We start from the raw sequence: 51,688 nt of genomic DNA on the forward strand, positions 1-51,688 counted from the left end.
GTTTTTTTGGTAGGTGAGAGGAAGGGTTCCAAATGTCTTCGCATTTACACCGACCGTCGTCTACTGCGTTGAGTGGTGTTGCCACTAAAATAATCCCGTCTCCTCTTCTGGCGAGACTCCCTTCCTGCATTACTTGGGGAGGGCCCAGAACGGCGCCCATGAAGTAGACCAGTTCTATTCATCCATGTATAGGTCCACCATATTAGTAGCCAGCTTCCTGCTATAGGCTCGTCTTTTTATGTCTCTAACTGTGCCGCGTTTATGTCTATTGACCACAATTGGTTTCTGCGTCCTCTCCTTTTGACATATGGAGGTTTCATGTCATCTATAGTCTTAATTGCTCCGCTATTTAAAACAAAAGGAGCATCGAAAGAATGCGATATCAAATTTGTTAGTACCGACTTGTTGCCGTCTGATATCGTCGTGAGTCGAACAGTTAGTACCTCCTTACTCTTCAGTCGCCCCTTACGCATGTCGGACGTACTACATTATTATTTTTTTAATATGTCTTAACTGCATTCCAGTTATTGATTGATGCACACATGGCTGGTATCAGATTGTTCACCTGCATCGGATGTCCAAGTAGCACCTCCATGGTTTGATGCTCGTCTCGAAAACCGTCACATTGGAAGATAACATGCTCTGCATCTTCGATCGTGTTCGAGCAGTGTGGGCAATAGGGGTTGTCTGCCAGCTTAAAACGGTGGAGATATGACCCCTGATAAAAGGGGGGAATCCTGATAAAATGGGTTAGATAAAAATCAACGTAGCTGTGTTTCCTGGTCACCCGATTCAGGTAAAAGCCAATATCAGGTCCAACGCCCGCTGACTGATGGATCCCATCTAAGTTGCCATTCTTCTATGGATAGAATCCGTTCTGTAGCTTTTTCTCCTTTGACGGGTTTGCTGTCTGTCATAGAGATGACTCATTTTCCGTGCATGTATAACCATAGGGAGTTTTCCGGCAATAACGCAAATCGCGTCGTTGGAGACGATCCTGAATGCGCAAGCGACTCTTAGTGCATTCCGTCGTAACACCTGTTCAACGTGTCGTACGTTAGACGGTTTCGCTCCCGCCCAAATGGGAGCAGCATAGAGAACAACAGAAACCTTTTATAATAGGGGTGTTCTTGCTCGGTAAGCAATGACAATTCTCCGAGTGTATTTCTGTCATGCCATCTGCCGTTCGAAGGCAGCAAAAACAGTAGGTCCCTCCATTTGTGGAAAAACATCAAGATGCACGCCAAAATCAGGAGGAGAAGCTCGGCCAACTACCCAGCAATTATATCCTTTGTGCTGCGCTAAATATTATTATTATTAATAATCTGTCGTAAGGGCAAGTTTTTCTCCATTTAGTATTTTAAACGCTGCCCAAGCTTCCTCTTTCCTATGCTACCACCGCTACCTTTTAACATTAAATACTTTCATTAAAATTACTGCTACTTTTTCTAATTCACCTTCGACAATTTTAAATGTCAGATCAATCAAATAACAAATCCCATAAATTCACTTTAATCCGCGTGACTTGGCCACTTGTGTCAATAAACGTTGATGGAATGACAAGTGAATTTCTTGCCTTTACGGTACATGTGTGAAACTCACAAAATCCATATGTATGTACATGTGAAGGGGTACGTACTGATATAAATTTCGCATCAACCCCTTTCCTTTTAGCTCAGTACAAATCATATATTACTAAATGAAATATAGAATAATGTTTTAGTAAGTACGCTTCCATCGCTCCCCTCTATAAACATATGTACATATGTTACATATATACCACGTAATTAACTGAAAAATATCCCTTGTGTGTACTCTCTCAAATTTGGCTAATCTGGTCATGATTACAGTAGACATGCGCTGCCATCTACATAAATAACCCATCTGTGGGTATAGAAGAGCCAGATTAGTGTAAGTGTATTGAGTGTAAATTAAATTTGTGATGGATTGATTTCGATCAGAATTTAATAAAAGTATTGTGGTTAGTGTGGGTGCCAAGTTAGCACAGAAAACCCCACATTTTTCTAAATATGCTTGATGACAGTATTGAATGGTATAATTGAGAGGACTTTTTATCAATCCCCTAAAATCGACTTATCACTTCTTATCGGTAAATTTTTGTAATATTTTAAGGGATTGAAAAATGTGTCCGCTTATGAGAAAAGTGTAAAATAAAAAGTTAATATTATCATATGTTATGGAAGGGTTAACGTGTTAGGGAGGTTGTTCGCTCAAGAAAAAAAAATTTTAGTTCTTAAGGATTTGTGGTACATGCTGAAAAAAGTGTCCGCTTATGCGAGGTGCAAGCTTAAGAAGAGAGAATTGTAAATTTTTTGTTAATCTGCAAATAAAGTCAAATAATCTGTTTTCTCCAATGCCCATAAAATTATACACCAGCCGATTTTTAACCTCAATGCATTATTGATTTACAAGGTGGCGCAAAATTAATCACCCAATCGGAAAATTTTTAATTTTTGCAATTGACATCTTATGTCAATAATATTTGACACTTGTGAACTAGACACCTGGAGTATACAGGCAAGCGGTGGAGCGCGTAAAGGTCAAAATAATAAATTAGGAAAACAATTATTTAAAAACAAAATTGGATGATTAGCCGCCGCCTACCGTGATAGTGCAGCCGGTAGCAAAAGCTTTTGACGAATTCCACTGGGCACCCGTCTTGCTTTATTCATAGCCGTCTTGGCGATGTTCACTTCCAGTCCGGCATTATGTGTCAGCGTGAATGGTCTGTCCGCCATCGATTGCATGTGAATGAATTTGTGAAAGAGGAGGCAGATGTCATCAGTCCTTAAAATGTCTGGCGAAAGTCCATACGAGGCCTCTTTTGTGCAGGGTCAATTGGCTCATGACGTCACCTATGACGATGTTGCCGTTGAAGTACTGCCAGTTCGGAGTTCTCGTAAAGGGCTGGTATGAAGCGGATTATCTTGGCAGAAACTTCATTTTTACTCACGCCAGCCATACTGAGTCTCGTTTGATTGTGTTGAATGCCTTCTTAAAGTCAATGATCAGCATGTAAATCGCGTAGCACCACTGAAAATTTGAAAGTATTTAGCACTCCTAGCTTTGAGCTTATTTTATCATTTATGTACTGGCAGTGTTGTACAAAAAGGGTATGATATTATCCCTAAAACCCTAAAAAAAACAAAAAAAAAACATTTTTCTAATAGCGGTCGCCCCCCGGGAGGCAATGACAAACCTCCGAGGGTATTTCTGGAATATTACAGTTTTTCCTTCTACATATACTTTTTTGTTTTTTTTTTTAACTCCATTTATTAAATACAATCTGTCATACCTAAAAGATGGCATGTGTAAGAACTCCCAGTAGAGTCCATTACTTAAAGTCTACATTTTAAGCCAGCATCATTTTTGACTGGAACTTCTGTATGCGAAGTTGTATTCTAAGCTGCTTCCGCTTGCAAAATATATGACATTGCCATATAAAACGTCGAGCAAAATGAATGCCTAATTATTTAGCGTCGTCCTTTTAGAGTATTTCACAGTTGTTAAGATGCACTGGGGGAGAAGTGTCCTTGTGGAGCTTGAAAGAATGCAAAAATTTTTACTTGCTAAGAGATATTAAAGCGCCGGCAGATGCGGTGGATATATGGGAAAGGGTTTTAAAGTTCTCAAAACTACTTTTTGGGGAATATTTTTTGAGTAAACTATTGCTACGCCTTCAAATATCGAAAAACTTCAAAGAGCTACGGAAGCTCCATGGCATATAAAGAACGCTAATATTCACATAGACTTCTGCATGCCTCGTATAGCCGATGAAATAGTACATTTGAGCAAAAATTACCTCCCAAAGGTAGAAGACTATCCCAATAAACTAACCCGAAATGTACTTCTAAATGAAGGTCACACGCGATTCAGAAAAAAAGACAACAAGTATGCATCTTAATTTTCTCATTTCGCACGAGGGTCCATCCACGAAGGCAACGGAATCTCGGTCATCCCAGCTTTTAGTACGGCCTCATTGTCATGAGATATAAACAGAGTTTCAAAGGGGACTGGCCCTTTCCGGCTCCCTTCATCCAATTCCATCACATAAAAAAAAAAAAAATAAATAAAATTGGCACACTACCATCGTAAGGAACAACAGAAGCTTTAAGGGAAACTAGAAACTAAACTATTCCGGCTTCCAGCTTCGAAGGATCGGACACCGGACACTCGTCCTTTCTGGGTCCTTCCGAGCAATCGCTTTACGCTACAATAAAAAGAGTGACACATAAGCCAGAGCAAGCAAATCCTCTCCCAAGGACTTTTATTTTCTGTCCGCTCAATATTCACTGCGGAGCAACCGCAATATTCAATGCTATTCACTACACCATGAAAACCAAAGGAAAATTATTAATCTGATCTGATAGCGTGTCCTGGATCACCGCAACAAAGGAATGTGGAAGAACTAATTAGATTATTGCTCAGCCTTATAAAATCAAAATTATATGGACGCCTGTTAATTCAAAATACAAGAAAACCGCGGATTGGAATAATCTTATTTTTCTTAAAAACCAAAACAATCTACATACATACGTATATAAAATTCAATAATTGACACGTACATCCTGCTAGGTGTTTGGCCGAACTCCTCCAATTTGTTGAGTGCATCTTGATGCTGTTACAGAGTTGGCGAATATATACTCGTGCTCTATACAAGTAGTAAACGTGCACACATAATTTGATATGCTTTGAAAAAAAACTACATATATCACTCAAAATACATTAGTCTACATTTCACAAGCTGGTGCCATCATGTCTGGCTTGTAAGCAATACGACTTTTCATGCCTTCACTTTAACGGAAAATCCCAAAAATCGAGTAATATCACGCTATAAAAAGAAACCTATCAATACATTCCTCCTCCTATTCAATAAAAATTTAGTGCAGAACCCCCACAATGCGTAAAATACACTGACGTGTACAATTCCTCACAAAGTACCAATCACACCAAATTTGTTACGTACTTCATTAATTTAAAAATTGTAATTATTTTTGTAAATTTTGCGCTTGACGATGTTGCTCACCTAAGCTAACAGCAGTCACGTCCAAAGTTGTTGTTGTGCGATTATAATTATTAGCATCCACCTTCAACCTTTCACAATATTCGATGGACCGTCTGTTCGTCGGCATCAGCCTCAAATAGTGTTTGTTGTTGTAGTGATTGAATGATTGATTAAGTCACACTTTAAAAGAATAAAGAAGATATGTACCTCTCTACTTTTCGAAAATCGAAACACTACGCTCTAATGATCTCAGCCATATGTGAAGAACGAGTGGGGCAATGAATTGGAGCAAATAGCAGTGAAGGTACAACACCGGCTCTAATGTGCACAATTCCTAGATGTGTAAATAGATACGAGTAGATGGTTCCCGCAATTATTCTACGCTTCATTTAACGAATACGAAAAAATTTACAATATTTCCTTCATAAAAACTTGATATGTAAAAATTGACAGAGAGATTAGTCTTAAATAAAAATGTTCTTGACATAACTTCTGTTACCAGTTAAGTCCGTTATAGATATGAAATTGTAATACTTTTTTTTAATGAAGTTAGTTTTAACTGGTCACCATTATCTTTTGCACGCCCCACCAAACCATTACGAGGGCTGGATGGTGCCCACGCTGAACCCTTGGAATAAAGTTTTTTGCGCCTTAATAAGTTTTAGCATTGATTTTGTAGTTTTGCTTATTAAAAACTTCTTCAACAGTGAACATTTTCTCATCTGTGAAAAAAATGTTTTGATGGCCGTGACCCGATTGCCACCGCAGAAGCTACTTGCATCTGTCGAGTCTAGTTTCCTTCAATCACGTTGTTAAAAGATGACCAGTTGAGCGACGAAAGACTTTCATGTGGAGATCATCTCTAATAAGTCGTGACATGGAGCTGACCGATACATTCATTTCCCTGCACATGATTTCCTGCTTTCTAAGGTATTAGGAGCACACGGAATTATGGAACTGCATGTTGCAGGAGTAAGCGGGAGCAATACTATTTTTGCACCTGAAACGTTAATATGGCCAAAATGAATTGATTGTTCCTTGGAATCTCAACCCCAAGAAATTTCCAACGCTTCTAGAAGAGACAATGCCCACAGTTGTTGTTGTTGTAGCAGTATCTTCGCCCTGTCAGTGTAGTGTAATCACCGGTCGTCTTCGTCTAGCTCATCTAAAGGTAGGCCCAGGAAACTAGCTGTTTCGACGGGTTGGGTCCAGCAGGAGAGAGGTGTTAGATGAGTGGGTTTGATGGGGCATGTGAAAAGGTGGTTAGTGTCGTGCGGGGTGCCTTCACATGCCGGACATATGTTTAGTATGTCGGGGTCGATTCTGGATAAGTAGGAGTTTAACCTGCTACAGTATTCAGAACGTAATTGTGCCAAGGTTACGCGGGACTCTCGGGAAGCTGAAGCTCTTCGTCTGCAATAGGTGGTGGTTGGACTTCGATAACGGCATTCGGGGGTCGGAAACTTATGAAGGTGGTAAGGGTCTCCCGATGAATGTCGTTTATGGCCTGTCTGTTCACTGTCTGATCCTGGAGTGGTCTGTCTGTTTTATCCTGGATCTCGTCCACATAGTTGAGGAAGTGCCTCCTGATGTGCCTGGGAGGTGGCTCATGCTCAAGCAGGTGTCTGCATGGGTGAGGCCTGCGGTGACACCCTAGCAGAAACTGCTTGCTAAGCAGTTTATTATGCTCCTTTACAGGAAGCATGTGAGCCTCGTCATGCAGGTGTTGTATTGGGAACATCAGGAAACATCCTGTCGCGGTCCTTATAGCAGTATTTTGGCAGGTCTGGAGCTTCGTCCACTGCGTATCACTGGTTCCGGGCGACCAGACAGGCGCAGCATAGTTAAGAACCGGTCGGCCTATTGCTTTGAAAGTCGACAGCAACATTTTTTTGTCTTTGCCCCAAATGCTGCCGGCAAGCGACTTGAGGACCTTGTTGCTATTCTGTACTCTCGTTGCAATAGCGGTTGTGTGCGCGGAGAAGGAGAACAAGCTGTCAAAGGTGACTCCCAATATTCTGTGGTTATTTACCGTCGGTATTGGGGTATCATCGACGTGTACCTGAAGTTGCAGCTTGACTTCCTTGTCTAGGTGGTAAAAAGGGTCGCCGTGGATTTAGTGGGAGAAAGTTTTAGGTTTCTCGCAGTGAAGAAGCGAGAAAGGCGGGCGACGTAGTCGTTTACTTTGGTGCATAGGCCATCAATGTCATTGCCCGACGCCATTATCGTGCAGTCGTCGGCGTATGAGACCAGTGAGACTCCCTCTGGTGGCTGGGGGAGTTTGGAAATGTAGAAATTAAAAAGCAAGGGTGAAAGGACACCACCCTGCGGTACTCCTTGCTTTGTTTATCTCTGTTTTGACGTTTGGTCTCGAAATATCACCGACGAGTGACGACCACTCGCGGTCCACCTCTTCAGCCCTGGCGGGACGACTGTGTCGACTATAATCCGAAATCCTTTGTAGATCCAACGCTACTAGAGCAGTCCTCTCGCAGGGGCGGTTTTGGTTTAGTCCACGGTTTACCTGGGTGTTTATGACGGTGAGTGACGTGGTGGTGCTGTGCACTCTTCCGAAACCATGCTGGTGTGAGGCTGGAGTCAGGTGATCTGTGAGGAGTGGGAGTAGAGGGTTTCAAGCGTCTTCACTACTGGGGAAAGGAGAGTTATCGGACGATAGGACTCCCCTTGGTTGGCGGGTTTCCCAGGCTTCAGTAGTGGAACCACTCTCCCTAATTTTCACTTATCAGGGATGATGAGAGTGGCCATGGACAGGTTGAAGACCTTGGTGAGGAATTCTACTCCCAGTGGGCCCAGCTTTTTCAGCATCAGCATGTTTAGTCCGTCAGGGCCAATGGCTTTAGATGGTTTCATATGTTTGATGGCCCCCTGAACCTCGTCGCTGGAGAAAGCAAGCGGTGCACTGTTGTATGGCAGTTTGTGCAACCGTCTGGTGGCACAATGTTTGGATCTGTCGACCGGAGGATGCAGTATAAATTGCCGGCTAAAGTAGCTCGCTCATCTCCTCGGATCCGACGAAGTACGACCGTTAAAGGTGATATCCACCTTGTCGTTGTGCTTCGTCGGGTTCGACAGGGACCTTACGGTGGACAAGAGCTTGCTCACACCAGAGGTGAAGTTACAGGACTTCAGATGCTCTACCCATTTGGTCCGCTTGTATTGGGTTACCAGTGGCCGGATCTCCGAATTGAGATCCTTTATTCGAGGATCCCCGGGATCGGCCTGGCGTAGGCGGTCCCGCTCGTTCGCCAGAACAGCTGCTTCAGCTGGGAAATTGGGACGTAAGTCCTGGATCCGTCCAGCGGATATGAAGCGAGCCGCGGCGGCTGTGATCGCCTTGCAGAATGCGCGTTCGCCTGCGCGCACATCGGTGGGAATGGGTAGGGCTGCGAAGATGTCCTCAGTAAATTCCGCGAATCTGGTCCAATCAGCTTTGTTAAAGTTTATGTATGACCGGTGACCCACAGAAACAAAGTCGGCAGGTTTCTCGATCGAGATGATAATGAGCAAGTGGTCTGATGCAAGCGATAGCATAGGTCGCCAGGTTATGCTATTTATCAGACCTGCGCTAGCAATTGTTATGTCAGGCGAGCTGCTGCAATTGCCCACTACCCTGGTGGGGGCGTCGTCGTTTACAGTGCTGAATGTCGAATCGTCTATCTGCTCTGCCAATAGCTGTCCCCTACAATCGTTTGGCAGGCTTGCAAAGATCGTGATGCGCGTTAAAGTCACCTACTACCAATCGGTTTTCTCCCCTAATGAGCGCACCAATATCAGGGAGGTATCCTGCCGGGCAGCAGGTGACAGGAGGTATGTAAATATTATATATTTCGAGCTCGGCATCGCCTGACCGGACAGCTATACCTTGACATTCTAAGTTGCTGTCCCTGCGGTCGATGCCTTCATCGATGAGACGATACTGCACTGAATGGTGGACTATGAACGCTAGGCCACCACCGTTGCCTCGCTCGCGGTCCTTTCTATGCACATTGTAGCCGTCCCTGGTAATCAGGGGGGAGCTAGCGTACAGTTTTGTCTCCTGGACCGCAGCTATCTTGATACCATACCGGCTCATGAAGTCGCCTATTTCGTCAATCTTGCTCGTGAGTCCGTTCCCGTGAAGCATCGCGGGAGTATGGTCGTAACTCGGGGGGTGAGGGATGCGTGATGTTGTAGATAAGGCAGCACGTAACAAACTCCTTTGCAGAAATGAGTAGATATGCAGAAGGAATTTTATAAAGAAATCTCATAGGCCCTTCGATATTCGATATTCGTTGGTTGTCGAAGATCGAAAATCGAATGTCAATTTGGTATTATGAGCGGTGCAACGCGGTGTCGAAATTTTCGTTGTATACCGAATTTAGAGTCGAATGCAATTTTGCTTTCGATTGTGTAGCGTATTGTGGGAAAACTTGTTAAAATGTAAGTTGTTTGCGATTATTTATTGTTTTATAGTAACCAAATAATAAATATATACTAATTTTGTTAATATTATGCAGGTCGAAAGTCGTGAGTGCCAAACAGCAATTAGAAAGGCTGATCGCATTAATGGAAGAGAATCCACAATTCGCAAAAGGGATTTACACAAAAGTTCAAGCAGCAAAAAAATGGGAGGAGTTTACAACGGAGCTGAATTGCTTGGGACCACCAGTTAGACGGCAGCAAAATGGATTAAGGTTAATAATGGTTTTTTTTTTTTGTGATGTTTATAGAAATACATTTTTATTTTCCCTTGGCAGGTATGGGCTGAAATACGTAGAGGAACTGAAATACATATTTTTTTCGAATGACGAATAATTGAATAAAGAAAATTTATAACAAAAATAAAACAGAAACTGTGGTGTAAAAGTTTCTATTTAATACTTTTTAGATTTTTCTATAATATTCTAAGAATTGCATTTCTTATGTTTTCTGCTCCTCCGTTATTTGGCTCCACTTCAATATCTTCAGCATCATCGTTGAGGGTCTCATCGGATAACTCTTCATCCGGAAGTTGAACATTATAAAACAAGCAAATGTTGTGCAAAGCTGCACACACATTAATAATTTGTGTTGCTTTTTTTTGGAGAATAGTGAAGAGCTCTTGGCTGGGGTGCACTGCTGCAACTGGTTTTCTGTACTGGACAGTAGGTTCGTAAACGCCTATTTAGATAATCTAAAGTTCTTTTAAAACTGTAAGGAAATTTCTGTAATATTAAGTACGTCAACACATTTTGAAAATACTAAACTTACTCAGTGGAAGCCATTTCAAGGGGGTTGGATGCGCCCCTCAGCTGTTTTCTACATCTAGCTAGTTCCACTAATCTTTCATCGACCGATGAATCGTCGAACCACAACTCCGTTGTACTCATTTTCATAAAAAATACTTTTTTTAACTTTTAAAATTGTTGTTAGCAAAGAATTTCAACACAATCGGTTTTTCTTTTATTTTGATTTGCTGTATCAGCTGAGAAAAATTACCTATTGTAAATGCGTCGAGCGATCGAAATTCACAATAGTCCTATTCTTCAACGAATGAGCACCATAATACCAAATGAAAATTCGTTCGATCAGCACTTTCAACTATAGTCGAAGATCGAATGTTGCTCATAATAAGGGCCATAGTTTGCAAGGAGAACTGCGCTTGCTAAGCTCCTTGCTTATCACGGCAAATAAAACTATTGCCAGAAGTCAAGAGGAGGTGTTGAAGAAAATGCCTCCAAGTATATTTCTGTCATGGAAAAACTCTTCATAAAAAACCATTACTCTTTCGGCATCGGCATAAAACTGTAAGTCCCTTCGTTTGTGGAACAACATCAAGAAGCGCGCCACAAATAGGAGTAGGAGCTCGGCCAAACACCCAAAAAGAGTGTAAGTGGCAAATATATAAATATTTTGAGCTGCGGTCAAAATAATAGTAGTGCACACACAGTGGGAAAGAAATTACGAAGTGGGATTTTTTTGTTAAATATTTTTGTTTTTATTTTAAAGAATTATGACTATTAAAAATAAAACCTTGGAAGAAAACTTAGAAAAATAATGTTATTAAAATTAAATTTAGATGAACTTTTGGACGGTCAAAAAAATAGTAGTATGATTTTCTTAAATAAAAAACCATTAAAATAATTTTTTATTTACATCAGTAATAATTTTTAAATAATCATAATAATAATTGGTGTTTAGTAGCGTATCCTTTATAGCGAATTAACGATCGTTCCTTAGGTATCAATTTTCATATCTGTTTTCCAAAGCTGATTATAATTTGTTGGACGAGCATCAGCAACTGCGTCCTTCACATTTCATTACAAATTCGTTATTGGATTGAAGTCTGGAGACTGTGCAGGCCATTTCATAACCTCAACCCTGATTCTCTGAAAATACTGCTAGCTAACTCCTTGTATAGTTTAGGTCATTGTTCTGTTGGAAGACCCAAAGCAGTGGCATTTCTTCGTGAGTATATGGTAGCATGACTTCCTCCATAAATCGATCATACACAAACGATCCATGGTTTTCTTTATCCAGTATATCGGTCCAGCACCATAAAATAAAAAACATGCCCAATCATAATGCTTGATCCCCTTATTATTTATTTATTATTAATAGGTTTGGTTGTGCATTTCGGGCTATAGTCCGAGTTAGCAGATTGTCTGGTTGCTAACTTTTGTATTTGTGCCACATGCCTTTTAGCTGGTAATGGCACTTTTCCATGAGCGGCCAAGTTCTGTTCCCACGAACGTCTACGAATAGCTTTCATGCTTGCCTCCAGCTCCAGTTAACTTTTGAATGTAGTAGCAGGTGGGAAATTAATATTTTTGAAAAACCTAACCACACACTTAATTAACTTAGCAGTTAGTGCGAGACGCCGTCCACGTGTTTCAGGTTAGGATTTATATTTTAATGCGTTACAAATCATTGTTGGCGAACAGCCCACAATATCTTCAACTTCTTTGTAAGTTTTCCCTTTGGAAATTAGGTTTTTGATAAACTTGCGCTGTTCAGCGGTGCAGTGCGTCCCGTAGCTGCACAATTTTCCAAACACCTGTTTTGTCCAGTTTCCTCTTCAACCAATAAGACTGCTGCAGCAATAGAATCCATTCTATTTTTCAAACATCGGTGTTTGATTTAAATAAATTTGGGCTGGAATTTAGAATAATGTATATTGGGCAATTTTTGTTAAACTATTATGTCTTTATTAATGATACTTGGTGGAGATGTTAGTGAGGTGTTAAGGAACAGTCTTTATAACTCCAAATTATTCGGGAAATAATAATTTCATAATTACTAGCCTTCAAAATGCCCTTTGGAACTTCACTATAATTTGCCACATTACACTATATATTTTTTAACACTTCACTAAAATTCACCAAATATACACTCACACGCGTGTTTTTACTTATTTTTCTCCTTATATTCGAATTATGTTTATTAAAATTAAATGCAAATTCTCCATACAGTCACTTTCCAATTTTAAACGCGAATAAGAAGAAGATTGGAATGACAACAGTGTGGTGTTACCGGATGCCTGCAAATGAAACAAAAATATGAACAAAAATTAAGTATTTAAGTTTTGTGTTAATGATGGGGATGGGGGTTATTGTGTCTCTGTACTATATACAAGGCCGCTCACGCGAAAAAGAGTTCTACGCAAAAATACTGTGGATTGCGTAGCCGGAGTTGGACTGATGAGGGTTATTTTTTTGAAGCGCGGCCGAAGGCCGCCTACGCGAAAAAAAATTCTACGCAAAAATACTGTGGATTGCGTAGCCGGAGTTGGACTGATGAGGGTTATTTTTTTGAAGCGCGGCCGAAGACCGCCCACGCGAAAAGGAGTGCTACGCAAAATTACTGTGTTAATTAATTTAATTTTAATGACTTTATTATTTTTTGTGATACGCTTAATATCATTGTTTTTAAGTTTAAATGAATTGTATGTTTTTATTTTCAAAAATATTTTTCAACTTAAAATTACAGCAAGAAATACTGCAGTTTTACAATGAACCTTTCACTGAACATCCCTTCATACGAACTTCGTTTTTATTTCAGGTGTATGGCAACACCAACTTTTCGCTAAATTAGAGAACTTAATTAGAGAATGTTAAATTATTTAAAAGCTATAAGCCTCCGGTAGGTTCGGTTTTCAGTATTAAGATGGGGATATACTTCTCTATCCCCCTCTTTTAACCTTTTTGTTTCAAAGCGATATACATTATACTAAAGTTTTCCCTAAATTTGATTTTAAATTTCTGGTTGTTGGACCTCATCTATGGTTCGCATGGTAAAACATGGCAAACAAAAAGCCACTTCACAGAGAACGTTAAATATACATTACATTACATTAACGTTCTCTGCACTTCATTTCATTTAAAGAATTGGCAGCACTGATTCGAACTTAGTTTAAAAAGTTGGTAGCACTAACTACGAAAATGTTGGAATTACTAATATGGTGTTCACATCGCACCATAAACTCGAATTCGTTGTTGAGTCAAGTGGACCCGTGTGTGTGCTGGCGTCGCTAAAAATATTGGCTGTTACATACCTTTCGCTGTAATAGTTGTACGAAGTGGAATAGGTATTTGGCGTGGGCTATGATGCATATAGCAACATGAAAGTAAAAACTTTTGTTATTTGTGTGCATTACCTTTTTTTTTAATTTAGGTATCAAAAGCAATTTGTTTCAAATATGGATGTAGTACTGTAAAACGGGACAAACAATCTGTTCACTCTCAAAGTTAAAATCATTTCAGCAATGTTCGGCATTATTATTACTTTTTTCAAACAATTGCTATTTTCATTTTAAAATTGATAGACTGAAGTGTTTCTATTTTCGCTATTTTGTTTATATTTTTCATTGGAAATTTCAAATGTCAACCGTTCCCATCGCATGAATGCAATATAAAAGTAGCGAATTGCTGTACTTTCGGCGGCATATGCATTCATCGCCTGTAGCAGCTGTCATGCCAAGAATGATAGAAAAAAGCTGCAATTAGTGGTGTCGTAACCATAACGCCATAACTGTAATCATAACCATAGCCGCAACATTATAGCATTTGTCGATTAGTTATGCCGTAACCATAAATAGCGGGTATTGGAGAAGAATTAATGACATCATTTGGATATCACCATAAAAACATGGATAATTTTCCACTAAGTCAATTAATTTTTCGTTGATAATATGTAATATCCAAATTTTTATCGCAAATATCAAAAAATATGTTAAGTATTTCATAGCTGTTTCCTCGGTTACGAGGAAAATCCTAAATTCAATATATGTATACAGCTACAGTTGTGGTTACGGCGTTATGGTGCCGCACCTATAATCATTTACAGTGATGCCCATATGTTTGATCAGAACAGCTGATTACTATGGTTCCGGTTATAGCTAAGGTACGGCACCATTAATAACAGCCTGCTACCTTAAATAAACAATTCGCACATGTGCCGCGTGTTTTAAGAACTGTCAAACGTTGCCATTTTAGTGCTTAAGAGCGCAAAAACAACAAGAGCAATGTACTTTGTTTCTGATTTTGGTGCTCCAAGATTGACAATTCTGAGTAACTTAAACCAAATTTGATATTCCAGAGACCAAATAAATAGAAAAAATCCAATTGCAGTCCTATTGCTTCTATCTGTTTAATGTACCGTGGAGGCAACACAAATTCATTCTAGATGGTGGTACTAGACCAGCTGATTCTGCAGTTGTTAAAACGGTCATCCTCTTTGTTGTTGCTTTGTTTGATTGTTTACATTTTCGTAGAAATGTTGGCAATCAGCACACAAACCTGTAAAAACCAGTTACAAGAATATGTTGTGTTGCTCTGGTTCCACTACCTTTATAAATTCGCTTTGCTCAGAGTTTAATTCGCCATATGTTGGATTGTTTACCTTGTCTGCAATCTCCTTAGAGTTATATCATAAATGTGCGTAAGTCCTTATATGTATAAATATGAGTGAACTGTCAAAACAGTCAACACATGTCCATTGGGGTCCATATAGGGGGAAATTAAATCCATTATTTTCTCGGTAGATGACTGTCGTGATCGATATTTCGTAAAGTGGACATCAAACACTAAAAAATTATTTGTTCAATTCAGTTGTGAATTACAGGGTGTTAACAATGAAAGTCAACAATGAGAAAATTCGGTACATTTTACAGTTTTCTTTGGTAAAGGTGAATGCAAACCATGATCACAAAAAGGTAACAGCTAATACGTTCAATTTTGTTTTCGTCGATTCCGTTCAGGCTTTCTTTATGTTAAGGAAAATGTTGAAAATGTCGAAAAAGTCTATGAAATCTCAGAGATAATCGAAGTTGACCGGCATATTAGTAGTCGTAGTGTCGCCCAGGAGCTAAAGATCGACCATGAAACTCTGGATCGTATAAAAAATAAAATTTCTGGTTTGTACCGGAAAAAAGTTTTGTCAGGCCAATTTTACATTTTCGGACTTAAGTTCTTTTAAATACTCGGTTGCCGGTGCATTGTTGAATAGCATTTTGAATTTATATATCTTAAATGCTTGGTAACTCTTCTCCAATCAGCTGTAAATGTCAATTTGAATATGAGTTTGCGCGGAAATTGTCGGTGTTGGGCTTTGAAATTGCAGTGCCGTTTGTGAATTGATTGTTCATTTATTTTCATTTGTTTCCGAAATTTGTAAAGTGTGAAAAACAAAATGCAGCGTGTAAGTTTGCTTAAATAAATAAATAAAAAATAGTTAATTTACAGGTTTCATATATTTGTTTAGGACATCACTTCGTTCTTCAAGCGTACGGCACCCTCAAAGAAGATTGAAACTTCGAATGATGAAGAGGAAGTGCAGAAGGTTAAAAAAAAGAAACGCACAGCTCGAGTAATTTCCAGCGATGAAGATGATGTCCAAGAAAGCCCAAACATGGCTAGAAAAACACCGGCCAGCAAAAAAAAGCGTATAGAGGAGAAGTCGCCGCACGAAAATAAAACACATGCCAATAAGAAACCAACCTTGTCAAAATTAAAGATCTCGCCTACAAAAAAAGTTAAACCAGTTGATCCCAATGCGCTTTTCGGAGGGGAAACTTTGCGTGTTGAGGCCAAAAAGCCGCCCGTTCCCAAGATAGCAGCTTTAATTGAATTGGAGGATGAAGACATTGACAAGAGTCTAATGGAAGTTGAGCTAGATGAACCTGTGCAAGTTGTAAAGTCGGAAAAAAATAGAAAGCACGAAGAGCGACGTTCAAAATCGAAGACTCCACGGAAAAGTCCTGACAAGGAGAAACTTACACCTACTAAGAAGGAAAAACAAGGAATAAAGCCGGACAAACTCACACCGAAAGCGGTTGAGAAAGAGAAACAGAAAAATGTTGCAACTCCTAAGACAGAGCTCAAAAAAGAAAAAAACACGCCGAAGCCCAAAAAGCAGTTATCGGAAGATCTGGAAAGCAGTAAGTTAACCCTATGTATTATACTATTGGATTAATTAAAAATTCCTGTTAATCAAAGGTGTGTTATCTGATGAAGACCGCCATGAACGAAAACGCATGGCAGCCATACTCTATCAGAAATATAAAAATCGCACAAGCGTTATTAATCCAGGGTCCAAGGATGTGCCAAAGGTACTTATACTGATATACATATTTACTTGTCAAGTATATTTTGAAGTTACGAAATATTTTCGAAGGGTGCACCAAATTGCTTGGCGGGACTTACATTTTTGGTTACTGGTGTGTTGGAATCTCTGGAGCGTGATGAAGCAGCGTCAATAATAAAAGAATTGGGCGGAAAAATGATGACCACTGTAGGCAAAAGGCTAAAATACTTAATTGTTGGTGAAGAAGCTGGGCCCAAAAAATTAGCGCAGGCTGAAGAATTTGGTATAAGTGTTTTAAGTGAGGATGGGCTCTTTGACTTGATTCGTGAAAAATCAGGCAATCTTCCAGAAAAGGTAGTAAAAGAAGAGGAAAATGGAAATAATAAAACAAAAGAATCAAAATTAAACAGTCCCAAAAAGCAAAAGAATAAAAGCCAAGACAAATTGCATATCGCATCTCCAGAAAAAAGAATTAAATTGGAAAAAAGTCCTAAAGAAGAGAAGAACAGCATCGAAAAGTTGGCTATAAAAACAGAAAAACAGGAAGTTGAAAAAGATCACGACGAAGTATGTGAAAATAATGTCGAATCGAAGTCAAATATAGATGATGCAGTGCTTCCATGGGTGGACAAATATAAACCAACCAATGTTAAGGAAATCGTTGGCCAATTTGGACCCACAAGCAATGTGTCAAAGTAAGTAAAATTAAATGAAGTACATTTGTTTAGCAATATCCCACTATAATTAAATATCTTTCTCCCTAAAAGGTTAACTAATTGGCTTTCTAAGTGGTACATAAACCATGATGGCAAAAAGAAACTTCAGAAACCAAATCCTTGGGCTAAAAATGATGATGGCAGCTTTTATAAAGCGGCATTATTATCGGGTCCACCGGGTATTGGCAAAACAACAACAGCTACACTGGTTTGTAAAGAACTAGGCTTTGACACAGTTGAATTTAATGCATCGGATACTCGCAGCAAGCGACTTCTGAAGGAGGAAGTAGCTGAATTATTATCAAACAAATCTCTATACGGTTATTTTCATGGCGAAGGGAAAAAGGTTACAAAAAAGCACGTACTTCTTATGGACGAAGTCGATGGCATGGCGGGTAATGAAGATCGCGGTGGTGTACAGGAGCTAATTGCGCTTATAAAAGAGGCGTCTGTGCCGATTATTTGCATGTGTAATGATCGCAACCATCAAAAAATGCGCTCCCTCGTTAACTACTGCTACGATCTGCGTTTCAATAAGCCACGCATGCAACAAATTAAGGGACGTATTTTGAGCATTTGTTGCAAAGAAGGCTTCAAAATTGATAGTGATAAAGTGGATGAAATAATTGAAGCGACTAATAACGATATACGTCAGTCAATAAATCATATTTCGCTGTTAAGTGCTGGTAAAGATTTAAAATTGCTTTCAAAAGGAGCCAACAAAACGGCAGAGAAGGACTTGAAAATGGTACTGAGTATATTTTTTTATTTGCAAGTAATCATAAATGATTCTCACAGGGCCCTTGGGAGGTGGTGCGCAAAGTATTCTCCGCAGAAGAGCATAAGAAGATGACGCTCAATGACAAGTGTGATTTATTTTTCCAAGACTACAGCTTGGGGCCGTTGTTCGTGCAACAGAATTATTTGCAAGTGTCGCCCGTTGGCGCCAAGTAAGTACTTCATTTCGCATGAACAAGTGATTTATGTATTGGGTGTTGTAATTTTTAACTATTTTAAGTGATGTTGACTAAAACTTGCATCCTTCAAGGCAGTCAAAGAAAGAGGGAGAGACCCGAGAGAGAGAGAGAGAAAAAAAATATATACATATCTTAATAAATTCACAACATTTGCACAGAATACAAATAGACAAAATTTAAAAAATTCGGAGAAGGGTCGACCGGTGTAGGTAAACGCCGGACACTAACCGTGGCAACAACGCGCACTACTCCGAGCGTTTATCACCCGCACAAACGCAGCGATTCCAGGACCGCAGCACTGGCACAAATTACCGCAAGGCAATACCAATAAATCCGACGCCGGAATGGCGTATATATATATATATATATATATAAGGTATAGCTCTCTCTCCTTTTCCTCCACGTTATATCTTTTTTCTCTCTCGCGAAAATGCCCAAAACGTTGCATGGCCTTGAAATTTTTCCCTCCATTCTAGCTCGTTCATCGACGTCTAAGAAGTTTCACTTCAAAAATGCCCAAATATTGGCTTACCTGAGACCATATAATGGATAACATTTCAGTTGAAGTCTAATTAACAATTTTAGCCCATAGTCTATACTAAACTGTAATTTTTCCTTTATAGATCAGAAATACCAGCTAAGGTTGCCCTTACCGCAGATGCCTTAAGTTTGGGGGATTTAGTGGACAAGCGCATACGCTCCAATTCAGCTTGGTCGTTGCTGCCAACGCAGGCCGTGTTTAGCTCGGTAATGCCGGGCGAGTATATGAGTGGTCACTTCACAGGGCAAATAAACTTCCCTGGTTGGTTAGGCAAATATTCGCGAACCAATAAGCGTAGTCGTTTAGCTCAAGAAATTCACGATCACACCCGCTTACGCACCTCTGCATCGCGCCAGTCAATTCGTCTTGACTACGCACCTTTTCTACTATCGAAAATTGTACTTCCGCTAAAAGAGAAGGGAATGGAAGGCGTTGAAGAATCGCTGGGTGTGCTTAAAGAATACCATCTATTACGCGAAGATATCGAATCACTAATTGAGCTTACTGCTTGGCCTGGCAAGAAGGGCTTAATGGACGCAGTGGATGGTCGCGTGAAGGCTGCGTTAACCCGCGCATATAATAAAGAAGTACTAGCCTATTCGTATTCAGTTACTGCAGGTATTAAGAAGAAAAAATCTGAGGCCAATGAAGAGAGTGAATTGTACGGTATGGAATGTGAAGGGGAAGGAGAAGGGAATGCCCCAGTTTCGGATGAGGAAGAGGATACGATAGAAAATGATGGTTTGATTAAGGTAAGACTTCCGCTGCACTGTTTGTCCACTTTACTAAATAACTAAAAAATTCTATTGTAGGCGAAGAAGAGCTCAGGAACCACATCGTCATCGAAAACTAAGGCGAGTACGGCAAAAGCCAAGCCTACGGGAAACAGTTCTACTACTAAAAAATCCACAGCCAAAACGGCGTCTACTAAGGCAAAGAAATAATCTGTAACAAAATATGTATCAGATTATAAATTCATTATTATTTATGTTTTTTTGAATTATACAATAATTAGATTTTATTGTAATCGTTGGTTGCATCCATTTGAATATATATTTACTTGCTTTCAAACATATTTCAATTATTATTTTTTCCATGTCAAGTATCCGCTTCCGTCGCTTTTTCTTCATTCGGCGGCAATTCTACATTAACGGCTTGTAAAGCTTCTCTTATCCACAGCGGCACGGGTTCACCCTCAAAGTGTGTAGCCATAAAATCACAGATAAATTGTGGAAACTGGTCGCGCTCTATAGCGTCTCTCATGTTCCGCATGAGCCTCAATTGGTAAGCCACATTGTGTATACTTAGCAAACTACATGAAACGGTTTCACCGGTAACAATATGATGTAGATATGAGCGGGTGTATCTGCGACATGTGTTGCACTCGCACTCTTCGTCGATGGGGCGCATGTCGTGTTCATACTTTTTATTTTTTAAATTTAGTTGTCCAGTATTTACCAGTGCACAGCCGAAACGTGCCGTTCGAGTGGGGAAGACACAGTCAAACATGTCAATACCAAGTGCAACGCACACCACTAAATCTGCAGCGAATCCCACACCCATTAAATATCTTGGCTTGTCCTTGGGAAGCAAATCTGTGCAGACATGCACTGTACGCCAGAACTCATGTTTACTTTCCCCACCACTAAGGCCACCTACTGCATAGCCGCGCACCTTGCGCTGTATCAATGCGCCAGCACACTGTTTGCGCAAATCTTTATCCAATCCTCCTTGTACAATGGGGAATAAACTTTGATCGTCATCACACGCATGCGCTGATATGCAACGATCCAGCCAACGAATGGTACGATGCATGGCCTCTTCAACGCGCGGCCCAACTGTTGTTGTCTTAACCACGTCATCCAACTGCATCATTATATCGGCACCAATGGTGTTCTGTATCTGAATTGAATGTTCTGGGGTCAGCATGCACTCGCTGTTATCGAAGGGTGAACAAAAGTTTACACCATTTTCGTCTATTTGCGCTAACTTCAATAAAGAAACCATCTGGAAACCACCCGAATCGGTGAGAATTCCACGCGGCCAACCCATAAACTTGTGAAGGCCTCCAGCTTTTTGCAATGTTTCGATGCCGGGCCGCAGTCCTAAGTGATAAGTGTTTCCTAGCAGTATTTGACAGTTAAGTTCAATTAGCTGATCCGGAAGGAGGCCTTTTAGTGTGCCCTAAATTTTATAAAAGTTGATATCAAAACTTTAAATTAAAAGGTCGACAATATTTATCTCACTTGTGTTCCAACAGGCATGAAAACCGGAGTATTCACTTCACCATGACGAAGTGTCATTAAGCCAGCTCGAGCTTTTGTCACAGAACACTCAGCAATAACTTTGTATGTAAGTGGAGGCACCTTACCAGACATTGTTGCAAAAATCACTCGATGCTAGACTATACACAAAATTATCCTTAATACAAAGTGCAAGCGTTGTTATTATAATTGTACGCTATGATGAAAACCCCCGCCCAGCACGCGGTTAAACCAATACTAACCCAGTCATAGTTTTGCTGTGCGAAAAGGTATTCACCTCTACGAGTTACCCCAATCATACATTACATGAACCATACAGATTACGATAAGCAATCTGTTTACCAGTAATTTCGTACAACCTTTACAGATTTAATCGATAAAACTGTGTTGCAACGAAAGTTTTCATTGCAATCTGCGATTATTTTAGGTCTGTTCGATGAATTTAATAGAGTACTCTAGTGTAGGAAAAAGTGTTCAATGAAAACTTGAGTAAGCAGTAACCTACACTTTTCTGCTAAATCTGCTTCATATCTGGTGCAAGTTAGTCCGGCTGTATTCGGGGGGAATACAAATGAAAGTGAATTTTTAAAACATGGAATTTTCTTCACTGAATGGAAATTTGTATTAATTTTTGCAGCTTGGGAAATGTAAGTCGAAATACATATTTCTTGCGATTTTATTTAAAACAGATGTTTTAAAGATTTTGATGGAAACCCAATCAATTTCTTGTTTCAATAGGAAATTAACAAAGTTTCTATCAGATTCTTAATTCCAATGTGAAAAAGATGATGGAAACCCTTGTGCACGTGTGTTTTTGTGTCTTATTCTAACTTATGAATTTGGTCGAAAAATTAAACATATATGTAATGAAGTAAATATTCATCATATATGACAAATCAAAAATCTATTCATTTTCAGTCAGAACTGATTTATCTTTTATAACTTTGTATAAATATTTACCATAAATAAATGAAAATGGAATATTTATTTTTTTATTTGTATTATAAAGAACTAAAAATGTATAATCAATTTTCGTTAGATATAGGCATAAATAATTTTAAAACTCTTTTGTATCAGTACTGTAAAAATAGTACATATATAGGGGTTGCAAATTATTATTTATGCGTTTTTAAGGTCTTAAAAGGCAGTTAATTTATGTACATTTAAATAATATTACTCGGGTAATTTCCGATAAGCTTATTTTATTTTCGAACTCTTGTAATCTTGCATTCCGTAATTAATTTGTTGTGCACCGTTATTTCCGAATTATCTGCGACTTGCGAAATTTATTTCTTAAATTTTGACGTGATAACGTCTTATAATTCGATTTAGCCGGCTGCACGCACGAAAAAATGTGTCGTTACCTTGCTCATTTGTCGTTACCTTGCTAATTTGTCGTTACCTTGCTCATTGTCGATACCTTGAATGAACTGCAAGCGAAAGCGCGGAACGAACGGCAACGTTCGACATCTTTCTCTCTCCTACTTAAGTGAGTGTATATATGTATGTATATGCGCATATGTACATATATAAATTCACGTATTTGTATTTGCATATGCCTTCTTATTGATTATTATTAATTTGATTTACTTGAAGAATTTAAAATAAAACCAAGTTTGTTAATAATACCTGTTGTTTAATGTTATTATTATTAATTTTTTTATTATATATGAAGGAAAAAATGTATGGTAATATTTACCATATACCTTATAAGATATGTTGTATACTAATATATGTATATAAACATGCATACACATATACAATTTCGCGCAATTTTCAAAAAGAACAAATCTATATGTAAAGATGCATACAAATCATATGGACATATCAAATATACGAATCTATTCCGTACGCAAGCAAATGTAAGCTAATGTCAAGGCGAATTTATTACAGGTGACTGCAAACACATAAAGTAAAACCCTACATGTATTTGTTGTTGCGTTTGGTCCAACCATCACGTCAAAATCAGCAAGCAAATGTAAACATACCAATGTAAACATACCAATACACACAAACAAAGCATATAATTTTGACGTAAGCCATACCTACGGTGAAAAATTCAGCTGGGTGAATGCTGTCACCTTAATAAGTCCACCTTGGCGAATGTGCTTGAACTGCAGGCGAAAGCGCGGAACGAACGGCAAAGAGCACAATCGGCCCCCGCGTTCGGCAACGTCCGACATCTGGCTCTGTCCTACTTAAGTGAGCGTATATATGTATGTATATGCGCATTTGTATATAAATTTACATATTTGTATATTTGCACATGCCTTCTTCCTGTGTGCATGGTAATGAACCATTTCTCTGTTGAAAATAGGACGATGATAGAAAAAGTAGGAAATGAAAGGGAGTGTTTCGAGTGTAAAGTGTCTTGAAAAAGGCAAATCGATAATGTTGCCTCTTAGTGTTGTTGACTTATTAACGTCTGATGCACAATGGAAATTGAAGATATCTTTCATGAATTTGATAAATGTTTCGTCATTTTTCACGTTTGTGTAAATGAAACTTGACCTATTCCATTGCAATTCCATTTACCTCCTCCTCTATATCCATACAAAATATCTATCAAACAAATAAAATTAAAATTTGGTTTTGAAAATTGCAACCATTCCATCAATATTTTCTTATGACGTTGTCACGTTAAACTATCGTCAGTAAACCGACTTTACAGACCTCTTTTTTTTCGAAATGAACAAGCGTATAGATATCAATACTTTCATCAATTTTCAGTACTGAATGCGCGAACGTAGCCGCTTTTATGTTTTACAAAACAATTATCAGTTTTGAGTTCTTCTCTCATGCGAAATGCAACTCTGGCGAGTGTATTATTTTCTACGCTTACATATACATTCATTGAATGGAAAAAAGTGTCGTGTGGTCTCTTTTGCACTGATTTATATCCAGAGTAAAAATACTAAAAGGATTGTCACATTGCTCACATTCTTCAACGATGTCATAATACAAAAAGAAAGAAAAAATTAGAGTTGTATGTGAAAATGTCTACCAGCTCTTATTTTATGCTGTGCAAAATATGCATGGCGGTATCTATTCGCACATAATATAATTCTTACAGGGACGTAAAAAAATCAAAAACCACCCATCTATATATCGATTATTAATCATCATCTTTATTTTTTGGCGAATATTTTACAACACTTTAATTTACCAAGGCGCAATTTTAAAGCTTTACAAGTTGTTTTACATTGTTTACCCTTGATTATAGATAACTTTTTAATTGTTCAGGATGTCGAGGCGTGTGCATCGACCAGTTTCACAACCTACAAATGAAGCTCTTGTATCCGTGAAAGGGAAAATCAAAAGTGTCTACTGCAAAAATTTTGTGTAATTTACAGTTAAATTATTAGTATACAAATAAATTTTGTAAATTTCCATATATTATACTTTCAGAACATACGGAGAATGCAATTTTTATCCAACAGAGTATTTGAATGTTATTATCGGACCCAATGGGACTGGCAAATCAACACTTGTGGCGGCAATTGTTCTTGGCTTAGGTGGCAAGCCCGATTTACTATCCCGCTCAAGTTCCCTTGGTGATTATGTAAAAAACGGACGGGATGAAGCAGTTATCAGAGTTGAGATATTCCGCGATACTTACAAAACCGTAATTTTCGAACGATGCTTTCCACGCAGCGGCAAATCTATGTATAGAATTGGGGAAGACAACGTATCAGAAAAGAACTACATAGCTGCCATAACGGCATTCAAAATTCAAATCGGCAACTTATGCCAATTTCTACCACAGGATCGTGTGCAAGATTTTGCTAAAATGGATCCGCAAAAGATATTCTTCAATACTATTAGCTCGGTTTGTAGCACTGAAACACTAAGTAAATTCGAAGAACTGAAACAATTACGTTACAACCAAACAAACCACGCCGATGATGCTAAGAAGAAAAAAGAGGCTTTAGAACAGTTGCAGGCGGAGTGCAATATGTAAAGAATTTTTTTGTAAATTTAATAACTTTGTAAGATATATTAGATTTCTGTCATAGGTTGCAGCAACGTTTGGAGCGATACAATGAGCAACAGGAATATCAAAATAAGTTAGGTGTTTGTCATGCGAAAAAATTGGAACTAGAGACACGCACTTTAGAAGAACAAAAGAAGCAACAAACAAAAGATTTGTCACTGGCTGGAAAGAAACTTGAAGAAGAAAAGAAGATATATGATAGTGTTATGCGACGCCAAAATAACATATCGAAAACATCACAGCAGCTCACCCAAGACATTGCACTAAAGGTACGTGTGTTCATAGGTCTGTTACAATTAAATCGTCATACTTTACCTAAACTAGGAACGGCATGAGCAAGCAGTTATAGAAGAAAAGCAACGCATCGAAAATGAGATAAAAATATTAAAGGACCGCATCGAGCAGGCGCGAACCACTTATTTAGTATGTTGTTGTATCAGTAAAATAATGTTGTTATAGACAGAACTAATAAAATAATTTGTACACGGTTTATAGAAAAAGAAACGAGAAAAAGCAGATCACGATAATGATTTGAAAAATGAAACCAGAGTATTGCAACTGTTTCGGGATGATTTGGCCAAAGCAAAAGAAAATATTGACGCAGATAAAGACTGGAAAGCTGAAAAGTCTGAGCTTGCACAAAAAATTCAAAGTTTGAAAGGAGAGTTAACTGGATATATGAAAACTCGGTCCGAGATTAACAGTAAATTGGATGAGCACTACGCGCCAGAAATTAGTTTGCTCAAAAGACGTTTAGAGCGTACTAATGATGTTCATGCACAAAAGTTACAGGTTGGAAAAACATTATTTCTTGTATGCATATTGAAGTGAAAACTTCTTTAGAATCGTTGGGAGTGATTTGAGAAAAAGTGAAACGAAAAAAGCGACACTCTTGGCTACGAATATTACATATACACGTAGCGACGAACTAAATAACTTTTAGGCCAGCGCCGACAGCATGGTGCGATAGCCGAGCGGCTAGCAATGTGAGCTTCCGATCCAAAATCCTTGGTTCGAATCACAAGAAAAAAATTTTTTTTATACAGTTATTTAATTTTTTTTTATTTTATGATATGTTTATGAGGAGCTTTTTTTCATGGCAGAAATACACTCGGTGTTTTGCCATTGCCTGCTGAGGGGTGAGCGCTATTAGAAAAATAGTTTTCCTTAATTTTGGTGTTTTCACCGAGATTCGAACTGACGTCCTCTCTGTGAATTCTGAATAGTCACGCACCAACCCATTCGGCTACGGCGTTTGTTTAATTTTACTGATGCAAAAATGAGGAAAAATATATGAATAAAGTTTGCTTAATGTTTACACATTTTCCAAAGGTGACGGAGAACCAAAAAAAAAAGTCGATTTTCAAACAAATACGAGTGCATATGTGTAATTGTGTTAGAGTTTCGGTCACGCCCCAGCAAAACCTGCGTGCATATGTGTTTGTAACATTCAAAAAAATGTAATTGTGTTAGAGTTTCGGTCACGCAGGTTTTGCTGGGGACGCTCATAATAGCAACCGCGTGTGTATTTTTATATTCGTAAATATTTTCATTTTTAAATATTTACCGCAATTATGCAGAAAAGTGTCGTGAATATCGACAGAAAAAAAAATCAATAAATAGCATCATGGAATTCATTCACGAAAATTTAATAAAGTATACACCAGAAGTATCGCGGATACTTAGAAAAGATTACAATAAAGTTCCAATGATTTTAAGTGGCGATTTTAACGTAAATTTTGCATTGGACACAGCGGTTCCTTTAATTGACGTTCTCAATACAACATTCAATTTAAAAATGTGTAACAATCGCACTGAATCGACAACACGATCAAAAACAACCATTGACGCGGTATTTCAAAGACATGTTGACAACATCGAAACCAAAGCATTTGTATCGTATTTTAGCTATCATAAGCCACTCGTATCATTTGTTGAAATTGAAAACATTGAGGATGAATAATAATAAAATGAAGAAAATAAAATATGAACTTTATAGCAATATTATAATGAACCTATAATTATCTTGCTCCTAATGCTGCTTTCGTCTTATTCTCTCTCAGTTTGTTTTACGGAAGGTTTCACTTCTATCGCGTCTAACCGTTAGACTGGTGTTTTTTTTTTCTAATTTGGATGTCTATTCTGTTCTAGTTATTACAAGAAAAATTTCCCGAAGTATATCGAGCAGTTCAGTGGTTGAAAAACAATAAAGAGTTATTTCAAGCACGTGTTTATAATCCAATGATTTTGGAGGTATGTGCTTGAAATTAAGCCGACAGTGTTTTTTGTTTCACATTTTAAACATAAATATATTTTGCAGCTAAGCGTACGAGATCCCGAACATGCCAAGTATTTCGAAAACACTATAAGCATTAGAGATTTACTTGCATTCACTTGTGAAAACAAAGAGGACGTCTCACTCCTCGTAAATGAGTTATGTGTAAAACAAAAATTAAAAATAAGTGTCGGGCATGCAAGTCCAGCTAACAAAATAAATTACCGTGCTGACATACCAATTGACTCCTTAAGGCAAGGCGATCACAAAGTTCATTTGTATCACTTGTATATTGCAATTTCTAATTAAATAGATCCTGCGGTTTTACTGCATACTTAATTGACTTGATTGAGGGACCACCAGCCATAATTAATTACTTATGCAATCTGAACAGCATTCATAGAATACCGATTGGCACAACTGCTGTTAATGAGAAAACAGATGACATACCAAACACAATCAGCTTTTTCTTCGGCGGTAAGACTATAATAATATCCTAAAATCACTTATGAAACTTAAATATCAATTGTGGCTTAATGCGTGTATTAGGCGATCAGCTTTACTCCGCCAAAGTCTCCAGATACTCAGGTGAAAGATCGCTTTTGCAGAATCAGATTAGAGGCAAGAATCTGTTAACTAGCAAAAATACGTATCAGATTTCAGAAGATGAGAAGCGGTAACATACTTGAAATTTTGAATAAACTGAATTGATTATTATGCGTAAGCACAAAAATATGTAGATTACGGGAATTAAAGCGTGGTAGTGATGCATTGAAGAATCAGCGCACAACTTTGGAAGCTAAGATTGAGGAAACAAATCAAAAGCGTGAGGAGTTAATGGCCAAAAATCGTGCTATTGACAGCAAACTGGCAGAGCGTAGCCAAATGGAAGAAAAATGTCGGCGACAGTGTGACAAAGTTATGCAAATGAAAAATAATGTTATCAGTACGTTGAAGCATTTCCGAAGCCAATATTTCATATTTTAACTTGGTTTACTTTTGCAGGTTTGCCCGAATTGGAAAAAAATTTTTCGGCGAAAGTGAAAAGTTGTTTGCAAGAAATAATGCAGTTGCAAAATGAGAAAATTGAGGTTTTAAATAACCTCCAACAGGCTTTAGTCGACAAAAAAATTGCAGTTATAAAAGAGCGAATCTTTAAGCAAGAAAACGAGGAGCTTATAAACACCATAAAAGAAGTGACGGATAACAAAGCGCAGGCATCGGTACATGCGTGCTCGCAATATCAAAACTAAATATCAATAATTTTACGATATCTTTGTACTCGTTTTTAGCGTATGGTAGAAACAATAACAAGGGCTTTAGAAAAGACGAACGAGCTGTTGAATGCAAAAATCGCTGAAGCCAGAAAGTCTAAGAAAGAGTGTAAATCCCTGCAGCTCTTCAATCTGCTGCCGGACACCATGGAAGAACTAAAAGAAGTCATAAACGAATGTAGAGGGCGTTTAGAATGCATAGGAGATGTGGACAATAATGTCAGCTATATGATTTGCTAATTATTATTATTTACTTTAGATCTTTCATTCACTTAGATTGCTGCAGAGTTTAAGCAAAAATGTGCAGAAATAGAAAAACTTCGGGAAGGAATGCAGAATGCCGAGCACGATCGTCAGAACGTAGCAGCGCAGCTACGGACGCTACACGAGGAATGGTATCCCGAAATAGAAGGCATTGCCACTACACTAAATACCCACTTTGGCGATTTTATGTCTTCTATGGGTTATGTGGGTGAAGTGAATTTGGTCAGGCGTGATGAGGCAAATTTAAAGTTCATTACATTATTTTACGTCAGTCATAAAATGTTTTTATCGTTATAGTTTGATTACGATACGTACGGTATACAAATTATGGTGCAGTATCGCAGCAATGCGCAATTGCAGGCACTTGACCGCCACACGCAGTCCGGTGGTGAGAGGGCGGTTGCGATTGCGACGTACACACTATCGTTGCAACACCTCACGCACGTACCGTTTCGGTAAAAACCATTTAAATATATTAATGCTTTGAGTTAAATCCCTAAACTTTTTGCAATTATTGCAGCTGTGTCGATGAAATAAATCAGGGCATGGATGCAAATAATGAGCGGAAAATATTTGAAATGCTTGTTAAGGAAACTACACAAGCCGGACGTGCGCAATATTTTTTTGTTACTCCAAAGGTATTTTTTTTTCATATTCTAAAAATACTATTGTAAATAATTGAAAATCATATTTTTCCAGCTTTTACCAAATCTCTTGCACAACGAGCGGATGTCGGTGCACATCGTATTCAATGGTAAAATGGTCGAATCGCCAAATGTTTTTGCACTCCAAATATAGTATTATTATTATTATCTAATTATTATTCTTGAAACGTATTATATTTTACTTCGTTTTACTTTTATTAAATGTTAATTCAATATTAATATGAAGGTTATTTGGTTCAAAACACAAATTAATTAGAAGTTAACAAAGGCAAACAAACAAGGACCCATTATTTAAAGGGATGCCCAGTTTTAATGGGAAATGTGTATCTGCACAAATGGCTGATGTCCTCGGCTATGGATGGCGGATGGCAGTGATATTTTGTTTGATGAGGCTGATTTAGTTAGCCAGAACTCGAAATATAGCTTTCCGCAGAAGCCAGGGATTTCGCTATTAGATTTCGCCAAGGTGAAAAGCTTTTCTTTTAGAGTAGAATAGCACATACCTTGTAAACGCCGCCGTAGACAAAAGGGTTCGCGAGTGACTACCATTCGGGAGTGCGTAGATTCGAATCTCCGTGCATGAACATCAAAAAATAGAAAAAGTTGTACACCAAAAATAGGAGAAAAAACTCGGTCAAACAATCGGAAAGGGTGCTATTTATATCTAGTCTTGCCATAAATTATGTGAAAATTTTTACCATGCGTACGGCGAGAACAGATTCGCAGATAAAGTTCCGTTATCATTGCTTTTGAGCGTATGCATTGTCTACTGATAAACTATACTCAGTTCCGTGACAAATTTCGGTTGTTAAGAATGGAGTAGTAAGCTAAGGAAAATCGCATTACAGTGATCGCATTACGAGGGGGGTTTAATAAGTACCCGTGTTAGAAATGAAGACACCATTTTTTTTTTAATTTTTTTTTTCGCAAAGTCCCCTTTTAGAAAGATACAATTCTCCCTACGCTCCCGCCAATAACTCACTGTAGTATTTTGTCCAGTAATCGTACTTCCTTTTTCTAAAAAATCCATGAGGATAACGCCGTTCGCATCCCAAAAAATCATCGCCATGGCCTTTCCGGCCGATGGGATTGTCTTCTTTGGAGCAGATTCACCAGGAGAAATTCATTTAGTTTCTGGTGTATAATAATTAATCCAGGTTTCATCAACGGTGACAACTCAAGCGACGACAGCTCAACGGCCCAACAGTAGCTTAAAAACAATATTCCTGGGCTCAGCTGCAGAAGATTGGCCATCTGGAAGCCCAGATCTGAGTCCATTGGACTACAGTTTGTGATCAGAATTGGAGAACATGGCCTGTCGAAGATTTCGCAGAAATTTGGAGAGTCTCAAATACTCTTTGGTTCGAGCAGCGACGTAAATATCCTTGGAAAACGTGCGTGCTACAATAGCTGAATGACCTAATCGTTTGAAGGCTTGTGTAATAGTAAAAGGAAATGTTGACCATTTCGAAAGAAAATTATTTTTTTTTTGATTACATGATTAAATAAAACGAGCTTAATTAAAAAAAAAATATTATAATTTCATATTCATAACGGACTTAACTTGTAACAGAACTTATGGCAGGACTAAGTACATGCAATTAAATATCTTTGGTTATTAATTTAAAAAACTTGCACTTTCCCGCATCAACGGGGGAGTACCTATTGGAATGACCGTATTTGTATATGTTAGGTTGTCATAACGCAACTTCTTCGGAACTGTGTGCCTATTAGGGCGCTAGATATAACTAATGGATGCGTCTGAAAAGTTTCGCCCAAATTTCACTTTGGTTAAATGTTAGAAAGCTGAGTTAACGGTGATGCAAACATAATCTATCAAAACTCAGATAACCATATCGTCTGCTGAGGATAACTGCAGAACCTTGAAAATGGCCAACACAAAATTACATCTGCTAACTCCTGGTAAAATATCTATCTTCCCAAAGTTTGATTCCACATTCCAAGTTGAGGGGATAACGGTAGCCAACAGTAGTTAATTCTACCTTACATATACCTACATATTTCTTTCTTCAAATGTTATTTGAATGCGTTCATTCCTACTCCATACACATTTAAGCTACCCCATTAACGGTCATTGTACCCCAAATACTCGTAGTAATTCCATAGTTACTATAGAACATACGAGTGCCTGTATGCCTGTACATACATACATACATATGTACATACAAGGTGAAGCCCAAAATAAACAAGACTGGCGTCATAAAAGTGTTTTTGATGGCACCATCTTTTTAATGAGCTGGTGCGTGGGAAGTTAGATTCCTAGCTGACTTCCTGTGGAAGCTTGGTGACATTCGGTTCAGTGGAAGCGAAGTTATTGTGTCTAAAGTGTCAGTATGTTTGTGTCATCGGTACAAAAATGAGTTTCGAACAAAGAACTAATATCAAATTTTGTTTTAAAATCGGTAAAACGTTTACCGAAACATTTGAATTGATGAAAAAAATTTATGAGGATGATTTTCTATCTCGTGCCAGAGTTCATGAGTGGTTTGCACGTTTCAGAGATGGTTCTGAGGACATAAATGACAATGAGCATTTATCAAAAATGAATCGAAACTATCGCTGAAATTCATGAAATCGAAGTTGAATATCTCCAAAACATCGATTTATCTCATTTCCTGTGGGCGCAGGTCTGTGCCCGTTTCATTCCGCACAGATTAGGACCAAAAATTCCTTAGAATTCAACATTCGAAAGACCTCGTTAAATTGGTGAGAAAATACGAAACTTCCTTTATAACACTGTAACTGGTGATGAAACGTGGTGTTTCCAACATGAACTTGAAACAAAGCGTCAAAGTGCCGAATGGAAGGCCCCAGAGAAGCCACCACCCAAGAAATCGCGTTTGGAGAAGTCAAAAATCAAGTCGATGCTCATTTGTTTTTTACGATTCCAAGGGAATTGTCCACAAGAAGTTCGTGCCAATGCGCCAAACCGTCAATGAAATTTTCTATCTTGGCGTTTTGAAGCGTTTGTTGCATCGCATTCGTCGAATTTGTCCTGAATACCGCGAAGGAGGTAGCTGGCGCTCATTGCATGGTAATGCACCATCTCATCGATCCACCCTTGATACTGATTTTTTGACTAGAAATCGTATTTTAACCATCAATCACTCACCGTATTTGCCTGATATAGCTCCCTGTGACTTCTACCTATTCGAAAAATTGCATTTGGCCATGAAAGGAAAACGTTTTGCGTCGGTAGAGGCCATCCAAAAGGCTTCTGCAGACATCCTGAAAGACTTTCCGGTCAATGACCTGAAATACTTTTCCGAAAAGTTTTTAGATCACGCAAAACAGTGAATCGAGGCAAGAGGGGACTATTTTGTCGTTTCTATTTTAGTTCAGTCTTGTTGATTTTGGACTTCACCTGGTATCTATGCAAGCGCGTGTGTATGCTGGGGTTGCGCGCAATCTAAAAACCCTTTTGCTGATTTGCATGCAACACCTTGATTGGGGGTTGAGTAGCTATAGCAACTTTATTCCATATTTACATAAACAAAACTATACTTGAATGGCTCCTTCAGAATGTCTCGAAATGCTATCGAAATGACACTAATCACGCACTCGCCTTGCACGTCCAAGTACAAGGAGTACGTATGCGGTACATAGTAGGGTCTACTTATATCTGATTGAAGCAAAACTTTCCGGCATAAAAATTAGTCGTTTCATGTCATTGTACGCGTAGAGTGACAACTGATGCTGGCAAAAAAACATAAAAAACATTCAAAAATATTTAAAACTAAAACGAATTTATAAACAAAAACGGACTGATATTTCGGTTAAAGAGTATAAAAAAATACTAAACATAAATACGTGATATCTCAAAAATGAGCTTCCTTTGTGTAAACTTGCTCTTCCCAGTGTTGGCGATTTCGGCTTTTCGCTGCGGAAACGCCCAGGAAGTAGCATCAGCCAATTCAAGCGGTACTCTATTTACGTTTCACGATATGAACCAATGTAAAAGTAATGAATACTACGATTTGGATGCATTTTCATGTGCTGCTTGTGGCGAGGAGGAGGAAAACCTACAGTCCACGACGAGTAGTAAGTATTGATCAAACAGATTAAAATGGTTTTAGCAGCAACGGTTGGATTTTAATACGTTTATTTTTATATTTATACATGTATTTGTATTCGACTCATATACATACATACATAGCTTTTTGGTTTTTACATACCCAGCAGCCAAATGCACTATGACAAATGAACTACCTCTCAACCAGTATGGGTCACAGACCCAACTACTCAGGCAACTGTCTTTTTTCCGATTCTTATTATTATTAGACTACTAGGCGCTGCGATCAAAAGAGATCTATTGTACAAAGCCTATTGAGGTACCCTATATTTTAAGGCTTTTTTAAAATTTTGCACATCTGGGGTTAGGTTAGTTGCTTGTTTAAGACAAGACACTCAGTGGTCCGAAGGCCCATTTTGATACCTGCATTTGATTTGCATCCTATAACTAAGTCGCTTAAACTGCTTAGATCTTTTTAAGGTAAATAGTTGCCCCTCCAGTGAGACATTTTCAAGGTCTTCAAAAAAAAAATCGCCAAGATATTTGACACGGCTTCTTTGAAGTACAGGACTTTCACAGAGGAGGTGTTACACCGACTCAATTTCTTCTTTATCTCCACAGTTTCTCCAAAAGGCATTGTGAGGTACACTTGGCTTCTACAGGTTAGGGTGCCAATAGTTCAGTGACCTGATATAACACCTGTGAGGACGCTGGTATTTAATCTGCTGAATCCAAGCCGACTTTTTCTCCTTTTAAGATTCAGTTTTTGATCCTGCAGAGACCAGTTTCTATTGATCTCCGCGATTCCGCTCTTTCATTTCGCTCCACTCCAGAGTGGCTGTGGGCCCAACAAAGGTTGGTGTTGTATTGTTGGATAAGCGAGCACAACCTCTTGCATTCTTCAACACATCTTGAATTGATGCACGCTGAGGCCAGTGCCTTGATCGCTGCTCGACTATGAACAAAAATGGTAGGGTTTGCCAGAGATAAGTCCATTAGTCTTATTGTTGTTGCTGCTTTGTCTATAGCGTACATCTAAGGGTAATTGTTCCGAGTACACTCCCGATCCAGTGTCATTGCCATCTTTGAGCCGTCAGTATAAATATGATGATCACTATCATCTGATTCGACTCTGGTCTGCCAATATTTCTGTCGGGTATTCCTATTTTATAGTCTTTATATAATATTTTATTCTGGGGTTTATTGCTCCATAATTTATATCGGCAATACAAGATGGTGTAGCCTTTTTCTGCATAGTGTAGAATATGGGTTTTAAATGCACATTTCACAGAATTGACAGATGATGGTGTCAGAGAGACCAATTTTGTTTAAGTGATATTTCTGGCTACAGTGGCTTGCAAAGTAACCAGCTAAAAGTCTTAAGTCTACTCTGCTGAGCGAAAGTAGCTTATCAGAAATTCCTCCGTCTGGCGTTAGGAATTGCTTCATTTGTTGCGGACGGATAGAATTTCGCCAGTGTTCAACGATTTATTCTTCTTCCTCTTTCTCCTCTAAGTCCACAGAACGGCTCAGGGCCAGTTAGAGGCATGTTTGTCCCTTTTCCATATGAGCAACTGTAATTTGTTATATGGCGTTGTGCTACGAGATGTCAATTGCCAGAATTCGAACAGAAATATACCAGTCTCATACTGGTTGAAAATAAGCAAACAAGTCCATATAACAAAACTAGTCCAATTATTGACCTAACGACTAATTGAGATTGAAAAGGGTGATTAAAAAATAAAATAACGTCATGAATACACAATAAAAACCCCTTTTATTAAGTACAAGTTGGCACAAAATTAATCATCCAATTTTGTTTCTGAATAACATTTTTACTAAATAAAATAAAAAAATGATTTTGCCTGATGGAAATGTTTATTTTGACCTTTGCGCGCACCTTTGCTTGCCTGTTTGTATGCTGCAGCTTTCTACATAGTTCACAAGTGTCAAATATAATAGGGAAAAAGTTTGAAATTAAGCACATAAATTGATTGAAAACATGAAATGAAAAATGATTGAAAAATAGACACATAAATATTTCAAAATTGGCATTATACCAAGGCGAATCTATTAAAGGTTGTGTTGATAAATCAGCTGATTTGTTTTTTTTCTTTTTTTCATTAAATAAAATAATCTTTCATTGCATTCCGAGGATTATCTATGTACATACATATATCTTGTAAAATGTTCATGCTCTTCTTCAATGGTTCTCTCCTGTGCTGCATTAATGTATGGTGAGGTTGCAATAAATAATAAATATAATTTCAGGCTGGGTTCCGTAAGGCCCATTCTACGATGGATAACTTGTTTAACTTAACAAGCATAGTTCACTTGAACTTTCAAGCGAAAAAGAAAACATTCGCTTTCTTTGTAGATTTCCGCTAACCCGCTGGGGTTTGCCCAATCCATGAGAAGGGTGATTCTGCATTCTGCGTTACTACTACGGAACTAGTCTTCTAAACATCGCATACGAGGCCCGATGAGCGTATTTTGCAAACGGCTGAAGCCCATAAATCAACTTTTGGATCTTATCAGTGAGGCTTCAGACCTGTAAAATCAACAATTCACCTGTATTTCAACTCACATTGCGTTTCTGTGCAGTTCGCGTTCTATCCACCCTTTTGTAGACAGCACTCACTGTTTTATCAAGTAGTTCTTGCGACTTTGCTGAAATCTAATCACTATTATCCTTATTATAAATAAAGACAAACCTTCAAACAATTTTTTGTTTATTTTTAGATTTCTTCGGAACAACGCCTTCAAGACATTTTGTATTGTTTTTTTTTAATTCAAAAATAAGATCAGATTTTTTGTCGATTTCAACCCGAAATTTTTATGATATCTAAGCTGTAAATCTCAAACAACTATAACTAGAAATATTCTCTACTGATTTCAGAATTTTTCTGCGAGTGTGCACCCAACTATATAACAGTGGCTCTGTACGACACACATGGAAAAAATCCAATATGTGCAAAAAAGTGCTACAATGCTTCATCAATCGACAATGGCTGCTCAGTGGTAATCGCCAATGCAAGTAAAACTTCCTGCGAATTCAAGTTAATTAACTTTACTCAACTTACCAATGACTACATAACGCGATCTGCTGTAGCAACGAGGCCAATACGCATCACCCCCGCAGGCTTCCATTCCAATGATATTTGTAACATTTGCAATTTGGAATACAACTTCCGCTATTTGGACTATTGCATCGGCAATGCGCTGCTCAAGCCTTATTTGAAGTACAACTCGTTTTGGCAATCGATCAGCGCCAGCACCGGTGCCGTTCACTTTGGCAACCTAAAGTTTGTGGCTTTCTTCTGTTTGGCATTGCGTAACTACACTGCTTGCAACCAGCTGGCAAATCTTTGTGTAATGTCTCACTACTCAACCGATAAGAACTCACCCTGCAGCGCCTTTCTGCTAACTCAGGTTTCAGATGTGGTAATCAAATATGCCAGCATGGATGAACACCTCCAGGCCACAAAGCCCTCGTTGTACTACAAGAAGGGCAAAAATACTGCCAAAATGCTTAGGGAGGCTTTAGCCATTAATGATGGTGACAGAGCAGTGAGTGCTTTTTTTTTTGTTTCTTTTTGATCTCACTTTTGTGGCTGATACATGAAATGCCTTCTTTTCAGTTCAACCGTTTGCAACTGTTCAGCACCGTTTATGCGTTGGATGGCACCTTGCATCGTTGGGGTGCATTTAAAATGAGCCATGTCAATTTATGCCAAATGCATGCAATAAGTGATGCGACAGACTGGAATCCACAGCAGGATATACAATTTGCACATTCTACACAACCAATCCATTGCAGATTGACGGTGGAGAACCTGATTGATTTAGCTCAGATATACGCGAATGATAATTTCTTTAGCATATTTTTGAATATTTCTATGCCATCGGCACAGGAAGCGAAGAGAACGAAGTTACAAATTTTACCTATTCTCATTGAAGATATATCAGCAGAAAATTTGGTAAGAATTTATTTTAAATTTTCATACCTAGTCGTTTAAGAGTTGTGGAAGCTGCAAATTTAAGCATAGCCTTAAAATTAGCAAAAATTCGTGTGCATATATAACTTTAGGCCAGGGGTCAGCAACCTGCCGCTCTTTGGATGTTAAGCGGCGGCTCTTTAGTTCCACACGCAAATATTATTTATTTTATCAAAACAAAAAAGTAGTTCTGAATCGCTTAACGAGAATTAGGCACCGATTCTATCTCTCAGCCACTTGTACTCGCTTTAGATCGCACCGCGCCTCTGTGACACGCATCGGCACTGTCGTTAGTCCATCGGAAGCTCTCGAATGACGCCGTTGTCAGATGTTTCATGTAGGTTTTAATTCGATGAGGTTTTGATTCGATTCTTTCGCCGCAGGACAATTTGGCGTATTCACCAGTCATTTGGCTGTGGCGAAAAGTTTTTTGTTTTAAGTAAAAGATTTAGAAGCCCATTACCTTCTCAAAGCTATGTAAGTACTTATATATAAATATATTTTTTGAATAAAAAAAGAAAAACTCTGAATCTATACAGGGGCATATTATTATAGATCTTAATCTAATTTAACATTTTTCTAATAGCGGTCGCCCCTCGGCAGGCAATGGCAAACCTCCGAGTGTATTTCTGCCATGAAAAAGCTCCTCATAAAAATATCTGCCGTTCGGAGTCGGCTTGAAACTGTAGGTCCCTCCATTTGTGGAACAACATCAAGACGCACACCACAAATAGGAGGAGGAGCTCGGCCAAACACCTAACAGAAGTGTACGCGCCAATTATTTATTTATTGTTTTTTTTTTTAATCTAATAATAATAGTAATAATAATAATACTAGATCTTCCAGGTCGCAGTGTTAAATCCCCTCATAATATAATAATAAAAATCATTCCGCTTTAAAAATGTATGTAAAGCAGATGCCCGTTGGTATCGACCTTTTGAAATTCGTCAAATCACAAGAATGCCACGTTCGCCGGGTTTCGTTGTCCTGTATTCCAAAGAGCTAAGTTCGCAATAGATATATCATCTAAATTTAGGGGTCAATTACAAGTTTTATTGAGATCTTCCTATAACCACTCGCATTTCTGATTTTTGGTATATGACGTTCGGAGTCGGCGTAAAACTGAAGGTCCCTCCATGTGCGGAACAATACCAATAAATAGTAGAAGGGGCTCGGCCAAACACCTAACAGTAGTGTAGGTGGAAGATAAACCCGACGTTTTACCTAAAAGTTGAGTGCAGGCAAATAATTAATTTCATCGCATAATTTACAACAACAGCCAAGGGGGATAAGTGCCATAGATATGGGATGAGAAAGTTGGATCAGTCATCGATAACCATTTCGTCAGAGTAAATTATTTCCAGTCTATCGATAAATCTTTGTGTGATACGCGGGACTTGTTGCATGCTGTTTGATTGCAAAATGTGCAGTTGGCCATGGACATGAAAGATATAGTTGCTTAGAATGTATAGGAGTTCGTTTACATCCAAGTTACACAAAATGGAATGGAGTATTCTTACAATAGCGACATTTTGTGGCCGTAATTGATTTAATTACTCCACACTGATTTCTCTGCAGCTCTTCGTCTGCAATGGGGGCTGGTTGAACGCCGATAACGGCATTCGGGGGACGGGAGTTTGGGGAAGGGGGTGAGAGTCTCCCGATAAATGTCATTTAATGTTTGTATATTCTTATACACAATCCGATCCAGTAGTTGGAATTGTGTTTGGTCCTGGATCTCATCGGTGTCATCGAAGAAATGTCGCCAGACTCGCCTGGGAGGCGGCTCAGGCTCTAGCGAATGTCTGCAGGAGTGATTCCTTCAGTAACACCCTACAGGAATTGCTTGCTGAGCATTTGGCTGTGCTCCTTGACCGGGAGCATGGAAGCCTCGTTGTGAAGGTATTGCAGAGGAAACCTTAGAAGACATTCCGCGGCTGTCCTGATAGCTGTATTATGACAGGTCTGGGGCTTTATACACTGCGAATCACTAGTGCTAGGCGACCAGGCGAGCATGTAATTTAGTACCGGCTTTAAATGTCGCTAGCAACACTTCTTTGTCTTTGCCCCAAGTGTTGCCGGTTAGCGGTTTGAGGACATTGTTGCATGTTCGGACCTTAGTGGCAATTGCGGTTGTATGTTTTTACGGTTGTTAAAGGTCGGTATTAGTGAGTCATCTACGTTCATCGCCCTGGGTATAGTGGGCGAAAGCTTGAGTTTCCTCGCGGTGAAAAAACGACAAAGGCTAGCAAGATAAACGTTCGCTTTGAAACACAAGTCATCGATGGAATCCTTTTGTCATTCGGTGTATTATTGTTTTCTGCATCTTACATTTTGTTGTGATGCTAAAATGATTCAAAAAACGCCAAAATATTTAATCTTAATTTTGTGTCGTAGTTTACGGATCTGTGTTATGTTTTTTTGAATCAGGTAGTTTTCTCAAAAGTTTTTAAGTTCGCACTCGAACTGCAAATAAACGGAAATTTTTACCATCGAAGATGAATCCAAATTCAAAAGTAGGCCCTAAATACCGGTCGCCATATTCGAAATTCAAATAAAACACAATTAATCAAAATGCACATTATACAGGGTTTAATTGAAAAGTAATGAGCCTCATTTTTTAAGCAGTTTTATTAAACCTTTTGGCTTATACAACTAATATTCTTCAAAATAGGACCCTTGATCGTCAATACACCGCTGGTAGCGGTCCTTCCACTGCAGGAAACATTTTTTAAACTCATCCGCCGGAATCGCGTTCAATTCGGCTGTCACAGTTTTTTGGTTCGCCTCGATGGAGTGGAAACGCCTCCCCTTCAGCTTCTTTTCAGGCGCGGGAACAAGAAGAAGTCTGGAGGGGACAGGTCTGAGCTGTAGGGAGGGTGGGGAAGCACCGGACCCCCCATCTTGGCCAATGCAGAGATGCAGAGGAAGGCGGTGTGCGCCGGCTTTTGTTCATCAGTCAAAACCTTTGGAACCAATTTGGCACACACTTTGCGCATTTCAAGTTTTCCGGTCACGATTTCCCGCACATTGTAATAAGTTAAATTAAACTCTTCACTGATCTCACGCAGACTAGCACGACGGTCAATGTTCAAAAATCCACGAACCCGGTTCACATCTTCGTATGTTTGCCTCGTCGAAGGCCTTCCAGATCGCTGTTCGTCTTCGACGTCCTCCCGGCCTTCCTTGAACGACTTGTTCCACCGTTTTATGTACCTGGGCACTGGACAGAGATTGGTCCCCGTAAGCCTCCTTGAGTAGCCCAATAGTGTCGGTACTCGTTGTGTTTAGTTTTACGCAAAATTTGATCAAGTAACGTTGCTCCAACGATCGCTGCATTTTCGCCACTGCAAAATCCTAACACACTTTTAAAACATCTTTCACGCGCGAAGCGATGTTGACTGCACTGCTGTTGCCAGCGAACTGGGACCGGTTTCTAGTGAAAGGGGAAAGTCCAACGATCATTTTCCCCCACTAGCCGATTCGGTTGATCGCTTGGCAGACGCTCCACGCGGGAAGGCTCATTACTTTTCAATCAAACCCTGTAAGACCTTGTCTCTATTTGGCTGTTCACACCTGTACGTATGTATGTATTTACGAATAACGTATGTATATTTTCATAATTTAAGCGTCCACATCCAGAAGAATGGCAACTGGTGAAGCGTTTTCAGTTGATCGAAGCACAGCCTCGACATACCCACAGCAATGCACAGCAAGCGAAATATGAAGATGAATTTAAGCTCTCACTCTACCGCAGCATACGATATGTGGAATATTTTGAAATACATTATGAAATTCATAACAACAATCAGATTGGAATGCCGCTTGTGAAGCTGCGCTATCGCCACCTTGACATGAGCGCCAATGCGTCACTCCATGCAGTGCATCCATTTAAATTGCAAATAAGTTTTGTGCGAGTTGGAGAGGCTGCACAAAGGAGGCTTATATTCGAGACATTGCTACCCGCCTTGTTGTTGATTGCATTAGCGGCGGGCATTCTGCAAATGTATAACTTTAGAAAACGCAATGCCGCCGTATCGACAGCAGCAACATCTGAATTTTGTACCCCATCCTCGTGCTTGCTCGAATTCCTGGTACACTTCATCTCTTACGCTGCAAATGCGATTATTTTGTGCTTTCTCCTCTACATGTTCGCCTATCCCATGCATTTTCTCGCCCAACACACCGTCGAGATCACATTGCCTATCATGAAAGACGATCAACGCTCATTGGAAATTCTAATTTATGTGGCTTTCCTATTGAAGGTAAGCTACGCGGTTGAGCCTACATGCATATATACATACATACAATCTACATGCATGCGACAAGGTTGTTTTAATTGCATTCCATTCCATTACAGCTTACGTTTGTTTGCGTGCATTTTTGGCGCATCAGTCATTTTGATATTTTTCTCATTGATTGGGAACGCCCGCGTACTTCTGAGAATAATCATTTCACATTGAAGAATAATCTGGAAACGTCTTCTGTATGCTCTAGTGTGCGGACTTTCGCCGAGAATGTCTCTGCTTGGCGCATAATCTTCGTAGCAAATGAATGGATCCGTTTGAGCGTAAAGCAGAAGCACTCCGTGGTGTGGCAAGGACTCTTGGTGCTACCTTTGGTGCAGGTGAAGTGGATTTGTATGCATACTATGTAGTTCCTTATAAAGAGTTTGTAAGTAGCTCTCTACTAATCAATTTCCTTTAATATATTATTTCCAGACTTTCATCACAGTGACTGACATTAGCAAAGATCTCGCTCTCCAATTATTTGTCATTATAACGGTCAGCGCTGTTGTTTACATCACTCAAATAATATTCCGCAATTTTGTTTTGAACCACATTTTTGGCGATCCACTGCAAAAATTCATTGATCTCTGCTCATTGTCTAATATATCCGTATTCATGTTGCTGGAGCAGAGCTTTGGTTTCTACATACATGGACGATCCCCAAACGGCTTTGCGGATACAGATATATATTCGATGTTGGTGCAAATACAACGTGACACACAGCATCGATGCAGCCGCAAAGGTCTTCTGGGTGATTCGGACCAGCAGAGTTACATCATTTTGCCTCCTCTAAACCTGCGGTAATTTTCTTACATACTTTGTTTTTATTTGTTGTATTGTAGTCAGAAACTTTCGTTCAAGATTCGGATTTCTGGCGTACTTTTTGCTCCGACTTTTTGACTTGCCTTTGTAATAACAAGTATCTCCAAACTTGATAGTAATATTTTGGCGCCATCTACATTGAATTTAAAACTCTTGCCAGTGAGATATTTCTTTTCCAGGACACTAACTGTTCACAACTTTCTTACTTACTTCCATTTCGACTCGAGCCATCATGAAAACGTTATTCAAACAGTACCCATGGTGACAAAAATTTAAAAGGTGTGGCCAATATCAGACCGCTAACCGGCTCTCAGCTGAAATTACTCTCACAATTTTCTTTTCCACCATAGCAGTTGGCCAAATCTCATACTGAAACGATTTTAGGAGGTGTGTTACGTAGCAGACCGTTATTCGGCTCTGAGCGAATTTGACAGAATCAGCTGATGGGCTGACGTCACTTGGATCCCGAAGCGGTTCGTTTACTAAGATTGTGTTAATTACGTCCAACACTTCGTTGTCATCTCAACAACAACTGATTGGACGAGTGTGCATACATGTGAAATGATCAAAGTTCGGCTGCAGAATCTTCCAAGTGACGTGGCAGCCAAAGTTGCCTTCATATTTTTTTTTTACCATAGCTAAATAGCAAATCTGGTAATATATCATCTCTGTTCATGTTCATCAGTTGCTGGGGCCTTCTTTGAAAATCCATCGTTCCATTAAATGTACCAGTCAAAAAATTATTGAATTGTCTTGATGAGCAGCCAAGAAGTTCTATATATCATGTAACTAATGCTATGGTACAATTATTAAGACACGTCCAAGTAGAACATCAAATTCGATTTTTTTTACCTTTTGCTGGAAGCGATTGATGCTAAATTGTAATGATGACTAAAAGCTCCATACCCAACCACATCATTTGATACTTTATTTCATATCTGTAACAACTAAAATAAAAGTAAATCGAATTACTCACTTTGATAGGGACTCCTCAGCGAGATTCACGGCTCTTTAGATTATTTATGTACATCGCATGAATTCTAACACCATTTTAAAATTCCGCAGAATTTACTTCGAAAAGTTGATGGCGCCTTTCCACCGCTCGTATAGCATATCCCAAGCACATTTCCAAAAAGAAATCAAAACCATCGATGCTGCTGCGGAGCGCAGCTCAGCGGCCTACAGTAGTCTGAATCGATTTCTATGCGCTTTTATAGACCACGTAAGTTTGACATTGAAAGTTTGGACTATTGGAACTTACCTAGTAGAATATGTAGCAGTGTATATGTATATATGATATGTATGTACATGAGTCTCATTCATTTCAGGCTATCAAGGACATGGATTATATTATAAAAGAGAAAACCTTTATAGAAAAAATGTTAAACTGTGAATGTGATTATTATTTGACTGAAAGTAAGTACATGAAAATGTTTCTAGAGATGTTAAAATGTATTAAAATTTTGAGAGATAAGTTTTTATAGAGCCAACGCACACTTAATTTAATCGGACTGTTAATATTATAATATTTAAGATTAAGGTGCCGTAATAATTTAAAAAAATATTTATGGCTATCACGTTTTTTATTATAAAATTTAAATGATCAGGTATCTGCAATTTCTGCCATTTAAAATACCATTTAAAAAATATTTAAATCAATAGAGTTCGGATTGGTTTTGATAAGGAAAGTTAAGACTGTAGTTGGTAGAAATAGTGAAAATTAACCACTGTACACAGGACTGCTCTGCAAATCATGCCGTTTGAAAACAGTGCAAGGGGTTGGGGAATAAGTTCGTAGCGTTTTTATATTTTCTTTTATTTTACAACGATTTGTTTGCTGTTTGGCAAAGGGCAAATATTCATCACTATTTCTGCTCTACAAAACTATGTTAATTGTAAAATATTTTTGAGTTACTTAATTTTTTATTCGTTTTGAGGCTTAGAATTGGAATACCCAGGAGGCAAAAATCCACATTTTCGACACCTGCTCTTTGCTTTTCATCGAGGTCAAAAGGCTGCCGAAGCAGCTCGGGCATTTGCAACTTGTATGGAGGTATCATAGGCGAGTCCACAGCACGGAAATGGTTTGCAAAAGTTCAAAAATGGCGACTTTGACGTAGATGACACGTCCCGCAACGGAAGATCTTCAGAATCCGATGAAGAACGTGTCAAATCACTTTTGAGCGAGAACGATCGCCAAACGAGTCGGGAATTCGTAAAAAAAAATAAACTGCGATCATAAAACGATTCCCAATCACCATCAATGGAATTTACCGAAAAATTGAGAGTCTGGGTGTCTAACGAGCTCTCGCCCGCTATTGAGCAACACACGGTCATAAACAGAGAGAGATGAGAATGAATGGTGCCTATACATCAATATGAAGCAAAGAAAGGAGTGGGTGGCTCCAGAAGATACGCTAAAACCAGAAAATACGCCAAGCCGGTTCTTCATTCAAAGAAGATCATGGTATGTGTTTGGTGGGATTAGGAGGGTATGGTGCACTGGGAAACCCTCGAAAAGGTTACCATATTTCCCGCTCCCTGTCGTTACCTTCGATAACAAAGAGGCCCTTAAAAACTGGCTCAACAACTTCTTTGACACTAGACCAGGCGATTTTTGGCAAAGCGGCATCAACAAATTGGTTAAGAGGTAGGAAGAGGTTGTAAAGAGTAACGGCGAATATATAATTGATTCAGTTATAGATATGATTATTGATTTTTGTTTAAATAAAAGTCTTTGGGAAAAACGCTTCGAACTTATTCCCCAACCTAATATTATTTTGAAAAATTTGTATACAAATTGGTAAAAACCGTTTAACTGAAATAACTTGAAAATCATGCAGCTCAAGCACCGCATATCTCGAGTCATGCCTATATCTCTGTAAAATGATGAGTCTGTTTTGATGTAAAGCATTATGAGAGATTAAATAGTCAGTTGTTATGGCGCATTTCAGGGAGTTAATGGAAGCCTCGATATGAGCTTTTTTGTGTATTAAAGCTCAATAAGTAGAGCACAACCCTCTCTAGACGAAAGATATAAAATATTAGAAAAAAATATGTATTAAAAATAAAAAAATATTTAAAAAAATAGTTTTGTTTAAAAAAAATATTAAAAATAAAAATATTTTTTAAACTAAACAATGAAAAGAAAAAAATTAAAAAAAAATGTTTTGTTTCGAAAATTCTTTAAATCTGTTATAATCAAACCTCCAATACGTATTTTAAAATTTAACACAGCCGAAATACTAGGACAATAGGATGATATAAGGATGTGGGAACCGGCTCCTATAATTCAATATAACGCGTTTTTCAATAGGCGCGCTTCAACTTTTTTCCGATAGGGAGGGCGAACGACGCAATATTTTTTATTTTTCGCTTGTCATTTGTAAACTTCATTAGTATACATTTCATCATGGAACGCTACACACTTGAGCAACGATTGTAAATCGTGCAAATTTTTTATGAAAATAATCGTGCAAATTTTTTATGAAAAGTTATAAATTTTCCAAAAAATCATCTTCAGTAATGAAGCTCACTTTTGGCTCAATGGCTTTGTCAACAAGCAAAATATGCGTTACTGGGCAGAAAGCAATCCACACGTGATTCATGAGGCACCGTTGCATCCCGAAAAAATCACTGTTTGGTGCGGTTTACATGCCGGCGGCGTAATTTTTTTCGTTGACGAGAACGGTCGCCACGTTACTGTGAATGGAAATCGATACCGCGACATGATAAACGATTATTTTTGGCCGCAATTGAATGGTATGGACTTAGACGACATGTGGTTTCAACAGGACGGGGCCACAAGCCACACAGCACACGTTACAATTGATTTGTTGAAGAGTAAGTTCGATGAGGGCATTATTTCCAGAAATAAACCGGTCGAATGGCCGCCGCGCTCGTGTGATTTGACGCCTCTAGACTATTTTCTTTGGGGTTATGTGAAGTCATTGGTCTACAGTAACAAGCCGGCGACGATTTGTGAGCTCAGAGCCAATATTGAACGCGAGATTGCTGGAATTTCGGCCGATTTATGCAAAAGAGTGGTCGAAAATTGGGTTCAACGATTGGACTTCGTAAAACGTACACGCGGTGGTCATGCAAAAGAAATCGAATTTCATACTTAAATGTATATGTTCAAACTCGATAATAAAAAAAAAAACTAGGGTCTGTCAGACTCACGCACGGTAGAAGTGAAACTTCTAAGTTGGTTGTTCCATGCATGGGAGCCCCGGTTTAGATCTCTCCCCCCTCTCTCGTGTTAAATTCAGGTTTTCATTTTTTTTTTTCTATATCACTCCACATAAATTTGTACTATTTATTTTTGTCCTTATTAGCTTCAAATTTGACACTTGGGTGCAGTGTTGCACTTGACGCTGACATTTCTTTGCACTTCCAATGGTAATTTTTGCCTACTTTTGGCGCGTTAATCAATTTGCTTTGATCACCGAAACGGTTGAAATGTCATTTTACAGCCTTCTACTTCAACTATCGTCACTCGTTTGGCAAACGCACTCATTGTATCGCTTCGTCTCCTCCATACCTACCATCTATTTACTTCACAGCAGTTTCTTATTGCTTTCCCGCTTACACACATTCAATCGGCGCTTTATCTGATACTCACACACAGCACTCATTTGCACGGGCTATGGCTATCTATAATACCCGTTGTCGGTTGTCGATTGTCGGTTGCCTGCATGTCGCCAGTCTACTTCAATGCTTACTTGTGTGCTATATACATTTCAGAATAGGCCAGAGTGGGAAGGAGCAGCTGCTCCTTGGCCCCGCCCATTTGACGGATTTCGGGAACGCTCCGAACTTACCGTTTCACTCGCCTATTTTCAATCTGCCTTGGGGCCCCCGACGCCCCTAAAGAAGTTTCACTTCAAAAATTAGTTAAAAAAGTCAAACCGTTTGTGTTTTATTCAAAAAAAAAGTTGAAGTGCTCTTACTGAAAAACGCTTTATAATAAAATTTCAAAATAGTTGTTTCTGCGTGTGAGCAATTCTATGTATTTAGGTATATGCCTTTGCCTGTACAAGGCTTTTTGAAAAAACATGGGGACTGAAATGCAGAATGACTTACTGGGCATTCACTGCAGTTGTTAAACGCATAGTCACTTACGCTTCCATAGCATGAAGGCCTAAAGTTAAGCAATGAAAGGCGCTTCCCATTTAAAACCCTTGCCTTATGAATCGAGCGACGATTGTGCGCGCCACTTTCGATGAAAGCTTTTCTCGTGCGCAAAAAACAATCCCGTATTTGAGACGAAGTTCACACTTTTGGGCAGAAAAAGACACAACGTGTCTGATACGAAGTTCTCATTTTAGGCACGGAAGTAGGATCACGTCTCCCGCACGTTGTTTTAAAGTCAAGGGTTCATTGAACAAGAAGCTCGTTTAAGCGATTCAAAAAGGCACATCCGATCTAAAAGGTGGTAATATGAAAGAACATTTAAAGAACTTAGAAGACTTTCGACATAATCTTATTCTTTATAGGGTTGATACCTTTTCACCCAAACCCATTCTCTTCAGGAACTTTCAAGTTGTTATTAATGAACGTACGGCCTAGAAAATTATTCACCTCAAACCTGGCTCCAGATATGGATTATTAATGGATCGAAGTTAGAAGATGGTAGAACAAGGGCGGCAATTAATGGACCTAAGTCCAAAAAATCTATTCCAATGGGTTTTCACTCAACAATCTTCCAGGCAGAAATGTATACCATCGAGATATGTGTGAGGCAAGGACAACGTAGGAAAATGGAAGGAGCCCACATTTAGAAGTACATACTTTCAGATAAAATTCAGGCAAAATGAAATGGCTGATCACTTAGCTAAAAAAGTGGCAAACATGCCTATAATTGGTCCTGCGCCTTTCTGTGGACAGGCCCCATTAATGAATTTCTCAGAAAGCGGAAGAAGAAATTTGTAGAATGCTGGCTAAATTTAAAGAGTCTCAACGGACTCTACTTGCAACAGAAATTATGGCTGGATTAAGTATATTGGTCAGCAGGGTAGACTTAAGGCTTTTAGCTGGTTACTTTAAAGGTCATTGTAGCCTGAGATATAACTTAAACAAACAAAAAATTGGTTTCTCTGAGACCATCATATGTAGACTCTGTTAAATGGACACAGAAAATCCAGAATACATTCTTTGTGAATGCATTAGGGGTAAGGGGTAGTCAGAATTTGGAATTTTTTTTCCATTTTCTTAAAGCATAATATCTTAAATAATAAAAATATTGTGTGAAAATTTGAAGTGAATTCGACAAATACTTTTCGAGTTATTCAATAATTAACAAAGGGCGCTCCGGAGCGTTCGCAAAACTTTAAATGCGTTTTTCTAAAAGCTATGGTTTTTGAACTGGTGATCATTGTAACTTCAAAACCGCCTCAGAACAATAAGCCCCAGAATGTGCTAAAATTTTTAAAAAGCCTTAAAATATAGAGTATCTCAATAGGCTTTGCCCAATATATCTCTTTTGGTCGTAGTCCGCAGTAGCCTCATAATAAGAATTTCAATCCTGTTCTGATTTGTGTGGAAATAATTTGGAAAATTGTAAAATTAATTAAAAAATTGTCTATATAAAGGTGTAGCAAAAAATGCATTATCTTTGCATGAAATTTAGGACTTCATTCGCCAGGCACAGGAACGGATAGTAATCACTGGGCGCCAGCTGCGGCCTATAAGTTGAATGCATAAGAACATTCCAAACAAGCTCCCAGAGCGAGTCACTATCGATGGTCAAATAGAACCGAATTACTCTCCTGTTGCCCGAAGCTTTTCGCCTCTGGGCGGTTACTTCTTATTGTTGATCGCACAGGTCCAAATTAACAGTGTTGCCGTAAGAAATCTCATAGAAGATGATTCCCTGCCTATCTCATTAAGCACGTAGCAAAACCTTTCTGGTAGTTAATCCTGGCTTGGCAACCTTTGGTGGCAGCTCACCACGATACGGCAAAAACCGTTTTCACTTGACGGTACCAGTCACCATTCCCTTTAGAAATTGGTCGATTTTTATATTTTATGGACCTCTTCGACAATGCATCAATTACGGTGAATGGTGAGCGCTATCGAGCAATGCTATTTACCAGATTATAATGAACCAAAAATCGTTCCAACAATCATTTTATTTTGTATTATCATTTTAAGTTCTGAACCTCTTAAACAAACACCCCATGTATAATATAATAATGCATTTTGGAAACATTTCAGGTAAAGGAACATTCTATATTGATGAAGCAAAATCCTTTGACCAACTGCTTTTGTATGGCAACAGTTTAAATAGCTTCGTGATGGAACTGGCGTTGCTGTTAGCCTTTTACATGCTAACCCTTAACTTGATTGCAGCAACTGTAGTCGTTTATTTGCTAAATAAGGTGCTCTTAAAAAACATATTTATAAACCGTAACTTTCTTGAGTAACAATTTTTGTTTACAGCTACTGCAGCATATCTTCCAAAAATGGGTGCACAAAAATGTAACAACGAAGACTTCCATTAACCAACGGTTTCTTATGTGAATTATCAAACACACGACGAGTATTATGATTGAATGTATCATATTTTTAGAGTATGTGATATTTTTTATAAGATTTGTGTATTAGGCTAGTTTGCAGCAGGGTCTGGGCCTTGATGTTGTTGTACTGGTTGAGTATTTTTACTGAAATAATCCTAATTAGCGATTAGCCCCGTTTTCCTGCCACTGTTTTTAAGGGGGTATTCTAGTCTAGAGGCCCGAATTTCGAGCATTTTTTGACGATGAATAAAAAAAAAGCTATTGATATTTTTACGATAGATTTTTTTATCATTTATTTATTCATATATTAGGAACACACAAAATAAATTTGAAAAAAAAAAATGAATTTTCATGGAGTTATGCGTCCTTGAAGTGGAAGGGGGGAAAAAAAGGCAGTGTCCCCGTCGTCACGATTTTCTACCCTTGTGGTCATCTGAAAAAAAATACAAATTCTTCATTATCGTATGAACCAGAAAAAACGGAAAAAAAATTTTTCCATAAAATGGCGGCTACTCAAAAAATTGAGGTCGATTTTTCTTTTATTTTTAAGCTTTCTCGAATTGTTTACACATATTAAAAAATTGAAATTTCCAGTTTTTCGAGCTTCATACGATAGAGATATATTTAAGGAATATTCATGACAAATTTCAAGCAAATCGGTTGATTAGAATTTGAGATATCGTGCCGACCGTATCGAAAGAAGTAGTTTCGAGAAAAACACGTTTAAAGTTTGCTGTCCGCTCAAACCAGTCTAGCTGCCACGTCACTAAAATAGTTGTAGCTTCGAAAATAATTCGAATTTTGAAAAATCCTTTTAGGGAGATATTTTTGAATAGTTAAACTATCAAATTTTAAAAAAATTTTTTTTCGATTTTTTCAAATTTCTAGACTAGAATACCCCCTTAAGGCCGGCGGGCCAATTAGATGTCCTAAATTCAGTAGTTTTCGCGAAGCGTTGTAGGATGAGAAAAAAAACAATTAGCCAAATGAAGTTTTGGGGATAGTTTAATATATATTTGAACTAAAAAAAAAAATTTGTACAATCTCCAACAATATATTGTAAGCCGAGTTATCAATAGATTCCCAGAGCGCCTTGCCACTGAAGTATCCAACTTCTGTACAAGATACAACTTGCAATTTTCATCTGAAAACAAAAAAAAAAAGATTATTAATTTTGATGTAATTATCTTCGATGTGAACTAAGAAAATTGGGAGAAACACGTAAAATTCGAATTTTTGGGGAAGGTAGAAAAAAAAGTGGGTTTTCAAGGAAAAAAAAAAATCTCCAACTGGGTAAAAAAGTCGCTTAAAAAAAGTTTTTGGATGTTTTTTTTAGTTCACATAGAAGATAATTACATCAAAATTAATAATCTTTTTTTTTTTGTTTTCAGATGAAAATTGCAAGTTGTATCTTGTACAGAAGTTGGATACTTCAGTGGCAAGGCGCTCTGGGAATCTATTGATAACT

At 38.5% G+C, this 51,688-nt stretch overlaps 4 protein-coding genes across 4 annotated transcripts; 3 read left to right on the top strand and 1 right to left on the bottom strand.

Moving 5' to 3' along the window:
• The first annotated feature begins 15,569 nt into the window (after positions 1-15,569).
• LOC128862487 (replication factor C subunit 1) lies at positions 15,570-19,897 on the top strand. Its single transcript, XM_054101146.1, has 8 exons — positions 15,570-15,703; positions 15,767-16,442; positions 16,501-16,613; positions 16,679-17,283; positions 17,356-18,052; positions 18,103-18,254; positions 18,905-19,574; positions 19,635-19,897. The coding sequence occupies exons 1-8, from the start codon at positions 15,695-15,697 to the stop codon at positions 19,764-19,766; spliced, it is 3,054 nt and encodes a 1,017-aa protein (XP_053957121.1). The 5' UTR covers positions 15,570-15,694; the 3' UTR covers positions 19,767-19,897.
• LOC128862496 (queuine tRNA-ribosyltransferase catalytic subunit) lies at positions 19,814-21,373 on the bottom strand. Its single transcript, XM_054101157.1, has 2 exons — positions 21,069-21,373; positions 19,814-21,006 (listed from the first exon to the last, which is right to left on the bottom strand). The coding sequence occupies exons 1-2, from the start codon at positions 21,198-21,200 to the stop codon at positions 19,921-19,923; spliced, it is 1,218 nt and encodes a 405-aa protein (XP_053957132.1). The 5' UTR covers positions 21,201-21,373; the 3' UTR covers positions 19,814-19,920.
• Positions 21,374-24,204: 2,831 nt separating this feature from the next.
• Positions 24,205-29,777, top strand: LOC128862505 (structural maintenance of chromosomes protein 5). Its single transcript, XM_054101169.1, has 16 exons — positions 24,205-24,428; positions 24,495-25,043; positions 25,103-25,349; positions 25,405-25,503; positions 25,576-25,872; positions 27,232-27,333; positions 27,401-27,609; positions 27,669-27,832; positions 27,905-28,031; positions 28,096-28,301; positions 28,361-28,578; positions 28,648-28,848; positions 28,906-29,130; positions 29,191-29,348; positions 29,414-29,531; positions 29,593-29,777. The coding sequence occupies exons 1-16, from the start codon at positions 24,331-24,333 to the stop codon at positions 29,689-29,691; spliced, it is 3,117 nt and encodes a 1,038-aa protein (XP_053957144.1). The 5' UTR covers positions 24,205-24,330; the 3' UTR covers positions 29,692-29,777.
• A 3,324-nt stretch (positions 29,778-33,101) lies between these two features.
• On the top strand, positions 33,102-50,486 carry LOC128863369 (meckelin). The gene is made up of 11 exons (XM_054102499.1): positions 33,102-33,177; positions 33,438-33,620; positions 36,491-37,161; positions 37,233-37,571; positions 41,219-41,854; positions 41,950-42,216; positions 42,311-42,678; positions 43,766-43,922; positions 44,029-44,116; positions 49,919-50,082; positions 50,144-50,486. Exons 1-11 carry the CDS (start codon positions 33,102-33,104, stop codon positions 50,222-50,224), a joined length of 3,030 nt encoding a protein of 1,009 aa, XP_053958474.1. The 3' UTR covers positions 50,225-50,486.
• The last annotated feature ends 1,202 nt before the right edge of the window (positions 50,487-51,688 follow it).

This window comes from Anastrepha ludens, chromosome 2, assembly GCF_028408465.1.
Source record: "Anastrepha ludens isolate Willacy chromosome 2, idAnaLude1.1, whole genome shotgun sequence".
Classification (NCBI taxonomy): Eukaryota; Metazoa; Arthropoda; class Insecta; order Diptera; family Tephritidae; genus Anastrepha; species Anastrepha ludens.

Excerpts from the sequence above, each read along its gene's own strand:
- LOC128863369 (XM_054102499.1), top strand. The coding sequence starts at position 33,102 with ATGTCTCGAAATGCTATCGAAATGACACTAATCACGCACTCGCCTTGC. Across the intron at positions 42,679-43,765 it reads TTGCCTCCTCTAAACCTGCG|AATTTACTTCGAAAAGTTGA; the intron begins GTAATTTTCTTA and ends AAAATTCCGCAG. Across the intron at positions 50,083-50,143 it reads TCGTTTATTTGCTAAATAAG|CTACTGCAGCATATCTTCCA; the intron begins GTGCTCTTAAAA and ends TTTTGTTTACAG.
- LOC128862487 (XM_054101146.1), top strand. Across the intron at positions 17,284-17,355 it reads CCCACAAGCAATGTGTCAAA|GTTAACTAATTGGCTTTCTA; the intron begins GTAAGTAAAATT and ends TCTCCCTAAAAG. Across the intron at positions 18,053-18,102 it reads CAGAGAAGGACTTGAAAATG|GGCCCTTGGGAGGTGGTGCG; the intron begins GTACTGAGTATA and ends TGATTCTCACAG.
- LOC128862496 (XM_054101157.1), bottom strand. The coding sequence starts at position 21,200 with ATGTCTGGTAAGGTGCCTCCACTTACATACAAAGTTATTGCTGAGTGT. Across the intron at positions 21,007-21,068 it reads TCATGCCTGTTGGAACACAA|GGCACACTAAAAGGCCTCCT; the intron begins GTGAGATAAATA and ends TATAAAATTTAG.
- LOC128862505 (XM_054101169.1), top strand. The coding sequence starts at position 24,331 with ATGTCGAGGCGTGTGCATCGACCAGTTTCACAACCTACAAATGAAGCT. Across the intron at positions 25,504-25,575 it reads AGGCGCGAACCACTTATTTA|AAAAAGAAACGAGAAAAAGC; the intron begins GTATGTTGTTGT and ends CACGGTTTATAG. Across the intron at positions 25,873-27,231 it reads TTCATGCACAAAAGTTACAG|TTATTACAAGAAAAATTTCC; the intron begins GTTGGAAAAACA and ends ATTCTGTTCTAG.